The sequence below is a fragment of the Cupressus sempervirens genome, chromosome 5, assembly GCF_028749045.1.
Source record: "Cupressus sempervirens isolate cs-2001-9-10 chromosome 5, ASM2874904v1, whole genome shotgun sequence".
Classification (NCBI taxonomy): Eukaryota; Viridiplantae; Streptophyta; class Pinopsida; order Cupressales; family Cupressaceae; genus Cupressus; species Cupressus sempervirens.
The window spans coordinates 354,097,080-354,169,168 of record NC_143122.1 but is presented as its reverse complement, the minus strand read 5'-3'; the positions used below and the strand labels follow the sequence as shown (position 1 = coordinate 354,169,168).

The window sequence follows — 72,089 nt, the reverse complement described above, 5'->3', positions numbered from 1 at the left end:
GTGGATTATCTTTTGATGCTTTCCATTCGCTTGTATAGGACTGAGGTGACTTTGTGATTTATGATTTCATGAGCCTAGAGTAGGTTATCTATGTGTAGTGTCGAGAAGTGGCTTGCAATGGGGGACAGGAGACCCTAAGTGGCTCTGGGGATGACTCATTGTAAGTTGTTTTTTAATAAGTGATAACATTTACACTAAATGGGGATTAAAATGTACCTAATAAGATAATTGTGTATTCTCCCCCATGCCTTGAGTGCTAGTACAGACTAGGATGGGGTAGGGAGAACGCTTGGTTACAACTTTGCATTCCATAGTATGCCTCATCAATACAAGAGGATACTAGTGGCCGCAGGATCACTGGGGACCCGAGATTCCTAAGGGATTGCTCGGGTAACTTCCAACATGATTTGTGTGATGACACTTTCCCGCTTACATAGTAGGTTTCCTACGTGTCTTGTGTGCCTCTAGGTCTAGATGTTGATCTATGTGTTGGAAGCTTTGAGTTAGTATACTTTTAGGATTCCTAGACTTAGTGAGTATTGTGATTTGGTATCCTGTTTGGGACTTGAGACTATCTCCTCAACATGGTGGGAGTGAGCCATTTAGGTTTCACGTGGTCGGGTGGTAGTGCTTTTTCACTCTTACCATTGAGACCTGTCCGTAGTCACCATGGCTAGAGCTTCTTGGTATGCTTATTTATCATGTTTAGATGATGTTGTTTACTTATGCTTTGTTCTAGTATGTTAGATTTCTTTATGCATGTGTTGTAGCATGTTTAGGTGTGACATCCCTATTATGATAGTACCGATGATATCTTTGGTGGCTTAGGATGTTATGCACGAGGGATGGCTAGGGCCCACAATGGTCTAATGATGCTATTGATGGTTGGGAGGAACCGCACACTTAGATTAGTTGTGTTTATGATGTTATATCTGTTATGATGGATAGATGTACCATGTATGTTATTAGTTTCATTTACTTTATTGCACTTGTATCATGGATTCAATGAGGGTGATGTATCTTTATTTTTACATATGTATATTCTTTTAGCCTTTCATACCCTATGACATGTACAGTGGATGATTGAGCATTCCGAATTTCATTTGCCAAGAGGCATTCAGAACAAATGTATATTATGGACTTTGGACTTTCTATAATTCTTTCATATGGATGTGATAGTTGTTAAATTTAGTATTAGATTAGATTTAAATGTGACTCAATGTCTTGGGATCCTTAAAGAATGTAACCTTTTATGTATGTTTACAGTTGATTGTATGTTATTGCTTCCACTACTATGTGATTGATGTGAATGATTTATCTTCATTGTTTATAAAAAAAAAAATGTTTAGCAAACTTAGTAAAACTTTAGGTTAATTCTTTTGGATCCCTTGGTGGGGCGTTACAACCCTAATACCAAGGTTTGACCGCCAGGGGGAACCTCTCCTCCTAACAAAAACAACAACACGAAAATGGATTTCCTATCTACAGTATTTGCAAATTTCACAATTAAAAAAAACTCCAGAGTAAATCTAAACTAAATCCGATATGATTGGTTCCCAATGTTTGAAAATCCAAGCATGTAAATTTGGAAGAGAGGGCCAAAAACCCTTAAAATGAAAAAATAGCAGCAGTAGAAGAGTAATCCTCCACATATTTGAAAATCTCATCAATAGTTTTTGAATCTAGGTTAATCACAATGGAGCTACATACAGAGACAGGAACAGTCGAATGTGATGTCCCCAATTATATATTCTAATAAAAGTTAAATAATAATAATATGAGATTAATATAGATAGATAAATATATGATATAAAATCATTTAATACATATATTTAAATATATTTAAATATAATATATAATAATCTATGAAATATATAATAATTATAATAAATAAATATTTTTATAAATAATATCAAATACCAATAATAATCTTATAATGTACCTACATGGGTTATATTATAAAATGGACATATTCAAGAATAATATTATAATATAATTGAGAATTAAATATTATTATAAATAATATATAAAGCAAATATACTATATAATAGAATTAAGAATAATGATATTACTAATATTATTATTAATTTAATATATGATATGTTATAATGTTGTTATTAATATAAATACATAATCAATATAATATAATTATTATACTCTCTCTCTCTCTCTCTCTATATATATATATTGAGTATTAACTATTGTGAAGGATATCATATATATGGATTATTGTGAAAATTGATAGAAAGGAGAAGCGAATAAGAAAATGTCCAAAACAAGACATTACAAGTGGTATCAGAGCATCTTTCTTGCCAACCTGTAGAAAATAGTTAATGCTATCAAAGAGTAGATTACAGATGTGAAACAAATAAGTGAAGTGGACAAGACTCAGATAAAGCTTGTTGCTGCAAAAGTTTTTGTTATGTTTGTGAAAGCATTGGAACCAGCCCTATATAAATCATGTCAAGCGACTATTTTGAGGAACTTGACTACTCTCCCCGATGCCCCATTTCCTAAATCCATTGCCAAAAAAATAAAAACAGAGAATGAGAAAACCAAATGAGTTTTCGTGCCAAGAAATCACAGACCTGTGGACTAGAATATAGCTAGTCTAGGTGCCCAGATATCAAAAGCACTCAAGTTATCTTGGGTAGCAGCTCATTTACAAGGAGGACCCTCTTGGTTAGTTGCCTATAGAAAACCTTTGAAATTTAAATGGAGAGTTGGATTTTACCTGCAGCTAAAATAAAATGCCTGAATAATGAAAAAATAAGTCTACATGGTCAAAATAACAAAAATATGAAGCAACATATTCATGTGTTCAATAAAGCTTGGCAATAAAAATTATTTTTCCAAGTCATTTATTTCCTACATCACTGTAGCAGCAATTCATTTCATATGTACAACTATATGGTGCTCCCAAGGATTTGGAAACAGACTTTAAACAGGGAACTGACAAACTCAGCCTCTGAAGAGAAGTAAAGGCCAGGAAAGTAAAGTATGTAAGACTAAACACAACCAATCAAAGCTTCACATTGACATGATTTGTGCGAAGAAGAAAGGCCAAAAAGGCCAAGACAACTAGAGAAGAAAATTGAATAAAGGAACCACTATAATCCCAATGGGAGATAACAATGACATTTCCTTGTCTGTGGAGTCATTCCAAACAGAAGTCACAGAAACAAGAACATGATGAAAGCTAAACTGGAACTTTAAGTATGAAGACAAGACTCTATTTAATTCAGTATAAATCATGAATACAATCGCCTTCAAACTTTATGCATTCATGCAATACTGCATGCATTACTCTCAATTCCTCTGGGTGAAAGATTCTTTAATTTACAAAGTCAGATTAGATGGGGCTATAATGGGAGAGCGGCAATGGATGGCCCAAGTTATAACTTCACCTACTCTTGAGTATCCCATTATGATATGGATCTATGGCAAAATTGTTTTCTAATTAGCCGATAGGCTATTATAGGTGAGCATTTTAGGGAAAACCTGTCCGTTCAAATAGATACCATTGATTGTTTTAGTCTTTGCTGAAACTACTTAACAAACAATAAATGAAAATCCTTTTGCAATCTCATATAAAATCGACCACAGTAAAGCTAAAGATCTCAACGAATCTATGCATGATCACTAAAATCTTTTGATGGATTGCTTTTTAGGAAGATATTTCTAATAGATTAAATTTCTATTGACAACATTGAATAGATTTTTGGCTGCTACATATCTTGAAGGAATTTGCACTTTCACTTCCACTACCCTAATTTTGATTATATGGAGTCGTTGGTTTCAATCTATCTAGATAGAGGTATTGAAACATGCATAAGTGAGATTTTGAGGGTACTCGTACTCAATAAGTAGCTTCTCCATTTCTATACCTTCAATCCCCACATAACCCACCATAAATGTGCTGAGTCTAAATGGCCGAGTTTGAGTAGAGATTGGTGAGAGAGGAGTTTGGTTGGTTTCTTTGTTTGTTTGGCTTGGGATTTTGGCAATTTGGGAGTTGTGGGACTTGACCTCATGATGTGATGGTGTCGTAGCAAGTGAGGATTAGGGAATTCAAGGGTGTTAGAGATGTGAAACAAGTGGAGGAGTTCAAGAAGATGTGTGAAGTTGGGTTGAGCAGGAAGATTTTGTTGTTTATAGACCTCATGGGGGATCCCATTTTCTGCATCCGCCACTCTCCTACTTATGTAATGTTGGTATGTTTTGTTTGGCCTTTTTACTTGTCTCCATTTCTTTGATTCTATTGAGCTTTTTTACTGCCGCGCCGACAATTATTCCGCCCCTGCAAAAGTTCCTTTGTCCCTTTTGCTACCACCCCCTCTTTTTGTTTCCACATTGCCAAAACCATGTCTTTTCTTCGTTTCGTCTTTGCCATTGTTGGGCTAACAGAAATGTCGAGTTTGTTTTGAAGAGATTGTTGTGTTGAACATATTGGATTGTTGTCTTGAAGAGATTGTTGTGTTGAACAGATTGGATTGTTGTTTTGAAGATATTGTTGTGTTCAAGGGATTGTTGTTTTGAACAGATTGGAATGTTGGTTTAAAGAGATTGTTGTGTTGAATGGATTGGAATGTTGGTTTGAAGAGATTGTTGTGTCGAACGGATTGGAATGTCTTGTTGTGGGATCAATATTAATTGAAGCTTTAGGGCTAAAGCATTTCCTAAAGAAACAGAGGGAAGGCCATCTGCAACTGAGGAGGCTAGGCACGACATAGTTTTCTCACTGTTACCTTTTGCTATTACTGTGTGTTTTGCATCACCATATTTATATTAGGACATTATGCCATTTGAATCTTGTGACATGCAAAAGGACCATGGTGGATTGCCAATCGACCTGCATTGAGGCCATGGAACTTGTCATACTTATGATCTTCTTCTTCATCTCATCACACTCCTAGTGATGTGCAATTTGACACCTTTAATCCAATTTCAATGAGCATGCACTCATGTTGCTCGATAAGCCATTTGAGCTTTTAAATCGATGCACTTCACTCAAAATTTGATTAATCTAGACATCAATTTTGCTTATATGAATTTGAGGTTTCCATATCTCTAATCATTCGTCCCAATGGTTTGCATGTTGAAATTGAGGTTGCTAGAAAAATCCCTCATTATTTCACTCATTTTTTGAAGTGGCGCTAGATCGATTCAACAGTTACATTGCTAAAATTCATCCTTTTCTCTTTCCTCTTTTTTCCTCTGGTAGTTCGATTTGAGTTACCTATTTTTTCAATCAAAAAATTGTTGGGTTATGAATTCTAATGGTCACATGACTGTTCGCTTTACCTCAACTATTTGTATTTGCAGAGCTCTATATAATGGTTGTGTGCAACCCATGTAATATATCGGTTAATTAATACAAGTAATTGCCTGTTGGAGTGTGGATGTAGGCAAGTTTTGTCAAACCATGATAAATCTGTGTTATTGTGTGTTTACTCTTCTTCGATTCAATTTCTTTGCTCATTATTATATTTACAATTGGTATCAGTGCCAAGGTGAGGCTAGAGTAGAGATGGAAGACGGTGAAGTTGATTTTATCATCAACAAATTTTTTGAAAATATGGGCTCGGTAGAAAATGAGGTTATGCCTGCTATGAGCAGAAGAATCCACCATTTGCATTGGTGGGAAGACTAGGAAAAAAAACCTGAAGCTGAACCAGAAGATTTAAAAGCTCTTAAATCTGCACTTTACGCAATTCTTGAGTGCCTAGGTGCACATAAGAAAATTGTAATGGAAGAATTGTGGAAATGGACAAGAGAAGGTAAGACCGACGAGTCTGTAAGATGCATGGTGTTGGCATATTATAAAATGGCTTCTCTTATCTCTGGTTTAGACCTCAAAGACACAAATAATTTTACATCCAAAGTTTATAGGATGCTGCAACTAGAATATTTTGTAGAGCGTGGGAAATTTCCAGTAGAAGAAGATAAAGGAGCAAACGAGAAGTTTGTTGTAAAAATAAATGAAAAGTCCATTGTAAAAGAAGATGGAGCAATAGAAGACATGATTTGTAGGATGGAAGATACAGTTGAGAAAGGAGGCTTATGTATTGGCCAAGAAGACAATAAACAAGCCAAAGTTATTTCTCCATCTGTAGAAGAGGAGCATAATAGAAAAGGCTATGATTGAGGAGCAGAGGACGAAGCCTGCAGATTGCTCTTTGGTTGCTAAAATGAATATGTTTATTCACCACTCTCCCCTGCCCTTGATCTTCTCAAAGTCAAGTAATATTATAGAGGACAACTTCTCTAGATTTGTAGCTTCATGCAATAAGAAAAGGGAGACGTGATTTCAAAATTAGGGATTTTAAAGGACCCTGAAACACTTAGCATGAATCTCGGTGAGCCTGATTGCTTGGAGACATTTGGTAACTTTATTAACTCTAATGATGGGTCTCCAGCTGGAAGTTCAAATCCGTTTTTGTCTAAAATGTCAGATAATATAGGTGAGGGTTTTGGACTAGCCAAAGATGGAATACTTCCTCGCATAAGTAGAGATACCATCTCTACTCTTTTGCGAGACAATTTTGGTGCACTAGACATCTCCAATAGTTTTGGTGGCCACTGTTATGCCACAACCTATGGTATGGATAGAGAACATTCATCCACGACAATTTTTGTTGACTTCCATTACACCCCTAATCCTACACCCTCATGTATTGGTTTTGTTCTAAGACAGCAAACGCAGAGCACAAATTTGACTCATTCGGCAAGTATTAATACTCTCCACTTATCACTGTCGATGAAATGACAAAAGAGATAGCCAATTTTGTTAAAGATTACATTTTGGTTTGTTCGGAAGAGAATTCATTGGCGGTTAAGGGAGAAATTCTACGACAATAGTATGAAATATATGAGTCACATTAATGCGGTGGATGCAACTTGCCTTTATCTCAATCCTTTTTCGAGTGCAATTGATCTAGGATGGGCAACTGGAACTAGAGGAAGAACAATGCAAGGATTTATGTATGTTGTGAATCTCTTTGTGGATGAAGATGTAGAAAATGGTAATGTCAACCATAATATTATGGGTGAGTTTGCTCTTATAAAAATTGGAGGTGAAGATATTTTTTATTCTGATCTGTTTTGGAGAAGACTCATTAGGAGTGTACTGGAACAATGTCTGGCAATGTTGAACTCTTCTTATGGCCTCATTCTTCTCTGAAATTCAAAATAGGAAGCAAGGGATGGTATTGTGCATGGCTGTGTCAGTTGGATTTCACGGGGGAGATTGTTGGGTTATGAATTCCAACAGCGGCCACGTGACTATTCGCTCTTCCTGCTGGAGTGTGGACGTAGGCAAGTTTTGCTGAACTACGATAAATTTGTGTTATTGTGTGTTTAGTCTTCTTCGATTCTATTTCTTTGCTCAGGAATGAGATATAGCTTAAGCACCATTTCTTTGCAATATCTCGCTGATAGTGATTTTTCTGTATTGTGCTAAATTGCTTAAGCTTTCAAGGGGTTAACGGACAGAATTAAGTAATATGTCCATTGATTGGGTATATTTTAACCATTCTAGATCTATATCAAGGGGTCAATATTATAATACTATAATAGGCAAAGGTGACGTTTATGGCAATGCAAAAAAACTCAAATTTACCATTTACGATGGATAAAAGGCACAAAGCCAGTGCCAATATCCTCTAAGGTGTAGTAAGGAAGTGAAAACCTAACACCTTATCTCTTTGTGGATGAGGAATAACTCAAGGATGTGCCCTTTGTGCTCTTAGATGGGAAAAAGGTAATCTCATCACAAGAAGAGGACATGGTGTTGCCAAATTCTTCGTAGAGCAAGCGATCCAGTCTACTTGCAAGTCCTCAGAAGCACTGGGAGTGTGAGATATAGGCATGTCTCTACTTGAAATTTCATCACTGTTTATAATTCTTCCTATAGCTACAATAGTGTGAGGTGTTCCTAAGATGTTCGATAAGAGAGGTAACTGAAACAAGAGACATGAAATGAGATTTACAATGCATATAAACATAAATTTTTCCCGTAACTATGACCAAAAATTTCAAAGTTTAGTAACAATTTAGATCAATTGCATTTTTTCACTCATGTTTTTCCTGAAAAAAATCCAGAAAACTATGGACAAGAAATAAACATTAAGATCAAGAGAAAATCAATCTGTATGACATATTCTGTACTCAATAGTCATCGTGATTGATGTATGAGGACTCCATTAGTCTGGAGCAAATTAAATAAATTGAAACACTCCCCCCATTAATATCTCTGATATTTGAGGCTCCTTTCGAGGCAACATCTCTACCATTGATTATAGTGTTACTCAAGACTCAAGAAGCTCCTTGATCTAGCAAATAGCCCCTGTTTTCATTAGTCTTGGCACCAGATCGAATTCATTTCCCTCCACGTCCATCTTCATCACAACAAAATCATCTGCAGAAACTGTGTTCTTCAGCCACTCTTAGAAAATTGTAACCCTGGACTGTTATAACACTAATCCTGGGTCAAGTCTAAGAAGCTAGAAGCTGACCTCAATGAAAGGGTTCATATGAGCACCATCTATGACACATTAACAAGCTTTACAAGAAGCAGTGGACAAACCATTGATGCAGATTGTCATTTTTTTTTGCATAGGAAAGGAGGTGGGTTCTTCCTAACTTAACTAGGATACAAGTTTGCGTAGTCCTTGGATGAACGTGGCCATATTGAGGTGGATAGCTCTCCTAGATTAGAGAGGAAGACCAATATCTTTACTGCTGGGATATTTTTAATGTTGAGGTAAGTTAAAAATATGATTTGTTCAAATTGGATTTTTATTGAAGTAGATGAGTGTTTTTCAATTAGGATTATGAATTCGAAAAGAGATTTTGAAAATTTGAGCAGAAAAAAATCTATTTTGTTATGAGAATTGTTAGCTTTTATTAGCATATGTAGAAACTATTTTCAAAATGATATACATTATAAAATCTATTAAATATGTGAAATTTTAATTCTTACTGTGGATCATTCATAAGTTTAAAAAAATGGATGTTTTTTATTTCTTTTATGATGAGAAAATGTTCAAAGAATTCTAAATTGATTTTTTGTTGTGAACTTAAAAAATATAAGATTTATTGACAGTAACTTTTTTTTTCAAAAAATATTAGATGGATGATTCATAATTATTTAAAAAGGAAAATTGGTCAACTCATTGTTCCATGTTTCAAGATTAATAGTTTACAAGAGCCCGTCTCTAATGAGTATTAATAGTACATAATGATGAATCTCATGTAACTGTTGACCAAGATCTTATCTTTGTAGAATTTAATAATGATCCAATCATCCATGTTTATACTATCAATGAGGACCCCCTTCTATCTCAAGAAAAAAACATCCTTCCCAATCTTATTGATCTTCTACTTTCTATCCATAAGCAAGATCATGATATTATGCCCATTCTTTCAAATGATTCCATTCATAGTGATCAGGAGCATAAAACCCTTAAAATGCAGTCTAATGATCTCCTTCTTAATCAAGATCAAAGTTTCCCTTCACCTCCATGTCTGCCACTAAATCTGACCATCACTCCATATCCTTGTCATGGGCCTATCATTCCTTCATCTCTGTGTCCTGATCTTCTATATTCTCCACAAGATCCTATCTTACCAAATGATCTTATCACTAAGTTGCTATTCTATTACATGATCCCATTATTCTTCTTGATATTCCTTATGATTCCAGAGTAGAGTTGAAGCATTTGACTTCAGTGATGACCACCCCTCCTAATAATACATATGAAAAATAGGTTAATAAATTTGATCAAAGAAAGTGCTAGCTATTTATAAAAGAAAATTGATATAAACTTCTCTATGTTTACTTTAATAGTACCCACCACTTATGCACTTTTATGTCTAAATGGTTTTCTTTAAGAATAATTCTTACCACTTATGCACTTTTATGTCTAAATGTTTTTGTTTAAGAAGCATTCTTTTTAAAGATGTAAGAATTGTATTTACTTATAGCCACACAAACAATCACTTTATTTGTGTAGGAACTGAAGCAAGGTTTTTATGCCCAGAAGAATGCTAAAGTGATTGCAAATAATATAAAGAAACAATCAGAAAGTCTCGAGCCAAATTAGCTAAGCAATTATAAAGCAAGTCTTGAAATGGTCGTTGTAAACCTCAGAAGATACCATGCAGTTGGGCAGTTCTCATTTGGGCACTTTCACTAGCCATCTCCTTGGCATGTTGAAATCAAAAGACTTGTTTGTTGGCCCTAATCGCAAAGCCCATGACCTCAAATCATAATTTTCTTAAGTTTCCTTTGTAATTACTCAATAAAATGCTTTCTGATTGGTTGAATGGCCTTTGTATTTGAAGATGTTATGTTTGGTAAGATGTACAAGTCTTGGTATGGGAGAAAAAGTGTAATATTTCTATAAACATTGATAGTGAAAAGATTGGTTATGTGGTTTATAATTTGTTTATCTATATGTAGAGCTCAATTGTGTAAGGTGGTCAGGATTTGCAGTGGTTTCCATCTAATAAACATGGTCATTTTATTTTGTGGATTCTAACTATCATGACCCATAAGGAGAAGCATTATAATTGGATACCAAAGATATATTCTTGATACGTATTTTTCACTGTACTCTACTATTTTCTATAGGGTTGAATACACTCATGGAATTGTTTATAAAGGAAGATAAAGTCAAGAGACAATTTAATGTTTTTTTGTAGGGTTGAATGCACTCATGGAATTGTTTATAAAGGAAGATAAGGTCAAGAGACAATTTAATGTGTTGTTGTTGGTATTGTTTTCAACTATTAGTTATGATGGTAACAATTATTTTAAGTAGTTGAAATTGAATTGTATTTAATATATTTGGAAGTAAAATTTTATATTTATTTTTAGGGATTATAATAATTAAATGTTTTTATTAGTATGGGTTTTAACAAAATTCTATTAATACATTTGGAAGAACAATACTTAGTTATAAATAAGAGAGACAATGTTTTGTTAAAGATTTTTTTAAATTCTCATACAGTGAGAAAGATTATTTTAAGTTGTGGAATCAAAACTATAATAAAATATATTTGTATGTATAATTGTATATTAATGTTTTACTATGTATAAAGGTTATGATGATTGAATTACTTTATGTTGCATTGACTAGTATGTAAAATGGTAATATTTACATTAAAGCTAGAACATTGTTATGTTGGAGATTTTGAATGTAAAGGTTGTATTCAAATAAGTTATAGTTAGGCATTGATCTCTTCGAAATGACACAAAGCTTATTGAGATGATCAACTAGTTGTTCAATGTCTTGCTTGAAGCAAATCAACTTCTTTGTTTTTCTTTCTTTGATTTAGATTATATAAAAAACTATCTAAAGGTAAAGTGTATTCGATTTTATAAGTTTTGATAAAATATTGAATAGTAGTTTGAATGACATTTTAAGAATATTTAAATCTATTGTCTATTTAACAAGATTAGAAATTATATTTCTCTCATGTAATAAATAGTAATTTAAATAAGATTGGGATTAAGGTGGTTACTCATTACTTCTTCTTTTGGATCCGTTTATTTAGGAGGACTTCTTTTATTTGGAGAAGAAAATTGAAAGTTAAGTATAAATTTTGCTAATTGTTAAGGATTTTGAGATGATCATTGTAGTTGTCTAATGTTTTAATCTCGTGTTGGGATGAGTGATCTTTTGGGAAGACCTAATTCTTCATCTTTGTGAGCATCACCTAAATGCAATGAGTGTTAAGTGTTTCATTCAATATTCAAGAGATATATTCTTCCTAACCAATACTCATTAAAGGAGAGCCACTGAATTTGACTTGAAGAATACAGAAATGATGGCAATATTACAATTTGACATGGATCAATATAACTATAAAAATATTATAGTTTTCTCATTGAAAAGAAAAAATATTTCGTATTTCATAAAAATTTCTTAAGATTCATAGCCTAATATGGCTATATCTATATATTTATGTAGATAATATTAGATATACATAAATAAAAAAAGCTAAACTACCATACATGTACCAAAGTAAATATTAAGAAATTTTATGTTCTAATCATATTATCATTTATATGATTTTTTAAATTTAATATTAATGATAATGTAAAAGAAATAAGAGAAAGGTAAGGATCAAACTTCGAGTTTCATAAATCTCCCAAACCAAACTATGTACTAATTGGCTCAACACAAGCTTCCACAATGCAAAAGCAACCATCTAAGGAAAATTAAACAAGTAGTTCATTAAGACTCCATGTAAACTAGATTTATAGTACTAAAACATGACTTTGTTTGATTTACAGTGGGGATTTTTATGTTGAAATTCATATTGATTCTAATGATCACTTAACTCTTTTATTTAGTTTATATTGCATATATCTAAGAATGGAGACAAGTTGTATTAGAATTAGAGTTAAAACAACACATGATACCCATGATTATTGTTTAAGTAGGAAAATCGTGCATAACACCAAATTTACCATGTTTGTAGATACAAGAACATATTAAATATGAGTAGAACATTGAATGAATCCTCGTAGAATGCATTTTCATTTGATATTCTTGAAACTCCTTTTGAATCTAGATTTGGAAAATGAATCTCATCTCAAATGGATGGCTTTATCTTACACAGGCTGAGGGTGGTTGAGAATACAACCACCAAATTGTTGGAAACCTAAAATGAGGCAAGGAGTTGTAACATGCAATCAAAATGACTCTTTTTCCACTTTCATTTGAATGATTTATGTAGTCAACCTTCATCTTTCATTTGTATCTATTAGTGACATGGTTTATGAGCAAGATAATTTATGGCACCTTGATGATTTCAATCCTTTCAAGGCCTTAAAATGTTTGTAGTAAACTAAGTTTTCATGATGTTAGGCACGGGTTTACACACATAAAAAATACATACAACCATTGCAAACTTTTACTTTTTCTCTATCAGTGTACCCCTTGCACCCACTTTCGATGCAAGTGCTAGTTTACAAACTAATTCAAAGAAGATATTGCTTAGGTAGGACATATTGAAATCAGAACCTCTAGAAAAAAAAATATATGAAGATAGTATAAATTAATCATGTTCTTGTCTTAAATTGTAACCCTCAAAAACCATTCAACATAAACTTACGCTAATAGATATATCACACTTTTGTGCTTTAATTCACCTGTGGCAAATCATTAAACTTTATTAATTTACAAAGAAGAGTAGGAATCGACGACAGAGTGATTGTGAAAGGAAAATGATTTTACAAGAACATAATAGGGAACAAGCAGCTGCAGGAAGTAGCATATATTTTAATAAGGCAAAGACAAAAAAGATATAAACATCGAATAAATGGAAAGACTGGGTGGAAAAAGAGGAGTCAATAATTATAAGAGCAAGCAGGCAATATAGTTAGTACAAATAAGAAATATATATCAATGTTCCATATACACTTCCAAACAAGACCTATTCAGAATAGCTATTGAAGCAACTTGGCATCAACATCACTCAGCCAACATCTTGTTGATATTGTGGAGGAAAATGATTAGATGCATGTGGAAGGTACACTGACCAAGGTAAATAGGAATCTTTGCCATGAGACATTGAAATAAAAGAATATAACCGCATGCAACTTTAATTCTCGAGTCCATTATGTGAGGTATGTGATTTTCAAAAGTAATATATTTTATTAAATAAGAAAGAAAACTTTTATTATAGAAGTTATTATAAAAATATATATTATAAGATATTTTCATGTAAAGATTTTAACATAGAATTGAAAATGTTATTTTATTATTGACTTGAATATACATACAAACTATTATTTTGAATATAATTTGACATTATAAGAATACAATGTTTAAATATTTTTCGATATATTAATATTGAAGATTATAAATTAGTGAATCAAATTACCTCCTAAGTAGACCACCTTGATGGGTGTCAAGTGCTGCCATCAAGGCCAAGAGGGCCAAAGTTACGCTCTTGGGCTTAGATAGGATATTTAAGGATAGTAAAATTACCTCTTAAGTAGACCACCTTGATGGGTGTCAAGTGCTGCCATCAAGGCCGAGAGGGCCAAAGTTTTTCTCTTGGGCTTAGATTGGAAATAATGTTAAGACAAGACATCTAAGTAGACCACCTTGAGGGATGCCAAAGTGTTGTCGTCAAGGCCAAGAGGGCTAAAGTTCACTCTTGGGCTTAGATTGGAAAAAGTGCTAAGATGGACATCTAAGTAGACCACCTTGATGGAATGATAGAATATCCTCATCAAGGCTAGGAGGGCCAAAGTTTTGCTCTTAGGCTTAAATTGGTTAAGTTAAGAAAAAATTGACATCATGTCAACTTAATTTAGTTAAGAATCTACCAAGTAGACCACCTCATTGGGTGATTGATGTCTTCCATTGAGGCCAAGGGGGCCAAAGTTTCGCTCTTGGGCTTGGTAGGATATTGATTTAGAACTAATTTATCATGACTCATCTTTCTTTGGAGCCATTATATGCTAATAATTATTTGTGTCTGCAGGATCCATTATCAAAAGGTGTATTGGGGAAGTATATTTCATAAATCATTCCCTTTACTTCATTAAGAAAATTAAATTATAGAGAATCAACAAAAAATGTATGATGTGCTTGCATCGTGTATGCTTTGTGCCTTCATGCATCATATGTCTTCATTGTGTATGCTTTGTGTTTTCATGCATTCATGTGTCTACTTCGTATTTGCTTCATATATTTATGCATCAATATTTATATTCAATATATGCTTATATTTTCTTAAATCGTATTTTTAAGGATATTAACATTACATGTAGATAGTCTTATAAGTTTCTTTGCTTGAGGACAAGCAAATTTTGAGAGGGGAGGACTGTGATGTCCCCAATTATATATTCTAATAAGAGTTAAATAATAATAATATGAGATTAATATAGATAGATAAATATACGATCTAAAATCATTTAATACATATATTTTGATATATTTAAATATAATATATAATAATCTATGAGAAATATAATAATTATAATAAATAAATATTTTTATAAATAATATCAAATACCAATAATAATTTTATAATGTACCTACAATGGTTATATTATGAAATGGACATATTCAAGGATAATATTATAATATAATTGAGAATTAAATATTATTATAAATAATATATAAAGCAAATATACTATGTAATAGTATTAAGAATAATGATATTACTAATATTATTATTAATATAATATATGATATGTTATAATATTTTTATTAATATAATTACATAATCAATATAATATAATTATTATATTACAAAAAGACCTCTCTCTCTCTCTCTCTCTCTCTCTCGCTATATATATATATATATATATATATATATATATATATATATATATATATATATATATATATAGTATTAATTGTTGTGAAGGGATATCATATATATGGATTATTATGAAAACTGATAGAAAGGAGAAGCAAATAAGAAAATGCCCAAAACGAGACATTACATCGAACAGGGACCCCCTCTCACAACAAGATCAACAATGCCTGCCTCAAATGCAACACATCTGCATAAGAAATTGCAAATCTCCTCGCAACAACCCGAGAACCAGATAGGGTCGAATGAGACATCCCAAAGGACCCACCAAGAGATGCAATAGAGATCCGCACACAAGCCACAACAAGGGGACAGAGAATATCCACAGCAGCAGTATGAGGACGATGGGTGCAAGTATCCACAGTTTGAAACTCAGCATGAGCGGAAACAAGAACAAGAGCCATCTAGAAACTTAAAAACTTGTTACATTGTTATTACAATATTGTTTGTAAACTTTAAAGAAAATAATTATTTAATAAACTTAGTTGCATTATTTAGGTAAATCTCTCTTGGGTTCTCTAGTGGAGGCATTATAGTTAGGATTGGACATACTATTAGTCTTAAGTTTAGGATTAAGGACTGACTTACGATTAGGGTTAGGTTAGTAGGATTAGGATTACAATCTAGGTCAAGGTTTAGACTTATCATTAGAGCTATAGTTTTTATTAGGGTTTACAAAATATTTATTGTTAGGGTTGGAGTTACAAATATCGCTAAGATTATGGTTAGAGGTTAGTGTTGGTTTGACTTGATACTATAGTTATACTAAGGGTTTGCATAATGTTTATAACTAGGGTTTGAGCTATGGCTTGTTGTTAAGGTCGTGATTAGGGTTAGGATTATGGTGAGAGATTGTCAAAATTGTGGTGACTATTAACATAGATGCATAATGCTTAGTACTAGTATTAAGGTTCATACTAGAGCTTGGATCATTATAGCTAGTGTTACAATATTAGTTAGAAATATGGTTAGAACTTAAGATAAAGATTGAGTCTAGAGTTACTATTATAGCTAAAATTTAGGATTACAAATTAAAGTTCAAAGATAAGATTAACATTAAGGTTAGTATTTACATCATGGTTATAGTTAGGGCTTAAGTAATGGTTAGGATTGGGGTTTGGCCTATGAATGTGGTGAAGGATAGGTTTAGTTATATAGTTAGGTTTCACATTTTGTTTAGGGTTTACACTATAATTATGGTTAGATTTAATAATAGATTTCAAGTAATAGAGTTCAAGGTATGGTTGTGGTTGTGTTTAGGGTTAGTGTTACAATTAAGGTTCAAGTTATGGTTAGTATTAGGGCTATATAATATTTAGTGTTAGTTGCAATTACGGTTAAAATTATTGTGAGGGTTTTAGAGTTGGGATTATGTTTTGGTCGAGGTTCACTGATTTAGTAACGTTTTGTATCAATCTTAATTTTTAAAAATAGTTTGGGTTAGTGTTAAGATTAGGGTTATTGTTTAAGTTAGGACTGAGATTGTCTTTGGAATTGAAGTTGATTTATCATTATTATTTTATATTAAGATTGGCATATTTTTTATGATTAGTTTTAGGGTTCGATTAAGCTTAGGCTTATCATTAGGGTATAAGGCTAGGATTGAGAATTAGTTATTATTAGGTTTTACATAATTGGTAAAGGGTTTAGACAATAGATAGTTGTAAGGGTTACGAATTTAGTTGAGACTAGGTACTAGGGTTAAGTTTAGAAATTAGGAATAACATTTGGGTTGAGATTAGGATTTAAATCATAGTTAGTATTAATGTTGGGGCTAGGGTTTTAAGGATAGGATCAAAAAAGTTTAGCATTAAGATTACAATTAAGTTTATATTGTGAATTGAATTATTGTTAAGAATATGGTTAAGATAAGGATGTAAGAATTATTTTTAAGGTTAGGATTAAAATATGGATGTAGGTTTACGTCAATTTCAAAAATGGGCTTAAAGCCTAGGGTCTAACTTAAGATTAGTTAGGATTAGGTTTATGGACAAGACTAAAGTTTAGCATCATTGAAGTTACGCTTTAAGGTTTGGATTAGTCTTGTTTACAAATAGGAGTGTGGTCAAGATTAAGGTTCGAATTAGGTCTATGAAATGATTAATGTTTAGTGTGAAATCTAGGTTCAAAGTTTAAATTATGATCTTGTTTACACTTAAGGTCAACATTAAAGTTCCTACACATTTCAATTAGGTAATTACTTTAAACATTAGTTTTAAAAATTAGTTATAGTAGTTGCTCTTTACCATTGAAATTATTTTTAAAAACTTGGGCAAAAAATTCTTTTAAAATTCACATTTAATTATTGAACACATTTATATCCAATAATATGTACACACCTATAATCCTATAATGAAAAATATGGTCATAATGCAATTAAGTCTTATTGCTAATTTAATTTGTCACAAGCCATAAAATTAAGTAGGTTCATTTCTTAAATATCAAATTAAATGTTATTTCTTAAATAGTAAATTAAATGTTACTTCTTAAATAGCAAATTAAATATTACTCGAACAAATATATCCACAGTCAAAATCATATGCTTTTACTATCAAAATTATTAAAATAAACCTTGGGCTGAAAAATCCTTTCAAATTCATATTTAATTAAGCCGAGAGGCTTCTTACAGTGGAAGCATTCATCAATGTAAAAATTTTGATATTTTTGAAAAATTTGACGTTCATTTAACATTTTATTATGAATTATAATGAATTGGCAGCTTGATGAGTTGGCGGATTAGAATTTAAAATAAGCAACTGATAACGACAACAAGGATTCATAACGGTGATGGTTATAATTACCAAAATTGTTGTTACTTCTACCTAACATTTTAGCTTTCAATTCTAGATAGACACTATTTGGCCAATTTATTTTGGGATTTCCATTGACTAAGCATTTTAGCTTTCAATTCTAGATAGCCAAAAGAATTGATATGCATAGATCACCATTTATTTAAAATTTCCATAAACTTGAAATCTACTTTCTGTAAACCTTTCAATCATTACATTCCATGAGACAACGTCTCTATGATGCAATTTTCCAAAAGAAAGATTGAAAACAATTGTGAGTTTGCAAGCCATCAATACAGGTCATTGCCAAATGTTATCAGTTTAGTCTTTACACCTGCTAGTAACAATTGACTTCCATTCTTTCATAAATGAATTTGATATTGCAAATGAATAAACAAATCAAGTGCCTTCACGATGCCATATCCTGTAGAAATCACCCTCCATGTAGCCGCAATTGGGTTTGGCATTTCAGAGAACAATCTACAAACCTCTAGCTTATTGTTCCTAGCAACTCCACTAAGGATTCAATGTTGAATATCACATTGCATTGTGGCATTTTGATTAAAAGTTTGTTTACAATCCTTGACTCTCTGATTTTGATTATATCATGCAATCATTATTTCATGTGAATGTTGCGAAAGTTGTATTATAAGAAGGAATTTTACTTATTATACAAAGGATTTAATGATATTTTATTTTCACAGACAAAGTAGTCACCTATTTTATTAAGGAAGATTTGGCTAGACTCCAAAACTGTAAGATGCATGTGAATATTGTAATGAACCCACTCAATGTAAAGTGTATGTGCAACAATTTTATGGTGTCAAGAAACAATACAGTCAAATCAACCATTGGAAAGAAAAAAAAAATGTTTTTGTTTATCAAAATGACAAATATTTCAACTTTACATATCGCATTCACGTGTCTAATATTGTGTAATATACAGTGGAATATTAACTATGCAAGAGTGGATAAGCAAAGGTAAATGTAAAAACAAGAATATTAGCATAGGCAAATGTAAAATATAAAATTTTGTAAATGAATATAAGTGACAAGAAAATAGTAGTATAAGAATGACTCACTTGTTAATATGTAATTTTTATAACCATTGTATCATTCAAAAAAGTAAAAAATTAAATTGAAAATGGTTTGCATATGTTAATTTGATTAAATTTCAATTCTATTTTATCTTTAAATTTATAAGCATCAATATGATCATAAATTACAAAGTATTTAGATGTTTAATGAACAATCAATTATAAAATAAAATATAAATTATATAAAACTTAATATATAATTTTTATGTATACACCCTTATGTGAGCTTTCCATTTACATGACTAAAACAACACCTAAAATCAGTTGCTATCAAAGATGAGAAAATGTGATCACTTGATTTATAAGACCATAAACCTAATAATCAAATTCACAAAAAATGAGAGTATGCAATACTAAAGAAAAAATATTTTAATTGAAGTAATATATAAATTTATTCTTAGGTGGAGAAAGAGGATAAGTAAGTAGATGAGATGGTGAATTTACATAGGAGAAAGAGTGTACAAAGCTAATTATTGGGAGGAAGGGAGAGAGTGAGGGAAGGAGGGAGGGACAAGGATATGGGAGAAAGGGAGAAGGCAAGAGGGTAGAGATTATTTAGATAGAGATATAACAAGGATGCAGAGACATTTTAGGTAGAGAGATGAAATGAATAATTATGGCCTGAAATATATTGACATGATGAAGTAAGGAAGAGGTGAGGAAAAAGAAACACACAAAGAGAGAGAGAGAGAGAGAGAGAGAGAGAGAGAGAGAGAGAGATTATATTAAGGGGAAGAGATAGATGGAGGGACAAGGATATGGAAGAAAAGGGGAAGGGGAGACATGAGGTAGAGAGAAAATAGTGATGCATTGACCGATGAGGTAGAGACAAATATAATAATTAGGGCATGGAATAGATAGACATGGTGAGGGAGAGAGATAGAAAGAGTTTAAATAATGAAAAAAATGGTGAGAAGTGGTAGGGTAGAGACTAAAAAGAGAAATTAGAGAAAGAGAGAGAAGAGGGAGAGGACAAGATACAAATGGTAATTAGGGGGAAGAGAGGGGGTGTGTGTGTGTGTGTGTGTGTGTGTGTGTGAGAGAGAGAGAGAGAGAGGAGGCAAGGGACATTTTTGAGAGAGAGTGAGACAAGAGGATATAGGAAATGAGATATGAGGTTGACATAGAAATAGGAGGTAAAGAGACGTGTGTGTGTGTGTGTGTGTGTGTGTGTGTGTGTGTGTGTGTGTGTGTGTGTGTGAGAGAGAGAGAGGAGGCAAGGGACATTTTTGAGAGAGAGTGAGACAAGAGGATATAGGAAATGAGATATGAGGTTGACATAGAAATAGGAGGTAAAGAGACGTGTGTGTGTGTGTGTGTGTGTGTGTGTGTGTGTGTGTGAGAGAGAGCGAGAGAGAGCGGGGGGTTACTTAGAACATGTGAGAGAGAATGAGAAAAGAGAATTTATGTGAGGCATGAAATAGACACCAAGAGAGAGGGCTAGAGAAATAGATACATGATACAAGGAGAGTAGGTAGATATAATATGAGAGGACATGATAGAGTAAGTGAGACAATGGAAGAGGTTAAGAGACATCATATAGACATAGAGACATGATTATTTAGACAGAGAGATAACGAGGATGGAGAGCCATTTTAGGTAGAGAGTATGAATAATTATAGCATGAAATATATGGACGTAATGATGAGGTACGAAAAGGGTAGGGGGGTAGAGAGAGAGAGAAATGAGGTGGAAGAGTTGGTTTGAGGTGGGTAAGGAGAGAGATGAGGTAGAGAGACAACAACAAATTGTACTTTAAAAAATAATGTCTTTCATTTTGCATCGCCAATGATGCTAGTAACTTATATATATTTTATATATATAAAATAAGTCGAGAGATATCCTTCTCGAGGTGCCTATTTTATAATCCAACTCGGGGCAATAGACGCTGGATAAGGATATCTCTACACACACACACATATATATATATTGAACACATTTATATCCAATCATATGTACACCTATAATGAAAAATATGTTCATGATGCAATTATGTCTTATTACTAATTTTATTCGTCACAAGCCATAAAATTAAGTAGGTTCCTTCTTTAATATGGAATTAAATATTATTTCTTAAATATCAAATTAGAAAATATATATCCCCAATAAAATGCCTATGCTTCAGTGGCCATTTAACACACTTTAACTTTTTTCTATTTATAAAAACACATCTTAGACAATAAACATCACAAACCAATTAGAATTTCTATCTACTCATTTCAAGACATTTAAATAGCTATTAGATGAGAATTTCCATCAACTCATTTCAAGACATTTAAATAGCTATTGGATTAGAATTTCCATCAACTCATTTCAAAACATTAAAATAGCTACCATGAACTGAAAGATGCTTATTCATTATGGCGAATATGGAGACAAATTATTGTAATGTAATATTTACTATTACCTATAAAAACTTCGGAGACTTTGAACCTATGAAATCTAAGACCCTGGATGGGCATTGAAGTAGATAGACAGATTTAAAATCTATTATATCATAACAGAGAAACAAGATCAATAATAATTACAGTGTGCAGTTACAAGAACAAAACCATCTCACTTGAATTGCATTGAAGTAGATAGACAGATTTAAAATCTATTATATCATAACAGAGAAACAAGATCAATAATAATTAATGTGTAGTTACAAGAACAAAACCATCTCACTTCCTAGATTTTTTTAATAGTGTCAACTGAAGGTTTCAAAAGTATTAACATGCTTCCATCAAAATCAGTCACAAAATTCAAAGCTATGGTTTTGTCAGATAACCTATATGCTGTAAAATAATAAACAAATATGGTGAATCATTTGCCTATACCCATATAGTTTTTGAATCTTCCCTAGGTGTTCAGCTATGTACTGGTGCTCATCTAGTTTAATTGTGCCGAGATACTGAAACTTTCTACTCTGAATTTACTCTAATTCAGAGCTGTCAGAAGAGCTTCCACAACCCAGGATCCGGCTCAAAAACCAATGAGTCACTTCACTAGATCCATGGTGTTTTCCCCATTGTAAGCATTCTTCTGTGCATTGATGGATGTCTATTATAATTACACAGATCCTGAAATAAATTGCTTCGGATTTAGTCTAATTCACTGGCAACGTAGGACTTACAAGCTTCTAAATAAGCTGCGACAATAATCACATAGCACATAAATTTCTTCAATGAATTGAATGAAAGATTTTAATAATGTACACGAGACCAAAGCAGCCTATGTGACCCGCATGCTAGCACACAACCCCAGAAAACGCAAAAGAACCATAAACTAAAACTCGAATGAATAACTATAGATTGAGAGTCACTCTTGAATGCCATACCTAGCATCAACAAAGCATCTTGGACGGAGGAAAAATTACATATGCAGCCTACATGGAACTCTCAGAGAAATCAGGTACGGTTATAACATCCACACAAAGATCATACCGGCTTAGCATCTCTCTCTTCCTCACCTCCGACCAATGATTGCTTATACTGCTCTCTGTGTTTACGTTGTTTGCTGTATATGACCCAGAATATTATTGAAAACATCACACCAGCTGAGATTATTACTAATCCTATGTAAACCCACTTTAGATGTTTTCGAAGACCAGGGCAATCTTCTCTGGATATAAAACTGAATGTGTCCCTCACAAAAGTACAGTCCTCCAGGTCTACAAGAAATGGAGTATAGTGGTACAAGCCATAGCTGATATTCACTGCTGTTACCAGCTGACTGTAAATACTTGGTGTTATCCTTCCAGTTGTTACACACTTCCCAGATGACGAAACTTTACAGGTGTAATTTTGCCAGACCTACAATTGCAAGAAGAAATAACATCAGCCAAGACTAGATTGAGCATCTTATCGATTTTAAGAACCGTACTCGCCAATAGTAAATAGAGTTACCTGTGGTGCATCTGTGAAATTTACTTCTCCGGCATTGCAATGCCGATCAGACAGCTGTGAATTGTAAGGATTGCAGAGGGTGGGCACTAGAGGACCAGATTGGTTATAAAAAACAGGACCAGCATTTGAAGGCAAATTTCTATTGGCAATATTATTTAGCACATTGTTGACAACATCCACCACTTTGCCAGTTACTTCCTTGCTTTGGTTTAATGACTGATTTGCAGTTGCAGGATCCACACAAGGAAGAATTTCATCGAGGGTTGTGTTTGCATAAGGGTGTGCAACCCACTCTTCCATTGCAACGCAAGTATCTGAAACCGAACTGGAACCCAAAAACAAAAAAAAACCACTGGTCAACGAACATTGCTTAAAAAAATAAAGCCAAACCCCAACTAAGTATTTTCCAGTAAATGAAATCACAAAATAAGTAAATGTCCATTCCTATTTATAATTAAAATTGTGAATAACATCTGTTAAGAAAGCAAGTCTGGGCACAACAATAGACCTTGTAAGTGGTTAAAAACGCTACTTAATAAGTTCTTCATATATGCAAAAAAGCTAAAATAAACACTCAAATTTTAGATGTAACATCCTAATTGCCTTTTCTCAGAGATAAATTGGCTACTAAGATCAAAACTGATAAAAACAAATACATATCAACCGGGGAATTCCTTGGCCAGTTATTGAAGTCTATTTCCAAGAGGACATGCTCCTCTAGCACCCCAGGCCTTCAGTCTTCTCATGACAATAAATCATAAACAATGGGCGTTGTTCAAAAACGAATCAACCAAGCACATTACTTGAGAAACCATTATAGTCTCCTTGTTGCACCTTATATGAGGAACAGCAAGAACCTGAGCAAACATGTTTATATCAAGTTCCAGTGAATTCTTTGACCGATTATAACAGTGAATTTTTCAACAGGCATGTTCGTCTAAAACTTTACATCTTCTGCAACTATCATGCAGACTCCGCATGAAATCAAGATACAAATCGAGATCTGTCAAGGAGGCACCAAGCTTTATTACTTAAGAATGTCTGCAAATTTGACTGTGAATCTGCTATCAGTATCGAAATTTTAACAGCTTGGTAGAAACAAAATTTAACTTCTAGCCTAGCAAATTTGATGCGAGGCAATTAAAAATGCTCCTGTTGAAAATCAAGCTGAGACTTATAACTTAACAGAATTATGGCAGTGTTCCAGTAGATCAGGGTCCAAACGCAAATGATACTGGCAAATCATGACCTGGGAAGATAGAACACCAAAAATTTATAATACAGTTGATAAGCTGTGAGGATATGATTTATGGTTTACCTTCCGTTTCTCTATCCAAAGGTGTGTGTACGAAGGATGTGTTCTTGATGAGGATTGTCAGAGACATTTGAGAAAGGAAAGGCTTTACATGCTAAGGAGCACCCTAAGTGATTTTTTCATCAGGCATGTTTGTCTAAAACTTCACATCTTCTGCAACTATAATGCAGACTCCACATGAGATCAAGGCATCAGATACAAATCAAGATCTGTCAAAGAGGCATCGAGCTTTATTAGTTAAGAATGTCTGCAAATTTGAGCGTGAATCTGCTGCTCAGTATCAAAATTTAAACAGCTTGGTAGAAACAAAGATTAACTTCTAGCTTAGCAAGTTTGTTTTGAGGCAATTACAAATGCTGCTGTTGAAAAGCAAGCTGAGAATTTTACAGAATTTTGGCAGTGTTCCAGTAGATCAGGGTCCAAATGCAAATGATTCTAGCAACACCAAGGAATCAACCAAGCACATTACTTGAGAAGATAGAACACCAAAACTTTAGAATACAGTTAATAAGCTGTGAGGATATGATTTATGGTTTACCTTCCATTTCTCCATCCAAAGGTGTGTATACGAAGGATGTGTTCTTGGTGAGGATCGTCAGAGACATTTGAGAAAGGAGAGACCTTACATGCTAAGGAGCACCCTAAGTGTAATGATTTGCACACCATGAATCACCATCTCTTGCAAGAAAGGTACACGTTGAATTTGACTGTTGACTTCCCAAGATATAAGTTTATTGTTCGAAACTCTTAGATCCAAGCCATCAGAATAGTACTAAAGCAATTAGACATCTAGTCACAACAAACAAAGCTGTCCAATAAAACTCTGACGCAACTATACAGGAACTCAAAACAAAGAAGTATCCAGCATACCAAGCAGTAACTTGAACAAAGAGGGTTTTCAACATCATAAATTATCCTGTTGCTGATTCCTCCAAACATATTTCAAATGATCTACAGAGCGTCCTGCTCTAGCATCCTGATCTAGACACCTAGCACACTTGACTGGCATTTTCAACTCCACATTTCGATCACAGATTCCTCTCTCCATCTCCTTTCAAGATTTTTACTTTTGTGCTAGCTTTCCGTTTCTTATCTTTTAGTTCAGGCCAAGTATTGTCAATTTCCTAGTATTTTACCCAGTCACTACATATTCATATCAAGTCAAATCAAACAGAGAAAGAGATAATAATCAATAGCATCCAGCTCTCATTAGAAACTGAAGTTGGATCTCATTTTCTTACTTCGGATGAATGATAATGATTTGGATCCTAGTTTATGTATCTAGGCTAGGATCCCATTTATATACATTTTACTACATAAACAGGACAGAACAAAATGTCCTCAAACTTGAAGCAATATACACCACTTGATCACATGAAAGAAACCTCAATCAATTAAACCAAAGTGAAAAATATATGACAGGGGAAGGGTGAGAAGGAAGTGAGAGGAGGATAGGGAAAGAGATGGAGAGACAAGCCAAATGCAAGGGAATAAGAGGGAGAGAGAAAATATATATTTATAGAAAGAAATTGAATTTATAATATACAGAATGCTTAAATTTCCATTGGCTACTAGTCTATGATAACAAGCATCTGCATTTCAGGAACTCATCAAGTATTAAACGTGATCAGGCAAGCATAGTAAAGACTTAGCGGGACAAGATATACTTGCTGAGATAACAAAATATGCCAAGCAAAGACTTAGTGGGACAAGATTTACTTACTTGCTGAGAAAACAAAATACGCCAGAAAGGATGAATGTTGCTGCCACAAGAAACCAAGCAACTAGGACCAATCTGAGGAATATAGCAGAAACAAATATGCACTGAGGAATGTGAAAAATTATCTCTGTCAACTAGCTTAACCATTGCATATTTCAACTTGAGGAAAGAAATCACCTAAACCTTTTAAAAGATAACTTACATGTAAACTAAAAATTTAAACCCGAGAATAGAGAAGACTGTTAGCCAGCAATACAGAAATAAATTAGTTCCAACATATTCAAAAAAGAAAAGGAGTATAAATAAAATACACAATGAATCAAAGTTATATAAATTCATTTATATGAACAGTGAAAAGGAGAGGAGGGAAATGCACCAAGCCCAAGGAAAACCAGAAACAACATAGCCCCAGCAACCACAATTAAGATAATTCGCCTGCATCAAATTCCCATCCTTTAGCCACAAAGCGTAATATAAATAATCTCAATGCACTTCCCAAACAAGTGCCTCACTATATTAGATGATTGAACGACTCTGTAGGATAATTTAGAACAAATGCCACACAGGTTACTTACACAATGTCAAGAACATGGTCTATTCTCCGAGAATTGTCCTCTGTTTTGAACTCCAGATTATTTGCTTCCGTTTTCAATTTTCTATTCAAAGCATCAATCTTTTGCTGCTCACTGACAGGGAGAAAAACTTGGTCTACACCTGTAGTTTTTGCAAGGGCCAGATAGTCTGACAAATTTCTAAGGTTCTGAACTGTTATTTTGGATTGGTCGACAACATAATCCAATGTATGAGATATGTTGTGATGAAACTTCCCTTGTCCCACATAAAGCAAGATACTTCCAGCTCTGCAAACAAGCAGAAATATGCATTCATATCTCTGAATATCAATAATTAATAATGATAAATTGAATACATCACAGGAGTAAACAAAATTCAAGCCCCATGACACCACTGAAAAAAAAGAGTTTTAAATTGTGCATTTTAGCGATAGAGAAGAAAAGCATGTGGTCCTCATATTCTCAAGCTAAAGCCTTATCCTGAAATGTAAAAAAAAAGACCGTTTTTCATCCAAATTAATTAAAAGTTAGTAAGATCCTGTGTCCCAAACAAGATCTAAGAAAAAAGTGCCAAAAAAGTATCACTCGGGACTAGAAAAATCTTGTATGGATGGAAGCATTTTAAGCTTAATTCACAGCTATCTCCAGTTGAAATGAAAATATATAAATCAAACATCTGCTAGTTGAGAAAAATAATACTGGTGGTGTTTATCAATTTTATCCACTAAATCAATTTTGCAGTGTTTTATTCAAAATAGGAGTATAAGATGCAAATTGAGAAATTATTAAAAGATAGACAAGATGCAAAAAAATTAATCCCATATACTCTTTTCCACTCCACTGACCAAGACAAAACATTTGTCAAATAAAACCTTATGATAAACTTGGAAAATATTAATCATGAAACATCTTATTTGTCATTTCTGCATTTTAAAAAGAAGGTAGAACATACATACATTCCTATGCAGGTGAAAACTATGAGGATGCAAAGTGAAATGGTGTAGGTCTTGTTGTGAAGTTTAACCTTCACACTCCGTCCACAGCAAAAGTGATTGCAGAGCAACACAAACAAAACAAACCCAAAGGCAATGAACCACAGAGCCCCAATCACGAACAATGGAACCCCTGTAAATCCAACAGACTGCACACATATCTTCATCAATACATAGAATGAGTATATGTCACCATTTGCATGGTCAACCAAATGTACACATTGTACCTACATATGCATTTTTAAACACTAGTTGACCAATTACATAAAACATAACACCTTTTAGCTGGAGAAAGTGTGTTTGTGTGTGTGTGTGGGTGCGCACTTGTGTGTGTGTGTGTGTGTGTGTGTGTGTGTGTGTGTGTGTGTGTGTGTGTGTGTGTGTGTGTGAGAGAGAGAGAGAGAGAGAGAGCATTCTAATAATCAACCCACACATTTACATTGTACGCAATATACATCAACATTTGCACATCTAAGTAACACAAATGCATTAATCTTCAGTATAGCTAAATATGCATACATAAAAGTTAAAACTACCTTGCCGATCAGAAACAAAAAAACACCATATACTCAACACAGAATCCGAAGATAAATATTGATCAGTATTTTTGGCATACCCATCAGTATACGTGTGTGTGTGTGTGTGTGTGTGTGTGTGTGTGTGTGTGTGTGTGAGAGAGAGAGAGAGAGAGAGAGAGAGCATTCTAAAAATCAACCCACACATTTACACTGTACACATTAAATTTACATCAACATTTGCACATCTAAGTAACACAAATGCATTAATCTTCAGTATAGTTATATATGCATACGTAAAAGTTAAAACTACCTTGCCGATCAGAAACGAAAAAACACCATATACCCAACTAATATTGATCAGTAATCTTGACATACCCATCAGTATACACAGACTGAATGTATCAACATGTGCACAGCTACTACTCATGCCATATAAACAGATCAAATATGCATTCACTATTTATACAGCTGAATATACACACATAATAGATATTTGAATACAGCATATTTAAGAACTTCTAAGAGTGGGAATCGGTGATGTTATAGCTTAAAGTCACTACATAAACATATCTACATTAAACCTCTTTCTATATAGTTCAAATTTTATACCCTTAGTTTTATGACCATATGGCCAAGCTCAAAAATAAAACCATAGTTTATGACCTCGCCAGGCTGAGGAATAAACAGGGCCTTCCCAGCTACACACTGACAATATCATATAATATAATAATCTCTCTCATATCATTTGCAAGCACACACAAATGCCTATTACAGTCTAAGCTATTACAAGCAGTGTAACACAAGGACTCGCACCCACCTCCCAAACCTCAAAGTACCTGTCCCCGAGACATCCCCGCACCGGGTACTTGTCCCCAAGTACCCCCACCTCCACCATGCTGCTGCTGGGATGGTTACTTGAATTTGTATTTGAATTTTAATTTTTGAATGTTACTATTGGGTATGTATCATCTTACTATGTTGAATTTTCAATGGTTCTAGTTCATGTTGCAACTTTGCTATGTTCAAGTATTTTAAATTCGTATGTTCTACTGAAACATCACTTCATAACACGCATTTCAAATTCTATATGTATACTATACAACACCCCTCCTTGCCCCGTTCTCCCCTTGCCGCCATCCCCCTGCTGTCCCCCAAAAAATGAGGCCCATTTTCTCCCCGTCCTGGAAACTCATCCCAACGTACCCTAGTACTGGAGTTACATTGATTACAAGTCAGTATGAAAGCATTAAAACTTACAGCCATACACGTATACTTTGAAATTGAATATCTATCACCATGGCCTTGAGGCCCACAACTAAGACGTATAGACATACACATGTAAATTGTCCATAAAATGTATTTTTAAACTGCTTCTTACAAGCATATCTTAGTATTGACAATAATCACAGCCAAATATAGACTTCTAACATGCAAGTTGTATGCATGCTCAAAAAAAGGTTACTATTTTTTTGGACTACAGACTTTTTGTTGTTTTACATCTCTCATCAACCATATATTGCAGGACAGAAAAAACCTCAATTAGAGCTACTCCATTCCATTATTATGATTTAGTTGCCTCAGTTATCACTGCTGAAATCGTGGTAGAATACTTCAATCTTAATTTATAATTAAAGTCATATACAAGCATAAAAGCTTGCAGCTATCTACATACACTTTAAAATTGAATATTGCCACAACTAAAAAGCATTGATGCACACATATAGATGTCCATGAAATGGATGTTTAAAGTACTCCCGACAAGCATATATTAGTACTGTGTAAGATCCCAGCTAATTTTTGTCAAGATTTTCTCATTTCAGTGTATCGACATCCTGTCATGCAAGGTCACACTGTATACTGATTTCTGCATTAAATAGTTGGCTATGATGTTTGTTTGAGATGGTTTTCACATATGCCAATCTAAAAGAAACATACCCACTAACTTCGAATTCCAAAACATCAAAATGCCAACACCAAATATGTCTTTATTATCATCATGACAAGTCTGATTAAAATGTTCATCAGGTCTGATATAAAGTATGGCAGCAATTACAAATCCTATTCAAATTAAACATTTAATTATCAAAGCCTATTCCTCATATCTGGAAGCAAGCGCTCAGATTGTAGATAAGAATATGGATGAAAGAGGACTTTATGGCATATACAGTTTTCAGTTAGAACAACAAGATAATATAGGTCAGCCCACCAATTACTCCATGCTAGTGCTAGTTCCCAATAATGGTCAATTTCATCCAAGGAATAACTCTAAGTTATGTCAATGTTATAGCAGTAGTTACCCCTTATTTACTGCCTTATAATTCTTATAAAAGAAATCTGCACCAAAAAATGAACTCGTAGAAATTAGAATGCATTAACTCTTTCATGAAATACTTCATAATTCAAGCACCATTTTTCCTGGAATGGGTCAATTCTAATATGTCGTAGAAATATGATATAACAGCCATAATATTACCCTCCAAAACACATGTTTCTGACTTTAAAACCCTGCAATAAATCTGAATATAGAATATGGGTATAAAACATAATCAAACAGCCAGGATATTACCTTCGAAACCCAACACCCTCCTCTTAATACCCAATCGTACTATTCAGGGAAGAGTATACAGCTAAAATGATAAAATATCTTCAGACCCTAGCAATAAAATTGCCACCAACATAATTATCACACACAAACCAATCCAATCTGTCCAACTATGAATTCTAGATAAGTTAACAAAGAAACTATCAGCATTCCCATGCAACACAAACCAATCCAATCTGTCCAACTATGAATTCTAGATAAGTTAACAAAGAAACTATCAGCGTTCCCATGCAAATAGTTTAGATAAATCTTCGTTTTCCTCACGAAAATTAAAACCACTAGGGTTTTTGTTCTTACGGTTGCTCAATCAGGAAGCCAAAGCTCTCCACAAAATGTCTATTAAAATCGAGTGTCAAGAACCTAAGTTGCCGGATTCGCTCCAAAAACCTCAAATTCAACATTTGATTCCCTGAAATTCGTAGTCAGTTCAAAGTCTTATCAAATTTGTCTGCTGCCTGCGAAATTCCCTGTAGATTCAATATTTTGAACCCTGGTCGATTTTGGGGGAATTTGTAGCGAATGTGTTAAATGTCAGCGGAGCCCAGGCAGAATTTTAACGAATTTGACAAACGACATTATTTTGTTGACTTCTCAACATTTGAGTTGAGCATTTTTTGAGCAGCGACAAACCTAAAATGACTCCATTTTGACCTTTAATGCAGCAGATACCTAAAACGGGTAATATCAAGCAAATCAGGTAAACCTAAAATGGGTATGATCGCCAGCAGCCTACATTGTGTCTCTTCCTAAACCCAGAATAACCTAAGCTCTAATTCCATGAACCAATGCTTGAAAAGCTAAGGTTCCTAAATATTCTAGGACCAATTACAAAGTCTCAGAGGCATTTCAAGTTTATCCATAGAGCAAAATCTGCCAACAGAGTATAGAAGTAAGAAATTCCAAATTAAAAGACACTTTTTGATTTACAATTTTTACATTCATCCAACCGATATACCATACCTTATTCTCTATTTAGCTTTTCCTAGCATTTCTGACCATTATCTTACTGAATTAGCAGATTTGTGTGATATTATAGCTACTAAATGATATTTTGCTAAATTGCTTGACTATTAGCATAGTGATATATGAACTTCTGCAGCATATATATATATATATATAAACTTGTATAAACGAACCTATAAACTTGTATAGACAAACCCAAAATGAATCCGAACCCAGCCCAAAAAAAATTTGAACGAATTTTGAACCCGCATCCGAACCAGAATCTGAACCGGCAACTTAATCAAGAACAAGTCTCTTTTCCCCTTTCCCTCCTTTTATAACCTTCCTTCCCAATGTTGAGAGAAACTTTAGTTATACTATTTCAATTTCTCTCCAAAAGTGACTTCCTGCTATTTAATTGATTTAAACTCCTTCGTTGCTCCAGCTCATATAATGATATTTTGAAACCCAAGGTCCTTGTATGATGTGCCCATGATTTAAAACTTCTGATTCCAGTTCCATCATGCTATAACACTAATGTGTCGATTAAATAAATTCAATAAAAATAGCAATCTTCCTAAATATAATTAGATTACATCCAATAGAACATCTGACTTGCAGAAATGGCCCAAGACCAGAATTGAAATCAACCTCAAAGCAACTACACACAATCTAATTTTTACGCTCCAAGTGCTTATCTAGGAGTTTACAAACTTGATGTTGAGACTCCATCCCTAGGCCCTGATGGAGCCTAAAAATTTAGGTCTCCATTTGTGAAATAATGTTGAAAATTTGATAGTATTGTCATTGAGTGGGATGCCACAACGACTAATACAAGTAACATGATTAGGTGAAGTTCCATATACATTAGTGATAACAGAAGGATGAAATAAGTTACAAGAGTTTCGCATAATATAGCCAATGAAGAAGGGTTGAGATAACAGTCAGTGATATCACTGGAGGCAAACACTTGGGCAACGTGTATATACCTCAGCATTTCATCATTCATATTTATAAGGACTATGACTTCCAAATTTGTCACAATACAAATATCACATTTTTACTATGAACAAGTCAAAGCATATACAAAGATCATCATGGAAGTAAGAAGCAATCAAACAGATATGTCAAAAACAGAGTTGATGACAAGGTATTGAAGGAAGATGTAAAATGAATGTATAATTGAAGACGCGAAACAGAACAAATGTTGCATGCCGTAAATGGACACGATGAACATTTAAGGCATCATGAGTCATCCATGAATCAGCGGTGGAGTTCTAACGGGTGTCAAAGTCATGCAGCAACAGAAAGCATCAATAGGAATGAATTCAATGTTGGTAGAACTAAGAAAACTCACCCACTGGAAATTGTTCACAGATAAGAAAGCACTATTGTATATTTATATCATATGATGATATCTCTGCTAGAATAGAGCTTCAAAGGAACAATCATATCGCATGGTTTGCAATCAATGTATTATTAAATCTCACAAAATAACACCAGATAAAGAAGAACCAATCACTGACCTTGTATATGAAAATGCCTTCTATAGATTTGTTGAAAAGATTAATCCTTGAGACCACATAGGCAACTATCTCCCCAAGCATACGTGGGAGTATGAAAACTAGGCATGGTGATCTATTAAACAACAGTGATTCAATCAAGAATAAATGTTAAAAACTCTAGTTAGCAATATGATACAAATACACAACGTTGATGAAAGGGAACATTCTGAATATACAAATTCCTCTAAAATATTTGAAGTATGTGAAGAAAACCAATTCTAGGAGTATCTGAGAATGGGTTTAAATGACGGTATGCAAGCAATGGTCACTTTCAGAAAATAAATGATCAATCCAGGAAAAAAAGGAGTTTTTAGAGAGAACACGAGAAGACAAATGAAGGCCTGACTATTTGTCTGTGTTGATGCTATATTGTCATCGAAAGAACAATCAAATATTCGTAGAACTCAAACCCAACGCCCATACCTAACACTATTCAAACGATGCAAAGATTTGAATTTGGGTATCAAATACAACAGACAAAACGAGCTTGTGCAGGTATGGAGCGCACGATGATGATGTCTTCACACCTTATCGATTGCAATTGTAAGCCATAGGTACAGGGAAATACACTAAAAATGATCTCAACAATGATATGTATGAAGTTGCATATGGTGAACCACTTCAAATACGAAGACAATAAAGAGCCCCAAATTGAGGACAAAGTATGAAGTCGATTGCAAAATGATTTACGACACGGCAATAATTTGAATATGGCACCGGCGTAAAAACACTTTGATAGAGAGTATGTGCGACTTGAAAACTATTCCATGGTGTTTGACTGATGTCTATATCCATTACCATCCATGAGGAATCCATGTTTACTCAATAATAAAAGAGTGCTCACAAATTAAACTTTTGGGTTTCAGGACTTAAGCCAAAGTTTAGATTATATTATAAACTGAGTTTAAGAGCCCCCACTAATATAATTATCAATCAATTATTTATTAAGGAGTGGTATGTTGCTTAGAGGCAACCTTTCATCCTTTTACCCTCTAATAAATAAGGGATTCTTTTACTTGAAAAAGGAACATATTCAAAAATTCATATTCTCAAGGAGTCTTTCAATATCTACTTGTATGGAGGAATAAAAGCTTAATATGACTTTATAATTTATAATGTAATTCAATTAAAATGTTCTTTGTTTATTATTAAAGGCATGGAGATTTAAACTGTAGATGAATCGTCCTTCGCAATTAATTTTTGGAATTATGTATACAATTTAAATATTGGATAAGTGGACATGCTCATTTAGCATTTTAAATTCAATCATCATAGATACAGTGAAATATATAATTGTTTCCGTTCCAATTTGTCTCCCTACCAAAGGAGTTAAAAATCAATCTGGACTAATTTAAGATTGCATAATATTTGGCCTATCGCATCTTGATTATTAAATTGTTGATCATTCAACTGCATAAGAACTTTATAAAGTTGTACGTGAAAATTCACTAAAGTTGATTGTATTGCCCGGATGAGCAACGCACTGGTCTTTCTATTATTGAAGTCAGAAAATCTATATACTCCTTCCTACAAGCATCAAATTAATTATTGACAAACCTTATACAAAACATTCAATTATTTCAAGTATTGAGCGTTCAGTTCGATTTTCATCGAGTTCAAGGACTTTGCCAACCGAAGAACTCGCAAAGCTTAAGTTCGCTATAGAAAAATTCTAAACCAAGTGATCATGTTCGAGGAGAAGGTCTACCTGCCTGGGTGTAGCAAAGCCTAAAGTGCAGGGGAATCAAGAAGTATTCCCGTTTGTTGGCCAGAACTGATTGAGAAGTTCTATCGGAGAAGTGACAAGCTCTTGGATTTCCAACCTGTGGTTTTTGTGAACAACAGGCCCATTTTGTCCCTCATCAAAATGAACAATTCAAATGAGATATTATATGGTTGTATTTGTCGTTCTAAAATGACCCAAGAAATGTCCAATTTCTCTAATGAGAACTCACCCTCAATAGTAGCTCCAAGAGGTGTAACCTACTTGAAATCAAATGCATTCTTTGAATAAGTTTTTTCCTCGTGGTTGCAAGTAGCATGTCCTTTTGAATCATTCCCCTCTTTTGAGAATTCAAACTATTGATATGTTTTTACCAACGAGATATGACATTTCCACCTCAGCAACTAATTTAAAATTGACATCACACACAACTGCAACAATCTCATGGCTGCAATTTGGACTTCCTATACCAACTCTCCCACCTGAAGTTCATCAACTCATGTTACCAATTCATCCTCCACTCCTATCATATCTAAATGTTGCATCTTAGATATGATACCATAAAAGATGAAACTTTTGATTGAACTAAAGAAAAGTGTGACATGATCATTTTTTTATGAAGCTCGTCTACCTAATTATTTGCTTCATCAATGTCGTTGAGGTAGTCTCTAGGCTGTCTACTTCTTCCTACTTCCTTGATGTCTCTGAATAAATATCTAAAGATCAAGGAGACAATCATAATCTAGAAGAAGATGTAGATAATTTAAATTCATTGTTTTTATCCCTCCCTTGACAACCTATAAATGTGAGAACTCTTCTTTGAGTCCCTTTTATCCCTTCTGCAGCAATTTTAACTTCGGAGACTTTCAATTGTGTCTCCAAATCATGTGAGCTAACAAAGTGTATGAAAGAAATTAGATTCACAAGAAGTAATTGAGTGTCGTTCATTAGACATAGCTATGTTATCAATGTCATATTCCATGCCCATCTATGTGGATGAGGTGGGAGCAACACTATGGTCAAAGTAGATCCATCCCTATAAGGACTCGCACCATACATAGGGACCATTTCACCAAAACCAACATAACCATCAATACTCACATAAGCTATGAAGTCACCATCATTGGCTGATTGGAAAACATCTTTATATGTGCTACCAATATGCACATCATATGCACTAGTGTCATCAACCTCATAGGATGGCTCTACCTACAAACTTCCTAACAATAAACTTGTGAAATCAATAACATGTTTCATATGACCGAGTGTATGCTACAAGTCACAAGTTGTTGGTCACTCTTTCTTTTTTAACCTCTCTTCAGATAGTAGATCCTTTTTCTTTCCTTGTTCTTGCACCCCTTTCTCTTCTTCTTTCCCATTGCTTTCTCTACTATCTTTTGATTCTTCTTTCCTTCTTTTCTATTGATATAAATGTATAGATACCAAACCATAATCATCCTCATCTAGTATGCCCATATATTGTGTGAAGGAAAAAGGTCACTTAACTCCTTAGGATCATTGGGAAGAGTGCGATACTTATGGTAGCTGCTCATAATTGCCACATTAGTTGCCTTCGCATGAGATTTCTTACTTGTACTTGTTGATGGAGATTAAACCTTAAAATGTCTAGTTTTCCTTCAACGTACATCATTTGAATGTTGCAATTTAAAATTGTTTTGTTGTGTTTCTCCTAACTTTGTAGGATCCTTCGTTATTTTCTCCAAGATGCTCAGGCACATTTTCCCTTTGATGATGAAGCAGGGAGGAAACTTGGTAACATACTTGTTGATGGAGATTAAACCTTAGAATGCCTAATTTTCCTTCAACATACATCATTTCAATGCTGCAATTTTATATTGTCTTGTTGTTGCAATTTTTGATTGTTTTGTTGAGTTTCTCTCAACTTTGTAGGATCCTTTGTTATTTTCTCCAAGATGCCCAGGCACCTTTTCCCTTTGATGATGAAGCGAGGAGGAAAGTACAAACTACCATCCTTAATTCTGGCTGGTAATGAAATATACAATTGAAGCTACTGATTTCTACCCATTGGGCTAGCAAAATCAAAGCTCTAATACCACTATAAGATCCTAGCTCTCCAAAACTATGATCATATTTAGTTGTATGTTTGATTTCTACCCTCAAGGTTTCACAATCAAAGCTTTGGCAGTATCATTTGTTCTTGTTTAGTGAGCTCTCCAAAAATATGATCATTTACCATGCTACTATGTGTCCTTGTCAATATTTAGTTGTATGCCAATTACATATCACGATGATTCTAAATGGTTCCTTCAAATCAGTATTGCACATTTCTTGTTTGTCACATGTTTTCAAAAGAATCAACGCTTGAACTTGCAATGTTGCACTTTGCTAACACGTGGCAGTAATATGTTGTGTGTCTAGGTGTGTCTAGGCTCTTCATTTGAGTTGGTTATAGTTATCAAAAAATGAGTCAAAACCCCATGGCACTACATCATGCATTAACTTCACAATACAACTTCTAAAAAATTAAGCATCTCCAAACTACGACAATGCACAATTGTGAAACTTATCCATGTCAATGCGACAAGGTGCCAACCATGTATCATCATCTAAATGCTAAACAACTAATGTGCGACCACTTGTATGACTAAGTTATCTCATACATGGCTTGTTTTGATCCTTCCACTTCTTCAAAGTAAAAGGTCGTGATCATTGTCAATCTTGTCCACGTCACCCAAAAATCAATAGACCACATTCAAACCAAAGCAATGAATAGCCATGAACACTTTGTTAGAGCATGAGGGTTTTAATGGCAGAAACTGACCAATATCTATCTTCTCAAATGCATTCATTTGAGTTTCAAGAGTTCCTAAAGACATTTGGTATGAAGAAATTGTGTAATTCAAGGTTGTCCAGTGTTTACAAGCAAACCAAGGGTTTTAGCAAAGCAAGGAAAGTGTTCAATTCCCTTTCTAATGTGCTAAATTGTGGTCATTCTTATATTTCTTTGAGACGATCACAAGTCTATCTGATTCAAGAAACCTCTGCCATTTTTAGACCCTACTTGTGCCAAAAACCCTCAAAAATTAGTGAACCAAATTCAAAACCAAGAGAGGATTATATGAGGATATTTTATCCCAACTCCAAAGTTCATCAAGAATATGCATGCTCCAAATATAAGAATCTTATCAAATCATTTGAGGGACAAGTCCTCATGCAATAATCTTTATGAATGGCTGGAATTTGTTTGATTTATGTCATAAAAGAGTATTTGCTAAATAACCTCTTTCATAATGTTCGTACTCTAGAGTCTAAACCTCAAAAAAATTGAGGTTCTTAATAATAATATTTTTGTGAATGTGGATGCAGTCAAAACATTAGCCAACAACTAAGATTCAAAGACTTTTGACTTGCGAGGGTGAGGTTTTTGTACAATTGAACGAGTAAGTATCTAAAGTGTTCAATTTAAATAGAGCAGCCGATGTATTAATTGACTTCAACTCCACATTCAATGAGTGTCAAAAGCAAAAGATTTTATTAGGTTTACTTGTTGATTTGTTATAAGCCTGGGGAAATGAATAGGTGCTTAACAAGTTACAACATTTGCTTAGAAGAGGTCTAGCATTTTCATCCTGCCATCTTTAAAGGTTACTTTGTCAAGACATATCATGCATTGTATCAATTCATGGGAGTTAATCTGAAACAAAAATATTCACTTAGTAGTTTTTGTATATATACAAATATTTCACATGAATAGGAAAATTGAGTATGCCACCAAAAGCAACAAACATGTATCCTTCAAATGTTATTCCTTTCTATGTCACATTTGCTTGTTCAGTGAGAGAAGCATTTGGGTTGGATGTTTGACATTAATTTTTTTTATGATCAAGGTATCCCACTATCAATTCAAATGTGGACACAAATCTAGGATATGCATTATTCAAATTCCGACTATATTATGTTCTAAGAATGTTTTGTGCAGCCAATTCCAAAATGTTGTGGCATCAAAACAAGCAAGTTGTCATCATCAAAGCTTGAGTACAAACAAATTAAATAGGAAAGCATAAATGGGGAGATTGGTATCTTCATAACACCAATGTGATAAGAGTAGATGTTTCACCAATGCAGTCTCATATATTTCCTAGGTGTGTGTCAAGCAATATAGGATAAATTCAAACAGCCATAGAGAATATGATCTTAATCGTTTCGTGAATCAAGTTAGGATGAAAATTGAAAGATCAATCTTCTACCACAAGTATAACAAAGTTGGTATGAATTGGGGAGGTGAAAAGTATAAAGGAAAATGGAGTACAACTCTTAAGTGTGATCCATTAGAGGAAGATCCTAATTACCTAGAAGCATCCCATGAACATGTAGATTCAATTATTAAGATCCAAACAATGTTGAATAATGTATCCACCCTTCCATACAAGCCTCTTGAATCACAAATAAGAGTAGAAGAGAGATCATCTCATCGAGAAGGTCCACAAGCCATAGCCATTTGTCGTACACAGAGAAAGCCAATAGTGCCACAACAAATGCAACTAGTTGGAAAACATAGTGTCAAGTGCCCCTGCCCTAGAGCATTTAAGAAAGAAGCAAAAGGTTGTAGTGCCTTTAGTTGATTATTCAGTTAACACAAAGGACATAGTCAATAATGTGATAGGAGAAGAGGAAGTGAATCAAATTGGATGTGTCACAAGATAGATAGGTCGCCAATCTTAGGATTGGGAAAAATGACGCAAAAGATGTTAGAGTTGTATCCTATAGCTAATCCAAGTCAAATGAATGAGTTTGTGAAATCCAAGGAAATCAGAGATTTCACATTGAGAGTAAAAAGACAATAATTTATATATAAAACAAATAAAGATAGAGGAGAAACAAATCTCAAGGAGATAAAGGAGACAACAACACAACTCATGAAAGAAGTTGAATTTCACATCTACAATGCCAAACTTGAGGAAGCTAGAAGATTCGTGCAAGGAAATGGGTGGCTAGTTTTACCTTATTGGGATATATCTTTGGCCATAAAACTAGCCATCGCTAAAAACGAAAGACAATGATTAAATCTTTGCCATGAAAGAGAAAGCAAAGGAAGCTTATTTTGTTTCAAGTTGAACATGAAAATAGATACACTTGCAATTTTGGTATTGGCCCCTATAAAAAATAAGCCACAAGTGCCAACTGGCATAACGAATTTGAGTGGAATTCAATTGTTAAAATGTAATCATTGGCTATTTTTGCCCACAGTCAGTCCATCACATATCACCGATATGAGAAAACTTCAATGGGTTGTATTCTTTATAGAGGGTTAACACACTAAAATTGCAATGTTAACATTTTATGTTATTTGTATTTCACTATTTCACAATCACTTTTTTGCCCTTTGCGAAATAGTGAAACCTTCCTACAGTAACCAATCCATCACATATAACCGATATGAGAAAACTTTAATGGGTTGCATTCTTTACAAAGGGTTATCACACTGAAATTGCAGGGTTAACATTTTATGTTATCTGTGGTTCACTAATTCACAGTCACTTTTCTACCCTTTGCGAACTAGTGAGACCTTCCTATTAACCATTTCTCACTATTTTGCAATGCTCCCTTTTCCCCTCATGCGAAATAGCAGCAACCGTTGGATTTAAAGCTTATCTTCATCAACGATGGTGTTTTAATCACTCATTAGGGGTTCTTTTGTTGCATCTAGGCCATCCATTTCAAATTGAAGGATCTTCATTGACGATCATCACTTTTTCTGGGCAGATCTGATATTTTCAACGCGGGTCAACTATGCAGGTGTATGCAAGTGGGTTAACATTGCGTGTTATCCCATCCCACATTTTGACAGAGGTGCATTTTGGTTGCTTGCATCCACAACACTCTTCCAAGGCGAGTTCTTTATTGTTGGGCGACTTTTGGGGCCTTGTTCCACAAGGCTAATGTATGTCCATGCTTGTTTAATGCTTGCAATGATCAAACCTCTTGGATCGGATCTTTCCAACAGCCAGGTGCATTCATTTTGGTCTCTTCCTATCACTTCACTAGAGCATATTGTTTCAAAGATCAGATTTCCTTCTGATACCCATTGCTGCTCTCCACGACTCTCAACTCCAATCTAGTTGGGGTTCAAACTTCATGTAAAAATCTGAGTTATACCTGATCTATAAAGGCAAATTTGTAAATAATGAGGGTTCTTCTCTATTGGTTCTTTAGAGCAGCATTTGTGCTCTGTATATGCAACTCCCTTTTGCCTTAATAGTAATATAATTCTCTATTTTTTTTTACCTATTCTCACAATTTTGTATCTGTGCATATTACTTGTCTTATGCTAAATGTTGTCTTCTCTTATCTTCTCAAGTTTGTATGTTGTATCTACTTTCTTACGGATGCTATATAAGTGAATTCATATTCCTTATAGCATTTCATTTGTTCGAATTTGCATGAGTCTTTAGGAGATTAAGTAGAGTTGAGAGTTGTGCATGTTTTGTGGGTTTTATTGATGTGTAGTGCAATTGTAGGCAAAGATCGTAACCACAATTCAATCTGGTGCATCGTCCCCTTTCATTTTCCAATTTAATTACATGCAATCCTTCTCCCTTTTCCTCCCAAGCTTATAGTTTAGTTGTAACCTGATTATAAGGAAGTCGGCCTTCTCCAAAGATTCAACCTCAAAGTGCAAGTCCCACACTTGGAGGTTGTTTCCATGTTACACAAGGTCGCCCAGGGATAACACCTCGAGCAGGGGTGCAGACTTCTGTGTCAATAGAAATCTAACACCTCAACTCTTTAGGCAACTATCTACCAGCACTGACAAGCATTAGAAGGCAAGACAATATTAGAGTCTTTGTCATTGAAGAATAAGCAAAGAAAGCTTATTTTGTTTCAAATTTAGCACAAATTTTGATATACTTGCGATTTAAGCATTGGACCCTAAACCAAATAAGCCCAAGTGATAAGGAATGTATGGAATTCTTTAAAAAAAATTATCTAATACGTTAACTCCTTAGGCAATCTTTAATGGTAGATACTACATTATTCAATGAAGTGACCACAAAGAAACTTCAAGCAAACTTTTACAAGAGGCATAGCCAACACATCAAGTTGTTGCAAGAATGTAAGAAGTTCAAGTCTTTGCCACCACCCCCTCAAAATATTGTTGCACCGCATATCGCCCCTAAATCAAACTCAATGATCGCTTTTGTCCAAGGTAGAGATGCATTTACTCTGAATATTAAAAAGCTCAGAGATTAATTGCAAGAGGTAAAAATGATGGAAACAAGAAGATTGTCAACTTGGTGGATTACATAAGTGGTTACATTTAATACATGTAACTTAAAAGCATGCCAAAATTGATACCGATATTCTAAGTGGGATGGTAGAGACAAATGAATTTATTGGTTTGTTAAAAGAGATCTCAACGTACCAATCTAGGTTGAAGTGACAATTTGAAGGCAAGTTGAAATTATTTGGCTATGGAGAAAGGAATAATGTCCAACATCCTAAATAACCATGGAATTGCCATGGCATTTAATCAATGGAACAATAAATTTGGCATTGTAAACCCTTTACTATGTTCATCCATATGTGCAAGGGGAGATCCAAATTTTGAATTGTTGAATAAAAGAATGCGTGACCTAATTGCGCTGTAATCCAACCTTAAACAATTTTTGTAAGTTGCTAAAATTATGGTGCATGCTAAGTACAATGCCCATGTTGGTATTGCAAAGGTACCAACTTTTCCAATGGCATTTATCAAAGGTCTCTACACCCTAATTAAAGAGTTATAGTAAATGAAGGCAAATGAGAGCTTAACTCGTACATCAAAATCCAACATGTGCTTTCAAATTGGACAAATGGCATTATAAGTGGCAAGTTTGGTTTACATCAGCAATTTGGAGCAAAAACAAGTTTTTTTGTTTCAAGTTTTATCCTCAATAGGCTTTCTTTTCTTCGCTGCAAGTTTGGACTTCTAAAACAAGCTCAACCAACTTTCGGTTCAAAATGCAAATGCAATATTATTGTGTGAAGATTTTTATAAAGATGTAAAAGAGTAAATACTTGAACATTGCATTGAATCAGAACATTGAAAATTGAATATAAATAGTCAAATCAGCAAATAGTAAACACTGGGACGTCCCTCATACATGACAGAGGTGGCGGAATTTGGTGCCGCCACTAGGGACGGGGGGACAGTCCCCGATACATCCCTGTCTTTGAGACGTGGGGCGAAAAGGTGGGGAAAGTGTCTACATGTTTAATATGATTGTAACTCTTTCAAAGGATTGTAATCATAAAAAGTTCTCTCCCAATGTGTAGAAATGAATTGTTGCAACTCTCTCAAAAGGTTGTAATGATGAAAGATTATCAAAAGGGCAACAATGATGAAGGGTGTGAATTTTTAAAAGGTAGTAATTGTGAAAAGTTGTGACTTCTCCAAAGGGTATTAAATCTGAAAGGTTGTGACTCTTCTAAAGGGGCAGCAAAGATGAAAGTTCGTAAGTCTTCCAAAGGTTAGTAAATCTGAAAAGTTGTTACTCTTTCAAAAGGACAGCAATCATGTGTCTCTTTTAAAAGGTGGTAATTCTAAAAGGTTGTGACTCTTCCAAAAGGTAGTTAATTTGGAAGGTTGTCACTCTTCCAAAGGGAATCAATGAAGCAATGTTGCGACTCTACCAAAGGGATAAAATGATGGGTTAGTGATTATTTTGAAGGTTGGTAATTATGATTGGCTGTGACCCTTCCAAAGGGAAACAATGACGAAAAATTGTGACTCCTCAAAAGAGTAGTAATTGTAAAAAGGTTGTGAACATTGTAAAGGGAAGACATGATGAACATGCGTAACTCTTCTCCAACTTGGAAGATATATAGGGAGGATGTGTCATTTGAGGGACAAGGAGGGGAGAGAAGTTTGAGGAAAAATATATTATTGTCAAATGCAACAATGTAAAGTGGTGACTCAATTGTAATGAAAGGTGATGATCTTTTAAATAGAGGAGATTTCATTCCAAGCCAAAAAGGAGCAACAATAAAAGATTATTATTTAAATTTTGAGAGAAAAGGCAATGAAAAAGGTGATCCTAAAAGAAGACATTACAACTAAATACTCTAACTTCTATTTTAAGTACAAGAAAAATATTAAAAAATCTAAACTCAAAATTAATAACACTTGTCTAAATATTTTAATATTATGCATTTTGGTTTTGAGATTCTGATACTATCTACTGCACACCTAGTTTTACATGCCCTTAAGAAAAAGAAAACCTTCAAAATATACCATTTCTATCTTCACAGAATAAAGTGAAAAACTAAAAAATACATCTATACTCTACAAAAAAAAATTAGTGTTGAGTTCAACTAAATATTTCACCACCAAAATTGACATAAGACCATTTATGCAATCCCTAAAAAAACTCATATTCTCTTTTAATGAGAGAGGTGTTTTCATCAATCCAAACTTTCTTCTTAACAGTTCAAACTCCCTCTTGACAAGAGATAGGTCAATAAATTTGTGACCTAATAATATGAAACACTAAGTTGCTGAATCGTGGAACTTTTCCAGGCGTTTCCAAGTACAAAATGTACCAAAATCTGATTCTGAAACAAGCCTCCTATGGGTACACATCTAGCATTTGTGTTCTTAAATGTCAAATGTTCATTAGTTCTACTTTTGATCATTTAGATATTTTAAAGACCTAGACTACTAATTAACGAACTCTAAGCTTATCTATCATAAGATTTTGACTTGATCTTTTTGATACAAAAACCTAAATTTAAAGTAGAATGATATGTTTCAAAATTTGAAATTTGTGATGGTTTTGTTTAACATATGACATTCTAAACACCTCTCTCTCTCTCTCTCTCTCTCTCTCTCTCTCTCTCTATATATATATATATATATATATATATACACCCACACACACACACACTCACATGCGCGTGTGCGCACTATACGCATGTATAAACAAACCAAAAACGTACCCAACACCCAACAAAAATTTCTATCGTACCAATGTTTCGTACCCATGTACTCGTACATGTTCCCATTCCAGATTCAGCAACTTAGATGAAACATAAAACTCAACCAAATTCTTCATTTCTTAGAACATCCTCTACCAACTAGCACAAAGTCTCATCAAGATCAACTACCTCTATGAAAATTTAAAAACCTTCGCAAAAACATTTGTCCTATTTCTTTTCAATATTCTCACCAATTTTACACAAGCAATCAATTGATGATCAACAATAGGTTAAGAAATAATCTCCATGAATGGAACAATGATCTTCCATCATACAATTTTATCCATAATCTCCATGAATGGAACTAGTAGCTTGTAGATGACACCATATTAAACTCCTTTGGGCAAAACTTGACTAGGTTTACAAATGTATTTTTCAATAATCATATGCTGAAAATCCAACTCAGCAAGACACTGTAATTTTAACATGCAAGAAACTAGAAGAAAACTCTTAAACAAATCAAGAACAATCAAGAAATAACTTAGTTCGATAACATCACCTAAAAGCATTGGAAAGGAGACAATCCATGTCCTAATAACATGATTGCTGGCAAGAGTAACAATTATGCACAGTATGTTGTCATTGATGGCAACTACTTATATTTACTCTTGGCCATGATTGCACATAAGGTACTCTATAGAAAGTTTTTAATACCTGCAATTATTTGTGTATCAGAAGCAGTACAGGACAGTCGGTATGTAAAGGTTGGATCGAACAAATTTTGGCATGTTAAAATACGACTGCAAACAAAGTAAGTACACATAGGATAATGTCTAATCTGATGATCGCAGACCTAGATGTTGACATATGCATGAGATATTCACTATTGAATTTCTGATTGACAGTTTTTGTGAAGAACAAAGCAATTCGTTAATATCCATCAATATGCATAATTAATCAATATTAACTCATGGGTAAATGATACATTTTGATAGGGCCAAAATTAAAGATGATTTATCTTGGTTAGCACACTATGATTTAATGATTTGGATATGCAAGAGTTAGGGATAATACACGTTTCATTTTGGATGCCGACAAAGTTATTTTTTAGTTATGATTTAATATTTGAGTTGAGTTTTGATTGCGACGAATGGTAGTAATGATGGATGCAAAGTAAGGTTCGCCAACATAATGTATAGATGCAAATCCAATGTCTAGAGACTATATTTCCTACCAAAGCTTCATTGGAACCATACATACATTTGTGATGCTACAAAGTCAGTTTAGTATAGAATTGAAGTACATTTCGATTATGTAATTGGCTTTATGCCTTAATGTATTTAAATTGGGTAATTGAACAGTGAGCTCTATGCAGTAGGTCTGAATGCAAGTGCATTCCCCTTTGGTACTTAAGCCTTCAACAAGGCACCTTATTCCTGCAATAGTGAGTTATTTGTGGGTACCATCCCCACCAGAGATTTTCCCTTAACCAAGTTTTCCTTGACAAAAATATATGGTGTTATGATGTTCATGTGTTGGATCTTGTTTTGTTTTGTTGCTTTTCCATTCAATTTTAAATTGTGGTTTGGAATAAAGAATGTAGAAGAATACAGATGCACTGATTCACAAGCATTTGCGATGTTACCAGTCAGTTCAGTATAGGATTGTAAATACATTTTGATTATGTAATTTGTTGTATGCCTTGATGTATTTGAATTGTGTAATTGAGCACTCACCTCTGCATCCTAGGCCTGAATACAAGTGCATTGCCCTTTTGTGCTTAAGCCAATAATAGGGCACATATTACCACAATAGTGAGTTATTTGTGGGTACCATCCCTCCATCCCCACCAAGGTTTTTCCTTTAATCAGGTTTTCCTCGACAACAAATTATGGTGTTACGATGTTCATGTTAGCATGAATGCTAATGATATTCCCCTAGTATCCTAAGCATTGGTGAGCATGTGGCAGTATTGATATGCTGCTTTCATGACTGTGTTTGTCATTGATCTCAACATAGCAATAAGTCTATGAAGACTGCCAAAGTAGCAGAGAGAGATCATAGTTGTACAGACAAGGTTTTGCTTGTCAAATGATGCGCAATCATAAACTTATGCTACACTGTTCGGATGACGTGGTTCTATGTGCAGCAAGTAGAAGATGTACGGAAGTTATACCTGATTTACAGAGAGCAAAACAAAGACAGAATACCTGAGAAGCGATTTCTAATGTTTGTATTATATCTTCTAACAGATATATAATCTGGTGATGGGCAGTCAACCATTGACATTAGACAGTCTGATGGTGATGTCAGCGAATACGCAACCCCTAGTATCACACGTGTGAGAAGTTGTATAGACTGTGAACCGGCTGTTCTATTGTAATTACAAATTAATTAATTATCTTATTATAATTATTTGGGAAAGCCTCAAGGCTGACTCACGGAATTATTTTGATGATATGGTATAAAGGAAAGATGTTTTCCTTGATTATATTGAGGTATTAAGTGTATGTTCTATGCAAAGTGCAAAAAAGAGTAGAGTGTTTTGAGAATGCGAATAAGTGATCCAAGAAATTATTATATGCAAGATTTGTGATCTGGTTACAAGATCAAAAGAAGCAGAAGTCCAGTTGACAGGACAGAGAAAGAGGAAGGAGCAGTACCATCCATTTCTATTATTTTGCAAGGAATAATACAGAGATCATTTGGACAGTGGGTTCATTGATCTTGCCCCTGAAGCTGTTTGGAAAGTGGGTTCAGCTGTCTTCTACAACTCCTAACAAGGTTGACACAACTCCTAACAACGATTCAAAGTCTCCTAACAGGGACTGATCTGTACTAAATGTTGTTATAAACTCCTAACAAGGTCCATCCTCTAAGAAATATTCATATTAGTACATCATCTTCTGGGTACCATCGCCACTAGGGTTTTCCCCCTAATCAAGGGTTTCCCTAGTTAACAAATCTGGTGTTAAATGTGCATGAGTATCTTGTTGTGGTTTCTGATTATATTGCTCATATGGTTAAAGTTTAATAAGGTTGATAATTGTGATATTAGTTGGATAATTAATTCACACACTGATTCAGTGTGTTTTGAGAATGCGAATAAGCGATCCAAGGGATTATTGGATGCAAGATTTGTGATCTAGTTACAAGATCAAAAGAAGCAGAGGTCTAGTTGATAGGACAGAGAAAGAGGAAGGAGCAGAACTATCCATTTCTATTATTTTGCGAGGAATAATACAAAGATCATTTGGACAGTGGATTCATTGGTCTTGCCACTAAAGCTGTTTGGACAGTGGATCCATCTATCTTCTACAACTCCTAACAAAGTTGACACAACTCCTAACAAGGACTGATATGTACTAAATGTTGTTATAGACTCCTAACAGGGTCCATCCTATAGCAAGGAATATTTATATTAGTACATCGTCTTGTGAGTACCATCCCCACCAGGGTTTTCCCTCTAGTCAAGGGTTTCCCTAGTTAACATATTTGGTGTTAAATATGCATATCTTGTTGTGGTTTTTGATTATATTGCTCATATGGGTTAAAGATTAATAAGGTTGATAATTTTGTGATATTAGTTAGATAATTGATTCACATGTTGATTCACACCCCCCCTAGTTATATTGGTGGACTATTTATTCTAACAATTGGTATCAGAGCCCCAGGTCCTTAAAGGATAAGCTTAACAACTTTGGGAGATTGATGGCAAATCTTTTCAAAAAGGATAGTCCTAGATTTGATGGGGCCAACTATGACAATTGGAAGGAGAAGATGATGACTCATTTGTTATGTATGAGTCCAGGTTATTGGCTCTTGACAAAGAGTGAAAAGGAAATTTGTGAAAGAAGAGAAACTTGAAGAATGCAATGAAGCAAAAAGAGATCTATTCACATGTAACATGAGAGCAAGAAAAGCTTTACTATCAACTCTTTCAGAGAACAAATACAGTCAGGTAAAGTCACTTCAAACATCTCATAAGATTTGGACATCACAATCTATTTTTGAAGGTGATACACAAACAAATAGAGTAAGATTACAAAATTGGATATGTGCATTTCAAGATGCTAAAATGATGGAAGATGACTCTGTAAGAAGCTATATTGGTAGGATTTAGAAATTGTTGCAGGAATCAAGTCATATGGTGGAACCAAGGAAGAAGATGAAGTGGTGTGGAAGATTCTGAAAACTTTGACACAACCATTCAAGCAAGTAGCTCAGATGATTGAACTACTAATACCCTGTACTAAGGAGTTTTCCAGAGAAATGTTGCTTGGAAGATTGGAAGCAATATATATAGGTCTGAGACAATCTAAATCTGAAAAGAGTGGAGACAGCTTTCAGTGTCTTGAATGTTCAGCCAAGTCTTTCTGGAAGCGCAAGTACACATGGAGATTTTACTAGTAGCAACAAAACAAGATCTGATGAAGATAAGAAGATTGAGGTTTAGCCCTTCTTGTGGAAAGAGAAAAAGATCGTAAAAATATCTTTAAATGTTGGACTTGTAATGAGTTTGGTCATTATGCATCTAAATTTCCTAAAAGAGAGAAAAAGTATAAGGGAAAATTTAATCCTAAGAGATCTAAGAATTGTTTATATGCTAATGAAGAATAGGAATCTAAAGAAAAAGTTCAAAGTGAAAGTGATGATGAGCTAGGATTTGTAGCTATTAAAGAAGATGATCTTGACAAAGAAATTAGAGAAGAAAAGGCTCTAGTTTCTCAAGTTGAAAAGAAATCTGATTGGATAATAGACGGTGGGTGTTCACATCACATGACTGGTGATATGAATAAGTTTGTTAAATTCAAAAACTATGATGAAGGTATTGTTAGAGTTGGTAACAATGCAATTTGTCACATAACAGGAATTGGATCCATTACTTTAGATGGAAAGACCAACACTAATGATGTTTATTTTGTTGATGGATTAAAGCATAATTTGTTGAGTGTTGGACAATTGGTGAACAAAAGACTTGCACTATCAAGGATAAAGATGGTAAGATGATTGGAACTGGAACTAGATCTAGAGGTAATGTATTTTAGTTGAATCCCACTAAAATGACATGTTTCGTTGCTAAAGTGGATAACAGTTGGTTATGGCATAGGAGATTTTGTCACATAAACTTTGATAATATTGTGAAAGTTAGTGGCACATTTGCAATTAGAGACTTGCCTAAGATAATAAAGTCTACTAATGTTGCAGAATGTATTTTGGCTAAGCAGAAGGTGTCATTTCCCAACAAGAAGTTCACTACAAAAGAGAAGCTGGAAATTGTTCACACAGATTTGATTGGTCCTACCAAAACAAGAGGATTCTATAGTGAAAGGTACTTTATGATTTTTATTGATGATTTCACTAGAATGATGTAGGTAGAATTTCTTAAAGAGAAATCTGAAGCTTTTGAGAAGTTTAAGATATTTAAGAATAGAGTTGAGAATGAATCTGGTATTAAGATAAAGTACTTGAGATCAGATAGAGTAGGAGAATTCACCTCTAGAGAGTTTAACATGTTTTGTGAAGAGAATGGAATTAAGAGACAACCATCTTCACCCAAAAACCCTGAGCAGAATGGGATTGCAAAAAGAAGAAACAAATCAGTTTCAGAGGCAGCAAGAGCAATGTTGTTTGAGATTGATGTATCCAAAACATTTTGGAGAGAAGCAGTCAAAAGATCAATGTACACTATGAACAGAGTACAGAGCAAAAAAGGTATGAGCAAGACCCCTTATGAATTATGGTTTGGTTATTCAACATCAGTTAAATATTTTAAAATATTTGGAAGCAAGTGTTACATTAAGAGAGATGATGATATTGGCACGTTTGATCCAAGAAGTGATGAAGTTATGTTTCTTGGCTATTCATTAAAAACCAAGGCGATTTAGGCGAAAGGAATAGATTGCAAAGGGTTGCACCATCATGACTGATGGTTGGACCGATAGGAAGAATAGAAAACTCCTCAATTTTCTTGTATCCTGTGGAGGTGATTGATCATTCTACTTTCCTACATACATAATTGTAAATTATGATTTGTTGAATGCTAATTCGTTAATGATCCATTTAATATTATAATTCGTTGTTTTGTTACTTGTAGGATATACCATGTTCATAAAATCCATTGATGCTTCCACACATGTGAAAAATGCCACATATTTATGTGAGGCTATTGAGGAAGTTATAGCGGAGGTGGGGGAACAAAATGTGATCCAGGTGGTGACGGATAATGCAGCAAATTATGTTGCAGCAAGTAAACTTTTAACTTTTCAAGTTTTGAAAATAAATTTATTTGAATTTTGAAATTTGAGTTTCTAATTGACTTAAAAATGTTGTAGGTAAACTTTTGATGGAGAGGCACCCCACCATATTTTGGTCCCCTTGTGCAGCACACTGCATTGACCTCATGTTGCAAGAAATTGGCAAACTTGAGTTTGTCAAGTCACGTGTGGAAAGGGCAAAAAACATATGCAAATTCATTTATAATCATGCATTTGTCCTTAGCACAATGAGGAAGTATTAAGGCAAGGAGTTAGCTCACCCAGGTATCACGAGGTTTGCCTCGAATTTCATCACCTTGCAGTCCTTGTTGACATCAAGGGATGGATTGAGGAGCATGTTTGTTGGGCAGGAGTGGATTTGCTCTTCCTATGCTACGACCACTATAGGGTTAGATGTGGCGGATTGCATATTTGATGAGGATGGTTTTTGGAAACCCGCTAGAGAAATCCTTAAGGTTTATTGCAATTTAACATTTAGTATTTTGCTTTTAATTTAAGTTATATTATTTTATATTTAAGTTTTGACTCAAATTTTTCGTTTTACTTTATATGTAGGTCACTGAGCCCCTTGTAGCTTTGCTACGAACTTCTAATGGGGAGAAGCCCTCTATGGGCTACATTTATGAGGGCATGGATAGGGCCAAGGAGGCCATCAGAGCCCAATATGTAGGAGTGCAGGAGAGGTATGGCCCTATTTGGGACATCATCGATAGGAGATGGCAGAATCAACTCCATCGACCCATCCACACAGCAGCTTACTATCTGAATTCGGCATTTCGTTTCCGTCCTGAGTTCAAAGCGGATGCGGAGGTTCTCACTGGCTTATACACAGTGATTCAGAGATTGAGTAGCAATGAAAATAGCACTGCTGCAATTGTTGAGCTAGACCAGTTCAACAATAAGAAGGGGCCACTTTTCTCTGGCAGGATGGCCATAAATGCTCAGACAACACTACAACCAAGTAAAAATTAAATAATATATTCAATGTTCATGAATCTGGATTCTAAACTTAAAGTTGATTATATAATGCATTAATTTTAGAGTTGTATTCTGTAAATGAGACTAATTGTTTTTGTTTTTTCCTTATTTCAGATAGATGGTGGCAAATGTTTGGGGCCACAACCCCAAACCTTCAAAAAATTGCCATCCGCATTCTGAGTCATCCGAGCAGCGCTTCTAGATGTGAGCGCAGTTGGTCCATGTTCGAGCACATCCACTCGAAGAGGAGAAACAGGTTGACAGTGCAGAGGTTGAATGATCTTGTCTTTGTTCATTACAACCTTCGTCTTAGGATCAAACAGATTTTGGGCGCTAACTACTCTCCGATCATTCTGGAGGAGATTGATCCAGAATCAGAGTGGATCACAGAGACCGTGGACCCAGTCTTCACTGAGGAAGACTGCGCGTGGGTTGACCAGGTGGATGTAGAGGCTGAGGCTGTGGCCAGGGCAGAGGAGGCAGCTAGAGCACGTTCAGGCATTGGTAGACGCACAGGCGCACGCACAGACACAGGCCCTAGCGACGTTATTCGTGAACCCATTGCCCATGCAGGGGACATGGCTCGACAGTTCTCTAGGACCTACCTTACACGTCTTTCTCATAGGCAAACTGAATACTCAGAGGCTGAGGTTGATGCTGCCGCAGAGCTAGAGGATGATGATGAGGATGATGAGACTTGAGCTGGAGCCTTGTTTTTATATTTTGTTTACACTGTATAGATATTGATACTGATACTGAATCACTGATAGACATATGTTTCAAACTTTCATGGATCTTCATCTGAGATTTATACATACATTTATGATTTGATATCTTATAGATCTTCATGATTCCATCTTTACTTACTTCAGCTAACATACAATTTACATTTTAGTACAGAATGATAACATAGTTACGTATGTGATGGATTTTATGTTTCATGTTTATGTATGTTAGATTCTATTTGATGATGTTATGGTATTTTTAAGTTATATTCAATAAAGGGTGCATGAAATAAGTCTTAAATTGTTAAAATCTTTACATTTAAAAGGTTTTTTCAAATTTGCCGATTCATTGCCAATTCACCCCCGATTCATGATTCGATTTGATCTTCATCTTAGATTTATACATACATTTATGATTTGATGTCTTATAGATCTTCACAATTTCATCTTACTGATTCTATGATTTGAATCATTATGATCATTTGATTTTTACTGACTTCAGCTAGCATACAATTTACATTTTAGTACATAATGATAACATAGTTACGTATGTGATGGATTTTATGTTTCATGTTTATGTATGTTAGATTCTATTTGATGATGTTATGGTGTTTTTAAGTTATATTCAATAAAGGGTGCATGAAATAAGTCTTAAATTGTTAAAATCTTTACATTTAAAGGGTTTTTTCAAATTTGCCGATTCATCGCCAATTCACCACCGATTCACGATTCGATTCGACCGTGCCGATTCCGATTCACGTTACTATGGTTATGATAGATCAAGTGATTTCACTCTATGTGCTTATACTGATGTGAATTGGGCAGGCAGCATGGATGATAGAAAGAACACCAATGGTGGAGCATTCTTTCTTGGAGGAAGATTGGTTTCTTGGCTGAGCAAGAAACAAGATTGTATTTCATAGAGTACAGTTGAGGCAAAGTATGTAGCAGCAGCAAATAATTGTAATCAAGTCATCTCAATGAAAGGGATGCTGAAGAATATTGGGATTGAATTTGCAAAACCTGCTATCATATACTGTGATAACACAAGTACTGTAAGTATGTCCAAGAATCTTGTATTGCATTTTAAGACTAAGCATATATCTATTAAGTATCATGTCTTGAGACAGAAGGCAGCAGAAAAAGAAATTAGATTGGAATATGTAAGTACTAAAGATCAGATTGCAGATACCTTTATGCAACCCTTACCTAAAGATACATTTGAGCACTTGAGAGGTATGCTTGGGGTTCTGAGTAGATGACGCAGAGAGTGCATCAGTCTAGTGGTACAGAGCACTATTGTTAGACTAAACTAAATGTTGATGCTCCCTGTATGGGGGAGTATCTGTGATGAGCTAAGTCATTGAGGACTCTTTGTACTTGGTATCTAGTATTTGGTATTGAATAGTAGTGCCTTTGGACACTCGAGTTGGTTGTAAATTGAAGCAGTAAATTAACATAATGAAGGCTTTGTCATTGATTACAGTAAGGGAGAGAATGCATGCAAAACATCTCCTAAGTATGAATAAAGGAGATATGTACATGAATGAGGGAGTGGCATTTATTAGGGAGATTTAGAAAGATTCATGTAAGAAAGAAGAAGGAATGTCTCTATAGGGGAGATATGCAGCATGAAGAACTCTGATGTATTGAAAGTTGTTTAATGTGAAAAATTGTTGCCAGTCCTAAAGAAGAAGAAGTTGTTTCGTGAACAACTCATGATACCGATCAAGAAGATATTGAACAAAGCAGTGTTCTAGAGGTTATTAGTCAGATTTGATTGATGAAGAGGATTTGAAAAGTTGAGAGCAACAATGGCGGTAGCAGAGTACTATTTGGTATTCTTGGAACTTAAATTTTTTTTCCATGTTGTCATCAATGCCAAAAGGGGAGGTTGTTAGCATGAATGTTGATAGTATTCCTTTGGGGGAGTATCCTAAGCATTGGTGAGCATGTGGCAGTATTGATATGTTGCATTCATGAATGTGTTTGTCATCGATGTCAACATAGCAATAAGTCTGTAAAGACTGACAGAGTAGCAAATAGAGATCATAGTTGTACGGACAAGGTTTTTCTTGTCAAATGATGCGTGATCATGGGCATGTGCTACACTATGTTCAGATGACGAACAAGTAAGTCGAAGATGTACGGAAGTTACACCTAATTTACAGAGAGTAATACAGAGACAGAGTACTTGAGAAACGGTTTTTGATGTTTGTATTATATCTTCTAACAGAGATATAATCTAGTGATGTGCAATCAACCAGTGACATTAGAAAGACTGATGGTGACATTAGCGGATGCACAAGCCCTAGTATCGCACGTGTGAGAAGTTGTATAGACTATGAGCTGACAGTGTTATTGTAATTACAAATTAATTAATTATCTTACTGTAATTAATTGAGAAAGCCTCAAGGTCAACTCAAGGAATTATTTTGAAGATATGGTATAAAAGAAAGATGTTTTCCTTGATTGTAGAGAGGTATCAAGTGTATGTTTCATGCGAAGTGCAAAAAGGAGCAAAGTGTTTTGAGAATGCAAGTAAGCAATCCAAGAGATTATTGGATGTGAGATTTGTGATCTGTTTACAAGATCAGAAGAAGCAAAAGTCTGGTTGACAGGATAGAGAAAGAGGAAGAAGTTGTACTATCCATTTTTATTATTTTGCAAGGAATAATACAGAGATCATTTGAACCATAGATGGAAAACTCGCCGAGTACTCGGCGAGTTTTTAAAACTCGCCGAGTTTCCTAGCTCGGCGAGTTTTTAACCAGTTAACTCGCCGATTTAAAAACTCGGCAAACTGGTAAAAACTCGCCGAGTAATCGGCGAGTAGTCGGCAAAAACTCGGCGAGTTTTTCCTAAAAACTCGCGGTTTACTGGTGAACGCGGCCTGTGAGGATTTAAGCGGCAGTGAGTGTGTTTTTTCTCATTCTTTCTTGTATTTGCATTGTTTAGAACCTTGAGGAGTGAAGAGAAGAAGGTTTGGAGGCATTCTTGGCTGATTGCAAGTGATTCAAGGCGGATTTGAGTGGATTGTAGAGGATTCTAACCGATTTTAGAAGACAAATTTCTTTCCAGGTATGTTCATCTTATCATAGTTTGAAAACTTTTTATAGTTTTATAACAAATGTTCTTTTGTTTTTGTTGTTTTTTGTAAATGTTTTCAAATCATTTAAAATCATTTTGAATCATTTGAAACCCTAGCTTCTAAGGATATGGTTGAAGTTTGTTGTTTGCTAAGGATATGGTTCAAGTTTGAAGTTTGAATCATTTGAAACCCTAGCTTCTAAGTTCTAACTTTGTTTATTCATTTCTCTATATATTTATGTGTAGGGCAACGGTCAACCATTAAAAAAATGACAAACCCACAAGAAGAGTGGCCACAAACACCATGCCCATCTGGATATATAGGCACTCGACCTAAAAATGCAAGAGATAAGGCATGGCGGTATGCCTATGAAGCTCCAAATCCAAATGATATTGGGAAGGTGATATGCATTCCCTGTGAGAGAATTATTTCTGGAGGCATAAACCGCCTCAAATACCACCTTGCAGGCATAAAGAAACATGACTCAAATCCTTGTCTCAAGGTAACTGATGAAGAAAAAAGATTCATCCATGCCCTACTTGCAGCTGCTGAAGAGAAAAAATTGAATAGGGAGAGGGCAAAAATAGCTATGAGGGCAGCCATAGCTGAATCTGAAGGAGCTCCTTTTGATATGCAAGAGGAAGAAGAAGCACTTGAGAACATACCCGGATCTCTTCGTGGCCCACGGATCCGCAAACAAAATTTCTCTTTTACCGGTTCCACTTCTTCTACATCTCCTACTTCTTCATCATCACCATCTAGATCCCCATCAGGGATAGGTGGTTATTTTGTGCCCAGGAACACACCTGGAGCACAGCCATCATTAGAGGGCACTGCATGGTTTAAGGAGGTGCATGAGCAAACTGATATTGCAGCAGCTGATTTTTGGTTTTTCAACAATATCTCAATGAATGCCGCTGATAGTCCCTATTGGGTCAATATGGTGAATGCAATGACAATATCAGGCAAAGGGTACAAGCCGCCTAATCGCAAGGATATGAGTGGAAGGTTAGTATTTTACTATTTAGTAATTGTAAATAATTGAGATTCACTTTAGTTCATTGTTATATTTTAAATCTTAATTGTTATAACTTATTTCCTAATTTTTTACTAACACTTACACTTTATTTAATATTACACTTAAATTTTGTAGGTTGCTTGACAAAGCGGTTGGTAGGGCAAGATTGTTGATAGAAGACCAAAAGAAAGAGTGGAAGAAGTATGGCTGCACCATTTTATCTGATGGGTGGACAGATGGAAGAAGTAGAACCATTATTAACTTCTTGATTGCTTGCAAAGATGATGTGGTGTTTTGGAAATCTGTCGATGCCTCCAACAAAGTGAAAAATGCAGCCACATTGGCTTTAATGTTGGAGAATGTTGTCATGGAGGTGGGAATAGAGAATGTGGTGCAAATAATCACAGATAATGCAGCAGCATATGTGGCAGCAGGTAGATTTAATTTTTTATATTTGAATCAATATGAATCATGAATGTAATGCTATGGTATTATTCAATTTAGATTTGATGTAATTTGTAAATACTAAATATGGAAAGTTTGTTACTGATTATTGATTTTTTGCTAATCTTTTAGGTAGAATCCTCCAAGAGAGGCATCCCACACTTTTTTGGTCACCTTGTGCAGCACATGTCCTTGACCTTCTTTTAGAGGACATAGGAAAACTTGATTGGGTGAGTCCAGTTGTGGAAGATGCTAGGCGAGTCACGAAATATATCTATAATCACCCATGGGTTCTCAGTTTGATGAGAAAAGCCACTAAAGGCAAAGATTTGATGAGACCTGCTATGACAAGGTTTGCAACGGTCTTCTTGACGTTGCAAAGTATTCTTGACCACATATTGGCTTTGAAGCAAATGTTTGTGTGTGCTGATTGGGTTGCTTCACCTTACTCAAAGAAGCCCGAAGGAGAAGCTGTGGCACGAATAGTCTTTGATGATAGCTTTTTTGCAAAGGCTAAGGAGATTGTGGAGGTAACTTCATTATATTTTTAGACTTTTAGTTTATTCAAGTTTCATTTTCAATTCATAACTTACTATGTTATTAACTAATTTGTATTTTTCAAATTTCAAATGTAGATGTCTCTGCCCCTGGTTCTAGTCTTGCGCACATGTGATGGGCAGCAATCCCCAATGGGAGGTCTTTATGAGGCCATGGATAGGGCGAAAGAGGCTGTTAGAAGTTACTATCACGGGGACAGTCTCAGATTTGACCCCATTTGGGAAATAATTGATAGGAGGTGGAACAATATGCTCCACCAACCTATTCATGCAGCAGGCTACTTCCTCAATCCCAAATTCAGGTATTATGATAATTGATTGTCCTTGAAGTTGGGATTTTAATAAGTCTTTATTTTACTTTACTTTTTAAGGTTGTGTAGTAAGACTTGATATCATTTTCTATTTGTTTTAGGGCTGATGATTCCTACTCAGATCCTAATGGAGAGGTCATGGAAGGTCTCTCTAAATGCATTGAGAGAATGATATCAAGTGAAGAGGAGAGAGACCTTATTGTGACCGAACAACAAATCTATGTGGAATCAAGGGGTCCTTTGTTCTCTTCTATGCTAGCAAAGAGAGCAAGATCTACTCAAGCACCAGGTAAAGCGTCAAACATTAAAACTTTTGCTAATTGATAAGTTGTGCTTCTAATTTTGTTTTTTATTGCTTTATAACTTTTTAAATTTTGTTTTGCAGATGCTTGGTGGGCAAGTTGGGGTGGCAATACCCCCAATTTAAGGAAATTTGCTCTCAGAGTCCTATCCCAACCTTGTAGCTCATCCCATTGTGAGCGCAATTGGAGCTTATTTGAGTCCATCCATACAAAGAAAAGAAACAGAATGACTCAAAAACGGCTTAATGACCTTGTTTATGTGCACTATAATCTTAAGTTGCGCATAAAAAAGTCACAGCTCTTAGAACTACCTGGTCCGCTTGATCTAGATGAGATAGATCCTTATTCTGATTGGACAGCACAGGAGCCAAGTCCATTGTTTACACCAGATGAGATCACTGATTTGGAGAGGCAGGCCATGGAGGGGGAGGTTGACACTGATTTTCAGTTCACTATGGATGACATTGAGGATGAGGACGAGGATGATGATGATTCAGGCGAGGATCAGACATTACCATTAGGAGGAGATGCATCCTCTTCCAGGACGCCGAGCCAGTCAGTAGGGACGTCGAGCGAGGGGGCACAGCCACAGAGTTCACAGTCACGCAGCTCACGCCCTATCCCAGTGCGGGGCACTTCTTCTAGGACTAGACCCCCTCGCTTTCCTGCTAGTGCAAGTGGAAAGAGGAAGATGTGATTGGCATTGTCACATTGTATTGATGTATTTAGACTTTTAGTAGTTACTTCTAGTTTGACAGATTGAAACTATTTAGTAATTTACTATTTTGCTTCCTACCATGAGCATTCTGCATGAGAATGCAATTTTGTACGCATTATGCATTTATATATATCTAAACTTTGTTTCTTTCTTTTGTATTGTCTTTAATTAACTTATTAGATGCATCTTCTCATTAAATTTTGCAAAATAAATGTATTTTTAATTAAATTTCAGCGGTTTTTTAGGTTCCCGAGTTTTTCCCGAGTTTTTTTTTTAAATCGCCGAGTTTTTCCCGATTAAACTTTTGGGGGGCTTGGCGAGTTTTTGCATTTGGCGAGTTTTCCAACTATGATTTGAACAGTGGGTTCATTGGTCTTTCCCCTGAAGCTGTTTGGACAGTGGGTCCATCTGTCTTCTACAACTCCTAACAAGGTTGGCATAACTCCTGACAAGGTTGGAGTCTCCTAACAGGGATTCAAAGTCTTCAAAGTCTCCTAACAGGGACTGATATGTACTAAATGTTGTTATACTCCTAATAGGGTCCATCTTCTAACAAGGAATATTTATATTAGTACATCATCTTGTGAGTACCATCCCCACCAGGGTTTGCCTTTTGATCAAGGGTTTCCCTAGTTTACATATCTAGTGTTAATTGTGCATGAGTGTCTTCTTGTGGCTTCTGGTTATATTGCTCATATGGTTAAAGTTTAATAAGGTTGATAATTGTGATATTAGTTGGATAACTGATTCAGCCCCCCCTCACCCTCTCAGTTATATTGGTGGACTCTATATTCTAACAGTTCATGTGTTGGATCATGTTTTGTTTTGTTCAGCACTCCAATCACTAGAGCAACTAGAGCCTCCCACCAGAACCTCTCATAAACTTAGATCTTTTCAATCACTAAAAGCTCTTCGTCATCATACTCACTAAATTAAATCACCTACCCGTTTCAAGTTGAAATTAACCTTCCACTAGCCCATGGATATAGCTCAGATAGTTTAGCTATTGAAAGACAAAAACAAGGGTTACAGGTTCAATACTCAGATTCAATTACTGCTGAAGTCAGGGCAGCTCATGTGGCCAGACATTATACCAGCTGTAATATTAAGATCCAACAAATTGAGTACCAGCTAGCACCAATTACACCATACCCCAAAAAAAGCAACTTTCTAAGCACTGGAAGATTCTAGGCATTGCACTCAACAATCTATCACAAGTGCTTGTGCATCTCACAAGCCCCAATTAGATTCAAGCATGCCATCAGCTAAAACTTTGACAACCCCCTTTCCCAGGAAGTGGTTGTTTCCATCCACAAAAACCTGGAAGATTTTAGCTTATCTATTCTGATACCATGTTAAAATTCAACACATAATATGCAAATTTGAAATCCCACTCCATTTGACCAAAAAAATTAACTGTCAACCTTCAACCAATCCTGCGGCTAGAGTAGCTTAAGCTGCATTACATGAACTTCTGAAAGTACAACGAGAACTATAAAAAACTGAGCTATAAGACACTAGTGTCTAAAAAAAAAAAATTTTACATCTATTTAACATAAAGAAAACTCTACATATCTATCACTGCTGTCTGCTTAGGATAAAGCAGAAAAATAAAAAATGTCCATAATCCACCCAACAGAAAACTAAACGTATATATGACTTCTGCCTACCCAGAAAAAGGCAGCAAAACCAAACAATAGTTTCAAATCAGAACCACAAATATACTAACAACAATGCTAAATAGCCCAAACAGAAGTTTCAAATATTATAAATGGATTCTATTGTTTGCTTTTACAAGGCCAAGCAGGCAGAAATAATCAGTAAATTACGTTCTGATTTATTTTTTCTGCAGCCTTGGAACAAAATCCAAGTGACCCCTAAAAAAATCTCTCTTCTTTTTCTTTGTTTTAAAGCACTGGAATTTTTTAGTTAAAGATTGTTTTTTCTTCTTCTTTGCTATAGTTCAATGTTTCAAGCAATGTGGATATAGATGGCATCCACAATAAGTTAAGTAGTGACAAGAAGGACCCCACTCTAGAAGCATGGTACTAGGTCCAGAGGCCATCGATCATAGTTTACAATTATTGTTGCTGAGGATGAGAGAAGCTATGAATCACCTCAAATAACCCCTTGGAAGAATCCTTGACCAAGATGTATGGGTATTATACAAGAAATGGAGGTTATTCTTGATTTAGATGAGAAGAAGAAATCAGGGGAAAATGGTGCATCTAAGGCAACTGAAACTGAATTGAATTCTCCTCATGACATTAAATCGCAATACTACATTTCAAGTGAGGTCATATGGTTATTAGTGTACACTGTAAACTCAATAAGATCTAGATATGGAGGTAGTTTTGATCAAGTAAAAACAGGTTTTAAAGGACCCAAAACCTTTTACATAAAGTCTAGAGAGAAACAAAGAAGAAAGCAACAGAGAGAGCTACCCAGAGCAAACATGAAACAGACCTCCAAAAAATACATCCAAGAGGTCACTCAAAGGACTGCTGAAAAAGACAGCAAAAAGCCAGCTAAGAAGACTTGATCAGGTCAAGCGCCTGGTCTGCAAAGATGTGCATATTTTCAGCCACGGCCTTCACCTCCTCCGTAGTTAATCTCAGCAAAGATATGGAGGTAGTTAACCTCCTAGTGACTGACAAATATAGGGATATGTGTGTTTAAAATGATAAAAAGTAGGTATTTAGGGATTCCAAACATACAAATATTTCTGTACTGTATACAACTGATAACATTTGCATTTGCACATCTGGATGCACATACACACCTGTAGATTTAAGCTACTTGGTTAAACGCATTTTTGAGATATCAATACACAACAGTATTCACACATTGGATATCTATCATTTCCAGAACAAAGTTGCAGACATACACAGGCATATGCATATACACAGTGTATATCTATCAGTTCCAGAAAGAAGCACATACATACATATATACACATTTGCATATGAGTTGTTAAATGGGTATTCGGGATTTTTCAAAAAGCATATTTGTGTCAATACATGTCCTTAACTATACATCGGTCTTCCAATAATGGGCTGTATGCACATAAAATATCCAACAACAAGAACTCCGAGTACCAACTTACATCATCTTTGATGGGAAAGGGGTAGATGGAAGAGGTCTAAAGAAAATTGGGAAGAAAGTGTTTGAAATTATGAAATATGTATCTTTTTCACAACTAGGCAGTTGAATTATAAATGTACATGATTCCAGACAGCAAAAAGCTCGCAGTGACATTCTGGCCAAATAGGTAGATATACTAACAGCTGCTTCTTTACAAGAAGCATTTGAAGAGGGAAAGGTTGGAAAATCAGGGAGCTCATCATTTAGATTCATTGCAAAACATCACGAGATCAAAAATTGAAAATGCCAAGGTGTCCCAGAAGCTATCTTTGACCTCGTCAGACCTTAAGATTCTTCTAAACTATTCTGCATGCAGGTGTAAACATGAAAGTATTGAATGTTTGAACTAATTCTAACAAATAACTACAGACACTTTCAATTCTTAAAATGAAAGAAGTCTAAAGAAAATTGGGAAAAAAGTATTTGAAATATGTATCTTTTGCACAACTATGCAGTTGAATTAAAATGTACATTCTTCGAGACGGCAAAGCTCACAGTGACATTCTGGCCAAATAGGTAGATATACTAACAGCTGCTTCTTTACAAGATTTGTTTGAAAAGGGAAAGTTTGGTAAATCGGGGAGCTCATCATTCAGATTCATTGCAAAACATCAGTAGGTCAGAAAGTTAAAATGGCAGAGTGTCCCAGAAGCTATCTTTGACCCCATCAGACCTTAAAGACTCTTCTAAACTATTCTAATTGCAGGTGTAAATATGAAAATATTGAATGTTTGAGCTAATTCTAACAAATACCTACAGGCACTTTCAATACTTACAGGTACAGAGAAATAGGATTTGTAAAAATATCATGGTTGTAATATAAACTTTCTGAAATAGGATTTAATAATAATAATAATAATAATTTTTAAAAAATTATATTAAGCTTGTTTAACCTCCCATTTCAGGAATCGAACAAAAGATCTTCTTATTACAAAGAGAAGCAGCAACCGCTGCACTGCAGGCCAATGCCTTCAAAAAAAATAATAATAATAATAAAATATCATATAATATAATTAGTAATTATAAAATAATAATATTTAATAAAAATTTCAAGAGGCATGCAATGACGAGTTGTAATTCCCTCAACATAATATAAAAGGGATGAGTTCATTTGAAAGGAAGATATAGAGGAGGGAAGAAAGAACAAAGAAAAGAAATTAATGAGGCATTAATGGAAAAATAAAGGAAATGGGAAGAAGATAATGAAGTGAATCTTTCCAAGGGCAGCAATGATGAAGGGAGAATCTTTCAAAGGGCAGCAATGATGAAGGGTCGCAATTCTTTTGAAGGGTGTTAATTATGAAAGGTTGTGACTCTCTTAAGAGGCAGAAATGATGATGGATTGTGACCTTTGAAAGGGTTGTGATGTTTTTAAAGGGTGGTAATTATGGAAGGTTGTGACTCTCCTAAAAAGCAGAAATGATAGGTTGTGACCTTTCGATGGGTTGTGATTCTATTCAAGGGTGGTAATTATGAAAGGTTGTAACTCTCTTAAGAAAAAGCTAAGTTACCATATTCACTCGAAAAACAAGAAATTCAACATTCAATTCGCTCAAATTCGAAGTCGGTTTGAAATAGTTACAAATTCACATGTTACCATCAAAATCCCCTGTAAATTCATAGTTTCAAACCTTGGTCGAATTCGGAGGAATTTTAAATTGAATTTGGTTGCAATCAGCGGAGCCTTGGAGGAATGTGGAACGAATTTGGGTGAATTTTGAGGCCACGTCATCTTACTGACTTGTCAACTTAGTTTTAGGCAGCAACTTACATATTAAAACCTAAAACGACACCATTTGGGATTTTTCCATATTGCAACCCACCATTGGTAGCGATAGCTTGGGATTTTTGGCAAGGACAATTTGGATGCGTATGTTTGTTGTTGGCTTGGTCCGAACCCCATTGGAAGGAGCTCGTCCCCATTTATTGGCTTGGTCTGGATATTATTTGATGATTTTTTATAATACATTGATATTTGATCCAAAGTAACGAGACTCGGACCCGACTCTAACTCGGCAAGGGCAATTTGACTCGTGACCAAGCTCAGACTCGGTCATGACTCGATATATTAATAGAAATACCGTAGAGAAATATAAAATATTTGATGACTTGGCAAATCAAGGTTGCAGATCATTTTGACCCGGCAGGGGTAACCCGACTCAGGTGACTCGCGGCGAGTCCTTTCAAGGGTGGTAATTATGAAAGGTTGTAACTCTCTTAAGAAAAAGCTAAGTTACCATATTCGCTCGAAAAACAGGAAATTCAACATTCAATTCGCTCAAATTCGAAGTCGATTGAAATAGTTACAAATTCACATGTTACCATCAAAATTCCCTGTAAATTCATAGTTTCAAACCCTGGTCGAATTCGGAGGAATTTTAAATTGAATTTGGTTGCAATCAGCAGAGCCTTGGAGGAATGTGGAACAAATTTGGGTGAATTTTGAGGCCACGTCATCTTACTGACTTGTCAACTTAGTTTTAGGCAGCAATTTACATATTAAAACCTAAAACGACACCATTTGGGATTTTTACATATTGCAACCCACCATTGGTAGCGATAGCTTGGGATTTTTGGCAGCGGCAATCTGGATGCGTATGTTTGTTGTTGGCTTGGTTTGAACCCCATTGGAAGGAGCTCATCCCCATTTATTGGCTTGGTCTGGATATTATTTGATGATTTTTTATAATACATTGATATTTAGCAACGTCTATACAGCCACGAAAATGCACTTCCATATGAAGGAGAGGACTTAGTTAATTTTTTTTAAAGTTAGAAAAAGCAATGTAAAGGAAGTGCATTTTCGTGGCTATACAGCCACGGGCTTGATATTTGATCCAAAGTAACGAGACTAGGACCCGACTCTAACTCGACAAGGGCAATTTGACTCGTGACCAGCCTCAGACTCATTCATGACTCGGTATATTAATAGAAATACCGTAGAGAAATATAAAATATTTGATGACTTGGTGGATCAAGGTCACAGGTCATTTTGACCCGACAAGGGTAACCCGACTCAGGTGACTCGCGGCGAGTCTCATTACTATATTATTTTGATCACATATGAGTCTATGACTAATTACTGACTATTATTATTGACATTGGTGTTTTAAACATTTTTTAACCAAAACATTCATATGGTGGTGTATTTTGACATTTTGTCATGCCATTCGAACAAAATCGATAATATATGTGGTGGTGTATTTTGCTAAATTGCTTTATATTAGCATAATGGTGTATGAACTTATTTGTTGCAGCATATTTTTACATATATATTTTTAAAACAATTAAAATTAAAATTCTTGTTCGAACGAACCCAAAATGAATCCGACCCCAGCCCAAAAAATTTTGAACAAATTTCAAACCCGAATGTCAAACCCGCATTAGAACCAGCAACATAGAGAAAAAAAAAATGATGATGGTTTGAGACCTTTAGAAGGGTTGTGATTCTTTTCAAGGGTGGTAATTATGAAAGGTTGTGACTTGTAAAAAGCAGAAATGATGATGGGCTCTGATCTTTCAAAGGGTGGTATTTATGAAAGGTCTTGACCATTGTGAAGAGGTGTGACATCCCTCCCATGAAGATACAAGGCAAGAAGACCACCACGGAGGAAGACATTAAGGAGTCAAGCAATAATTCCAACCAATCAAAAAGTATACAGATCAACCCAATCAGCATAAGCACTCATCCAAAGTGCAGAAATCAGCATTCAAGAGGTAAGTGGCATTGGGTCAGATCTGTCTAATTTACAACAGCGGACTGAAGACATATACCATGGAAGAAACTTCCCCAACTACAAGTATAGTGGGCAGACAACGGCAACCCAATAAGTGGATATTACAGTGGTACTTCAATACAAATCAAACAAAATAACAGGGAAACAATTTGAAGCCAGAATAGAAAAGTTAATGAACAAGAATATGGCTGTATTATATATAAATAGATATATTAAGAGTTACCCAACGATGTGGATACAAGGATGTGAACCTAGTCCTTGTTCCTTCAGAGGAGAAATACATTTCAAGTTAATTTAGGGGAATAATATTATTATATATCATATGCACCACATGATCGCGGCATGGAAACGTTGCAACTCTAAGAAACTACCAGTTACAGGATACATGAGTGTTTAAAGTTGAATAATCTGATAACCAGCAAGCATTTTGAGATTTCAAAGCCCGCAGACATTTGCAGACGCATATATACATTGCATATCTATTATTTGCAACGCAAAGAAGTATGACCAAACACAACACATTGTATATCTGTTATTTCCCACATATGCAGACGCATATATACATTGCATATCTATTATTTGCAACGCAAAGAAGTGTGACCAAACACGTACATATTGTATATCTGTTATTTCCAACGCAAATAACTATGACCAGACATAGAATTTATCTCTGTTTTTTCCCCAAAGCAAATATGCAAGAACGACGCGCATACAAGCGTACATATATATCTCTGTCATCTGCATATCTATAAGCATGTATATTTGTATGTGGGCTTAAGCTCCTCCAAATATCAATACATAGGATATATACGTTGTATATTTATCATTTCCAGAACAAACCGGTAGACACACCCAGAGACATAGGCATTTATACGATGTATAGCTCAACAATCAGTTCCCAAAAAATAAAAGAGGCACCCACAAACACATTTGCACAAAAAATGCATAGATACATGCAGGTGTACATTTAAACCAATTTTTAAATGAGTAGTCAAGATCTTAAAACAAGCATGTCTGTGTAGACATATGTTTCATCTTTTCACAATGGATACCATACAAATTAATAATCCATCAAATTTCCGCACCAAGAAGTACATACACACAGGTACAATATTAAAATATTGCATGTTTACATCTAAATCCAGCAAGTGGGTATTCAAATTTTCAACACTTACAGCCCAATAATGCTCATTAGAAAGGTTCCAGCCCCCTCTGTAGCGCTTGAAATGATCAAGTGGGTCGCGTCTGTAAGTCCGGCTCTCTGCTAATATTAGCGAACTGTTCTTCTCCACAATAGCAGGCGCCGCAGCAGGCACGGACGACTCCAAAAACTCCACACCTAGCAAGAACAAATATCTTCTATCATTAACTCTGCCAAATCATTTTTACTTGTTCTTCACAAGAAAAGCGTCTGCAACTCTCACCATGAAATATAATCGTTTCATCTTCCACCGCAAACGCATCGTGAAAACTGAACAGAAGCGTCACCAAGAGTATACACATTGAATATACGTCCAATGGCTGTTGTTTCAGGTAGGCCATTTTATCACTTGTTTTTTTTTCCTTGGATTCAGCGAGCAGTAAACTTTTATGTTGTAGTCGGTGTTATATAGGTACCTTCCAATATCATCATTTAATTGAACTTTATGAATAATAGGAGCATAGGCAAACCAGCTGTCGTGCTCAGGCTTGACACGTACCAGTATTTGAAAATATCTTTTTTTATTCGTTGGAGACGCGGATGACCGTCATCTACTTTGCGTGTTCGCCCAAACGGTAATGTGGGTCGTTATTCGATCGTGGGCTTAGGTGAAACAAATTGGAGGATATATACTTAATGAGTATATGCCGTTTGCCTGAAGCTGTGAGCCTAAATCAAATTTAAGGATTATACTCAATGAGTATCTAATTAGCCGCTTGGAAGGTTTCGTGAATTAGCATACGACTGATACTCGGATTTTAAAATTTCAGAGGCCTGCTGTTTACCAGGTGTTCTTTGTACTGGAGTTTTTTACTGCTAAAACCATTGAAAACAAAATAAAACTATAAATTTCCTTGCATTTCCCGTATAAATCGGCGCATTGCTTTGTTTTAAATCAGCCGATGTATGCCATTTTGCCTCCACGGAGAATCCACGCGAATATATAATAGGGACTCGTAGTTGTCTCTTGCTGTGCTGTGACGGATTGATTGATGAGGAAAATTCTTGTTTATAAAAGTTTGATTTCTGTTAGTATTGGATTTGTTTTCAATTTAAATATATGTTAAATTTTGACTCCTATTTGTTTTTGGTGGAGGTGTAAATATTTGTCTAGAGAGAATAATTGTTTATAAAGCTTTAATTTATTTAAGTATTTTAATAATATAAAATATTTTTTAATTTATTTAAGTATTTGTAATAATATATTTTTAAGTTGGGATGATCTATTTAGAGAGGTGTTGAAATATCTTTTTTTGGTGAGATTTGTTTATGGAGTTTTATGTTTACATGTTTGTTAAAATGGTGGTTTTTTTTTAATAAAAATATTTTCAAAGTTTTTTTAATGTTTAAGTGGAGGTGTAAAGATTTTGTGAGCAAAAGTAATAGTTTTCATGTATTTGACTTATGTAGGTGTTAATAATATGTTTACAAATTTTAAATATTTGTAAAAACGTATTTTTTATTTTAGTACTTATTGAATATGGAAGTTTGAAGGGTGTATCAATAGAAAATAATATTATTTTATAAATAAATGATTCATATAGATATTAAAATCACAATTTCTAATGAGTAAATTATCTATAAGCAATAATGTTCATTACTTGGTATGCTTAGGAATAACAAGCTATTATTACTAACTAGCACTTTCCAAGGCTTTTCCCCATCAAGTGCTCTAATAATCCATATTACAACAAGGGTTATACCATGTTTTCTCAAATAATTAAGACCTACTTTGTAATGGCAACAATCTATGGAACACCAACCTCATTTAAGTAAATGTTTCTATGTTTCTTACCCTTTCCATCTGACTACAAAAAGTTTCTTATTTTATTTTTAATTTCATTAATGTGTTAGCTTCTGAAAAGCCAAACAACAACATAATATAGGATTTATGAAGATGTGTGCTTTACTTACCTCTATTAGGTCTTGTTGATATAATTAACTATGCAGTACATTTAGTTGTGCTCTAATTTTCTTATGTATGTATTTTATTTCATTGAATGTAGAGGCTCCCTAATAAAATATTATCAATCGTATCCGTGCAATCTTCAAGGGTATTAGTTAGTATGGGCCCTTGTAAATAAGATTGGTACAAAGTATTGATATTGTTCACTTAAGACTCCAATTATGTGTGTCATCACACATTTCTTCCTCGTCTCATTGGTCATTTCTTCCTCATCTCACCCATCCATGTATTTGTAACCTCTTCTAGAATATCGCCATGAAGTGTTGAAACCTAATTGTATTCATTTATGTTAAAATTGATTATACCTTTGGATTCAAAATAAGTGTCCTAATGAATGTGTTGTATCCCTCTGGAGTTGCAACATTTTGTTTCTAACACAAAATCTTCCAATTGCTTCAATTTTGTTACATGTTATTTTAGAATGTCTTTAGTATCTATATTGTACAAAACATCCCAGTTTAACCTCTCACGCTCATTTATCAACAATGACATTTTATTGTTACAACGTAGAAACATCATTTTCCTAACATATATTTAGCCTTTTATTGTTTATCTTCTATTTTTCTTTCGTCTTCTTTTGTTTCCATTTAGAAGTCTAGATATCCTTCATTTTTACCCATTTTTACCCTTTTACACTGGTTTGAAGAAATGGGTCTACTTGGATTCTTCCAATAATGGTTTAACTTGCAATGGGTTATAAGCAATATCCTTTTCATTCTTCCCTTTCCTTTTCACTCCTTTCAATATCTACTCACTAATAATCTTCTTGAACTCCTTGATGTGAATTTTCCTTTCTTTAGAGATTGGGATCTTGTAGTTTCTCCCTAAATTGTTATATAAGTTATGGTTTTTCTTTCACAAATTATCCATGTATTCTTTATAACTAGCAATACTTGCATGGATGGGTCATTTGGAAAATTTAGTGTTGTTGTTACATATCATCCAATCTTCTCATCACTAGTTCCATGTAGAAGTAAAGGTATCTAGGAAAATTTTATCCCAATTGCTTCTATGAGAGTATAGTCTTTGTCAGCTAAGAAGATAATACAATTGATATATTTTCACATCATGTCATAATATGCATGTCACTTATTCTTTCTTTTTCTTTTTTGTGGGGCTTGAAGAAATCCCAAAATACCATGGTGAAGGAGGTTGCATCTTTGAAGTGTTTTGTGTGCTTTTAACCTTGTCATGTTTTATTGCTTTCTTTGGGGAGACTTCTCCTTGTGTATTGGGCCCAATTACTACTTGTAGGGCATCCTTGGTGATGCACTAAAGTTTATTGAGATATGTACACTTATCATGTATTATATTACTTAGATAACCCTTTTCTATCCTTCCTTTTTCCTAAAAATTTTAGAAATGCTTCTAGCTTTATAATTTCCACTTACTAACCCATAGGTGTTGAGGTAAATAGTTTGTTTGACTCAATTATAGTAGGATTGTTCAAAGTGCCTCAAAGTTGTCATAATCAGTCTATATTATCATTGTCAAAACCTAGAGTATGTAGGGCCTCAAATATGGTGATTACGAAGAATATAGTTGTGGTAGAGTTCTTGTACTAGTATTTTGTAATGTTTTGCATTGATAAAGAATCGAGGCCTTGTGTGCAATGTATGATAGGTAATTAATTTGTAGTCCACATGCTTGCATTGTCTCTTTCAGTTTTGTTGAGACTAGACAAGGCATGAATAAGACTACTTGCTCATGCAATTAACGAATAAATTATGGTGATTCACATATAAATCATAATTGTATTGTATAATGTATTTAGCTAATAAAATAAAATATAATTTCATCTTATTTTTGGATTTTTTTTAAAATACATGACAAATTAAATCCACTCAAGCGTTATTTAACCTTGAAGGTTTTTCCTCCTCGAATAATGAAGGAATAACTTTTTTCCTTTTCTTTTTCTTTTTTATTGATTGGTAAATGGCCGAAGCCTAGATTAGTTATTGTTATTTGTTGTAATTAATTACTTTTAATGTGTTAAGCAAACTCAAACCCAAGACCTCCCACATGAGAGGCTCACAAGTTACTATTGTGCTGTAGGCTCTTGCCTAATGAAGGAATAACTTATTATTTAGCATTGTCAATTTCTTTCTTTCTTTTTGCTTGATAATAGATTTATATTTTATTAATTGTAGTAAAATAATTATAGAGACCTTTACAACCAATGTTATCTTTCAATCCTAACACCTATCTACCTCTTCCAATTGTAATCATTATTTCCTAGGACCATCAAATCTAGCAAGTTTTTTTATAGGTAATGGGTCGAAGCCTGGATTATTTATTACTTGTTGAGATAAATTATTATTATAATTATTACGTGTTAAGCTTAAGTATATTTGAATGCGGGACCTTCCAGATAAGAGGCTCACAATTTTACTATTGTGTTGTGGGCTCTTATCTTCAAATCTAACAAGATTTCCCTAAACACAACATTACATCATTATATTTAGAACTTAGAGACAAAAACCTTACATAAACAAAAGAGACACATCATGTGTTCATTATATTAGTTGACATGTTCAAGATGCATTCTTTAAAATGGTTTGACTTTCTTGAATTGCTTCATGACCAATGACCTTCACCAAAAACACAAAA

The 72,089-nt window shown here is 34.6% G+C and overlaps 2 protein-coding genes across 3 annotated transcripts; one reads left to right on the top strand and one right to left on the bottom strand.

Annotated features, from left to right (window-relative positions):
• Window positions 1-21,816: 21,816 nt before the first annotated feature.
• Window positions 21,817-67,894, bottom strand: LOC149556190 (uncharacterized). Of its 2 annotated transcripts, XR_016364646.1 has the most exons (10): window positions 67,737-67,894; window positions 67,488-67,651; window positions 27,685-27,869; window positions 26,732-27,016; window positions 26,533-26,591; window positions 26,359-26,395; window positions 26,160-26,231; window positions 23,122-23,446; window positions 22,554-23,028; window positions 21,817-22,296 (listed from the first exon to the last, which is right to left on the bottom strand). XR_016364646.1 is itself a non-coding variant. In XM_089830317.1 (9 exons), exons 1-9 carry the CDS (start codon window positions 67,852-67,854, stop codon window positions 22,654-22,656), a joined length of 1,620 nt encoding a protein of 539 aa, XP_089686443.1. In that variant the 5' UTR covers window positions 67,855-67,894; the 3' UTR covers window positions 22,382-22,653. The 2 variants fall into 2 exon arrangements, 1 of the variants encoding a protein (XP_089686443.1); XM_089830317.1 differs by lacking the exon at window positions 21,817-22,296 and having other exon boundaries at window positions 22,382-23,028.
• LOC149556191 (uncharacterized) lies at window positions 54,860-59,582 on the top strand. Its single transcript, XM_089830316.1, has 6 exons — window positions 54,860-57,089; window positions 57,235-57,533; window positions 57,676-58,073; window positions 58,179-58,402; window positions 58,513-58,700; window positions 58,797-59,582. Exons 1-6 carry the CDS (start codon window positions 56,350-56,352, stop codon window positions 59,408-59,410), a joined length of 2,463 nt encoding a protein of 820 aa, XP_089686442.1. The 5' UTR covers window positions 54,860-56,349; the 3' UTR covers window positions 59,411-59,582.
• Window positions 67,895-72,089: the final 4,195 nt, after the last annotated feature.

Bases quoted from the DNA above. Each gene is read 5' to 3' on its own strand.
- LOC149556191 (XM_089830316.1), top strand. From the start codon at position 56,350: ATGACAAACCCACAAGAAGAGTGGCCACAAACACCATGCCCATCTGGA. The intron at 57,534-57,675 runs GTAGATTTAATT...CTAATCTTTTAG, and splicing joins AGCAGCATATGTGGCAGCAG to GTAGAATCCTCCAAGAGAGG. The intron at 58,701-58,796 runs GTAAAGCGTCAA...TTTGTTTTGCAG, and splicing joins AAGATCTACTCAAGCACCAG to ATGCTTGGTGGGCAAGTTGG.
- LOC149556190 (XM_089830317.1), bottom strand. From the start codon at position 67,854: ATGGCCTACCTGAAACAACAGCCATTGGACGTATATTCAATGTGTATA. The intron at 67,652-67,736 runs GTGAGAGTTGCA...TGTTCTTGCTAG, and splicing joins TGAAACGATTATATTTCATG to GTGTGGAGTTTTTGGAGTCG. The intron at 27,017-27,684 runs GTATGTATGTTC...GCTTGTTTGCAG, and splicing joins GTTTTCACCTGCATAGGAAT to AGCTGGAAGTATCTTGCTTT.